Below are 72,089 nucleotides of genomic sequence, written 5' to 3'. Positions count from 1 at the left end.
TACTTTTATTTTTTACCGGCTCTTTAGCGATTCAAGGAACAGTTTTCCATTTTTGAAAAGCAACCCATGACTTAAATGCATTAGTATTAGTTGTGCGAATTGGCCTTTCCGAGGATGGTATGAAACAAAAATATCTAGTTGGCATTTAGGCTATTGTTGAAGAGTGATTTCTGTGATTAATTAGGAGCAGGAACATTTTGGCTCCTGTTTTGTGTGCTGATTGGCTGACTGCTCCCTTCTCCATCCTGCTTCCTTCATCAAGGTAGAAACTTTATTCAGGACATACCGAGCATCTCTTACCTATAATTAGCATTTCTCTGAACGTAACAGATTCGGTTATCGACTTCAAGGAAATAAACCTTCAGGTGGCAGTTCATTAAATGTGTAACTTTTCTCGTAGCTGCACAGTTCGTAGCATTTTTTCAATGATTTGGTGAGAAAAGTACTTTTATAATAGTAACTCGCTGACAAGAGTTGAAGTGAAAATTGCCAGAGTTCTTGAATCTTTACACATTTCCGTGACTGATCATCATTTCCTTAGAATTCCAGAGACTTGTGTGAATCATGCCTAGAGGGTACATATGTTAGACATTAACGAGAAAATACTTCCCAGAAATCAAATGTAAGATTCTTAAAGCTTTTGAAGTGCACCTACAAGGTTGAATGATTAGACCCTTGTAGAACAGAATGAAGAAATAATTCCTCGGAGAACTAAGTCATCAGAATTACTTAAGTCATAAAAAAAAAAAAAGGTACTTGTTATTTATCAAACAAAATAAGTCTTATTGCATAAGTGTAAATCTATTTTAGGTGATATGCACTCTAGAAATGCTTATTCGTTAATGTACAGAACTAATCTCTGGTAATACGTCCTTTCAGTAATTTATGTGGATACAACCATCATACCCTATTAAATGCAGCTTAAAATAATACATATATCCATATGTAAGAGCCACACAATCAGAAGAATCACAATATAAGGCATTCCTCTAAGCGCATCAGTGAAATGAAGGTCTAATTTTATATTCAGTGCAGGTAATTTCTATCGTATGTGTCATTGAATTCCTCCCAGCTATAGGCAATCTTATAAACTTCTCAGTTTTAAATATTTCTATTAATTTCTTTGTCACTATATTTCAGTCTCCAATCAGTATTTCAGTGGTCTGTGCTTTTTTTAAATGTTTTCATGTCACTTTTTTGCGCAAGGATTCGGTATAATACATTCAGTGTAGTTGTTTAAACTTTCAAGCAGGCCACTGAAATTAAAACAGCAGCAAAAAAAAAATCCCCAAGTAAAACATGCCTTCATATATATGTATGTAAAATTAGATTTTATGATACTGACAATTTGTGTATTATGTTAGACTTTAAAGCAGATCTGGTCCTTACCCAGGGCTATATTGCTGCCCTTAATCATCCTATGTAGGACTTTTTTCCACAAGTGAACTAATTAAAATCAATACACAAAAGAATTTCCCTCATTAGTAAGAGCGGTGGAATGGGGGGCACTACCTTGTTATTCCAGGCTGGGTGTTTAACAGACTCATGGATTTGGCTGCGGTTCTGGTGTGGCCGCTCTGAGCATCGCTGGCGGATACAGCGCGACTACGTTAGGCTGTTTTGGCACTGCTTACCATAAAGAAAATATGATGTTAAGGATATTACAGTCACTTTAAAAAATACCTGTATTTTTTCCAGTTCCTACTTAAATCTTAATACACAAAACTATACATTGCTTGTTTGAACATTGAGTTTTGTGAATGCTAAAAATGTATTAAGACCATTTGTCAAAGAGTAAGCGGATTTAAATATAGATGCAGCTGAAAGCTGAAATAAGAATTGTAACCTTGCTGAAGTGATGCAGTTAAGATTTTCAAAACTCATTTGCTTGTGTTCGTGTTTGCAAATGGAATTATATTAGCCTAAATTTTGAGAAAAATGGTCCATATGCACTTAAAGTCTATTCAAGATGTGACAAAGAGGATTTGCTACGTTAAAGGGATTAACTAAAGGTTGAGGTCTAGGTTTTGGGTGGGTTATTTTTTTTTTTGGTTTTCGATTGGTTGAGGTTTTGTTTGTTCGCTTTCTTTTCCTCCCCCACCCCATGTATAAAAGTTGGCTACTGATGAGGGCACACTCAAAACCTGATGACGTTTTCCTGTAATGTGAACAATAGGGTGTTAGTATTTGCAGGGCTGTTGGCTGGGAAAAGTCGAAATCTTCAGATACGCCGATTAACAGAAATACTACAATACTGATAAATCAGAATTTCTAAACCTAGACAGTAGAGGATAGCTGCATGATAAATCTAAACTATTACCAACTTTAATTTTTTAATGAATTTAGAATAGAAGACTTTGTACCAATTGCTTAAGCCACAGTCTTTGAAAAATCTCATTTTTCCTGTGTTATTTTCAAAGTGTTCTACAAAACATGGGGCGGGGGGGGAAACAGGGACAGTATTTATATACTTTTAAAAAGTTCATCTAAAACTAGATGTAGATATCCAGTATACTGGACATGACTATGTTATGATATGTATAGTGTTCTGAATGGGTACAGAAGAGCAAGGTATTCAAATAGGTGCATCATTGCCACATGTTCTTCATGACCAAACCAAAACTCCAAAACTCGTTTTGAATCGCAGCAATTCATTGCCAACCTATTTTCTTAAAAGAAAGAATCGATTCCACAATCTTTTCTCCTGTTTTTAATATTCTCATGACAAGAAGCATCTGTAGCTTGCTTGCTACTACGAATTGTTAAACTTGGTTAGGTGTCATGGGAATAGTAATTGCTACTAAAAAGTCAGATCAAATTTTAATGCCAGTGGTAATATCTGGATTTTTTTTTTCTGGCCATGCATAGAAGACTGAACTAAATTAAGAACAGGAACACAATATTTCTATTTCTGTTTATGAAGAAAAGATAAAGTAACACTGAAATAGTCCTGATTTAAATTTCTTATGGAAAAAAAAGATTAGTGCCTTAGCATGCTCAAGTACTGTACTGTTATGTTACAATTCAGAAAGTCATTCTTTTTCCATAAATGATTCATAGTTTTGCTAAAATGTTTTGTGAAAATTCTCTCACCTGCTTCGTTTATGCCCCTCCCCGCCCCCCCGCCCCGCCGTTTCTGGCACAATTGAAGGTCTATGTCAGATAAATTATTTGAATGCAGTGTACAGGTAGATATGCTGAATTAATTTAAATGAATAGTTGCTCCTACCAGAATTCAGATCAAAAATATTTCCACTGAAGATGAATAATAGAAGCAGCTTTTGTGAAAAATGGGGAGAGGGCAGCAAAGTGAAACAATCTACAAAGTAAGATAAAATTATAAAAAGATGCAGAACACTTCTCTATAATATAGGACTATATACTATTAAATACAGAAAAACTAATCTTATACTGTACTACAGTTATAATGTAGTAGCTCTGTAAGGAATAATATCACTTTTCACTGTGCAGTGATAAAGATCAGGGTTGTGAACATTTGTGGTTAGGAAGGTACAGACTTCACTCATTTATAACGCAGTCTCCATATATAAATGTATGCACAGACAAACACACACATATATATATTTAAATATATATATCAATGTATTTTTAAAAAAAAATGAACATACACAGTTCCATATTTCTCCCAAAATAAATGTTGTATTTGCATGTCATTTGCTGGTGCAAGAGGTAGTTAAAGACATTCCTGTACTTAATTCCAATAAACCTTGCACGACTTTTCTTGTTTTCTTGTTTCTTCAAAGTCTTATTTTCTCACTCTAGTGCTCTTAAATGAAGCTCACAGCAAATTTGCTGTCTTTAGAAGCATGGAGGAAAGACTCCTAAACAAGTTTATTCTGCTTTGAAACAACTCCTGTACTTAATTCTTTTCCTTACTCATCAAATAAAATAAGCTGTGCTAGCAAAACTTGCATCCTTGATTCATAGATTAAAAAATCAAAAACAAAAACACAGTCTAGTTTCTGTATCTGCTTGGGAAAGCAAATAGTTGTTTTGTTTACCAATTTTTTAATGTTTTTACTATTACAGACACATAAGGAGAAGGTACAGAGTGTAAAACAGCTGGTCTTGCTTATGTCAGTACCTTCAGCCACCAGAACTGTCATTTCATACACTCTGTAGTCTCTTATTTGGAGTTGTTGGATTTGACGGAGTGACTTAGACTTTAGTTATCCATTAAATCTGAAAGTTTTGTAGCAGTACTGGTAAATGCTGTATGTTCCCCACTGGTGATCTTCCACTGCTGTTGCAACTGTTGTAAAATGCTCTAAAACCACCTAGCTGGTTATTAACATACCTGGAGTGTTCATAAAGAGGAGCCTGTAACATACAATAATTTTAGAAGGCAGGATTTCTAGATATGTTCATGTGTTTGCAGGATGTAGTTTCTTATGGCTATGAGACAACAGTTTAGAATCTGTCTTCAGTTTCAATCGCTGCTACTGCCTTCAAGGGACTTGCAAAAATGCGCAGAAATATTGAGTTTGTTTCAATGTTTGTGCATATCAATGATTGCAGAGGAGTAGGAGACATATTGTAAATGGTAGATTTCTCTGGCTGGAGGTGGCCTGACTTCTCTTTGGAATATGGAACAGTTTTGAACATCTTAGTGATTGTGGAAAAAATACCTGGCAGGAACACACTCATTTCACACCTTCTGTTAAGCACATATACAAAAAAGCCATGAGAGATCTGTGGGTGTGATCAGTGTTGTTTAAAACTGCGGCTATAGAGTGTAAGAAAGAAATAAATCTTAAATATACTTACTATTTGTCTCACAGATCCACTTCAGATATTTCCAAAAAAGTGCAACTGTTGGTGCTCTGATCAAAGCAGATTCAAAAACACAGGGAGCTATAAGAAACACATATGCTTAAAGAGTCTGCAAAGTTGTTTAACTGTACAAATTTAACACAGTTTCATTACATTTAGGACCAGCTGTTAGGCACAGTCAGGATGCCAATATAAAATCAACATATGTAATCTTGGCCAAGTTGGGTTTTTTCCCCTCAAAGCGGAGATTTGCGCCAACAGCATATGCTGCAAAAGGACTAAAGCGCAGCCCCATTACCACTGCAGGGTACATAATTACATGAATTTACCTAAATATGGAAAAATTGTAACAAATAGGGAGGCTTGGCAGATATTTTGGTTTCACATTTGGTATTTGGCATAACACAGTGTCCTGTTGAATTCCCATTGCTGCTACTTAGTGTTTCCTTTAATTGTGGAGCACATGGTAGCTCTTGTTCTATTTAATTTTCTCATAGTTGCTCTCACATTTTGCCTACAAGCACATTACATGGAAAAGCACATAAGTATAGATTATAGTGTACTACACCCTGAGGGTATAACATATAAAAATAGTCATTTCTGATGCATAAAAGCTTCTTGCATATAGAAGTTAATCAGTATTTTAGAAAAATAAGAACAAGACACAATTCGTATGTGTGCACATATTGAGAATAGTTCTAGTGTCCCAGACTGGTAGAGGGGAAGGAAGAAAGAAGAAAATCTGCTCCAAACCTCAACCAGTCATTTTTGGTCTATTTGGCATCTTTTTGCATTTGTGCTCTGGGGACCAATGTTACTTTCCTTTCTGTAATAAATCCCTTATTTCTGTTGTTTACTACATATGACTACCCATGTTTAAGAACACTAACGAAAATCCTACAATGTCTAAGATTTTCAGTGACCTTGAGGATAGGGTCGGAGATCTGGTATACATTTAAAGCAGAAAATTAAATATGCAGATTAGTGCTACATTGAATTTAAAACACGTGCATTGTGACAAAGTGAGGGTTTTGTTTGTTTTGATTGAAAGGATTACTATGTTACATGTTGCATTAAGCATGTTTTTATTTTTCTCCCAAACTTCTCAGAGGTCTATAAACACTATTACAACGTTCTCAGTGCGTGATACAGAAAAGGTCCAATGCCAACTGGTGACCTCTTTTTTCCCCTCTTCTTCCATCTCCATGTAATTCCAGTGAAAATTTGTGCTGTAGCACTTATGGGGATATAGTGTGAAAGTCTCTGTTCTCAGTTGTGGGGTTCTGTGTGCCCTTGTTACCTGTGTTACCATTTTCCTGGTGTGTTCAGTAGCACAAATCCGTTTTGAAGTAATTTTAACTTGTTGAGAACAATTTCTTGCCATTTCAGTTGCATGGAGAGCTTATAATGAATGATTTTGTAGCTTGTGTGGATGATGCTACAAGCCCCTAAGCAACCCTCTAATGAAGTTTGTTAATAAGATTCAAAGCAGATTACATTGAAACTGTTGGGTTTTGTTAGAATTATTATTATGACTTAAATATCGTGATGCTTGATACAGTGATCAGCACAGTCTTATAACAGAAAGCCATAGAATAGAAAATGTGGCTGTATACTTAAATTTCCTGGGTTTGAACCAATCTGAGCATTTATAAGACAAAAAGTTCATAGACCTCTGCAGTAGTCTCATCTCTGAGACTTAGTTTGCTGCCACATGAGGAGAATTACGACAGGCTGTGGTGGGGTCGATTGCACTGCTCCTGAAATTCGTTTCCAGCCTTGAACAAATGAGTGCAAAACAAGCATGATAATTGAATAATTATGACATCTCTTACTCCAGCATCTCTTAGTGGGAAATTAGGTTCTCCTTCCCCTCTACTCTGCCCTGGTGAGACCACATTTGGAATATTGTGTCCAGTTCTGGGCCCTCAGTTCCAGAAGTACAGGGAGAGACGCTGGAGAGAGTCCAGCGCAGCCACCAAGATGCTGCAGGGAGTGGAGCATCTCCCGTGTGAGGAAAGGCTGAGGGAGCTGGGGCTCTGGAGCTGGACAAGAGGAGACCTTATTAATGTTTACAGATATATAAAGGGGGAGTGTCAGGAGGATGGAGCCAGGCTCTTCTCGGTGACAACCAATGATAGGATAAGGGGTAATGGGTTCAAACTGGAACACAAGAGGTTCCACTTAAATTTGAGAAGAAACTTGTTGGGGGTGAGGGTGGCAGAGCCTGGCCCAGGCTGCCCAGGGGGGTTGTGGAGTCTCCTTCTGTGCAGACATTCCAACCCGCCTGGACACCTTCCTGTGTAACCTCATCTGGGTGTTCCTGCTCCATGGGGGGATTGCACTGGATGAGCTTTCCAGGGCCCTTCCAACCCCTGACATTCTGGGATTCTGTGAAATGGCAGATTCAAAGATGTGCTAACACTGCAGTAACATATATAACTGAGAGATGAGGTGAGGGAAACGTAACAGAGGTGAAACTGAACTCTTGGATAATCACTGACACACAGGTAATTGAGCAGCTCTCCAGTGCACTGATGAACACTTGTAAGGAAATGCATTCATTGCCATCTGAGATATTTTATGCAGAATTCATTTTTTGATAGCTGTTTCAGAATCTTAAGTCTCACTAAGTGTAATTAAGAAAGGATTTTTTGAAAATTTATAAAAATTCTCGTATCTAATGCTATTCTTACTGATAAATTGAAGGAATTTTGTATACATTTCCTCCTACAAATGGCTTGACAGGAGCATAGGGGTGTATAAGTAACCATTTTAACTTTGAGGTGGCTCATCAGTTTGGAGATCTTGTGTGTTGAAAGATTATCAGTCAAGTTCCCTATGTCGTAATTGCAGCTTAATCCATAAAAAGGCAAAGATATCTTTTTCTTCTTCATTATTTTTCTCTAAATAGTTTGTAATCATATTTAGTGGCTTCAGCTGGAGAATGTCTGCATGCATATTATTCCTGAGAGTGGCCATGAGAAATATGAAGAAATATGTAAGCTATGAAAAAACAGTAAACCTCATTAAGAAAGGTTATTGCACCTATAACTTCTTCTCTCGGTGCTCATTGATTAGAGATTAAACATTATCCTTTGTGCTATTCAGATTGGGATTTTTAATTAGGATGTTGTTATTACACAGATATACTAAATGCTAAATTGATTTTTGAGACCTTTTGAAATAATGGCACTACTTCTGCAAAATGAAAATCATAATAGATTATTGACTTATACTTGGCTTTTGGTTCAAGGGCACATCTCCAATGTCAACATTTTCAATATCTTTAGTTTCATGCAAAGAGACACTCATAATTAGGCTTATATTAAAAGTTTGTTCCTATTGACTCATTTTTATTAATGACAATAGCATAGCATTGATTGTCCTTGAATTATAATAGCAAACAGTGATGCCTGATGATGATGTGTAAATGCAGCATAAACCTTCTACTTGATCAGTTTATTTTATTTAAGAATTTTTATTCATGCAAACAGTATTCTAAGAGCTATCAAAGTTTTTAAGCAGATCTCTGCTTCAGTTGAAAGCTGCTTTCAGATGAAGAAATTCTTGCTTTGTACAGAAAAGGTGCTTGGCTTTTATAATGGGTGCTTAAGGTAACTCTTAGGGTAAACTTTCTAAACAGAAATGTAGCCTTTTGAAGCAGGCAGATAACTTTGCGTATTAGTGTTCACTTACTTAAATTAGGTTCAAATTTAGTTCTTAATTCTACTATCGTGATCAGACTTATTCAGCCTTTGTTTTTTCTAAGACCTCCAAACAAGCTTATCTGCATTTGTGATAGCTTTTTTTGGTAGACAAGATGCAAATATCAAGAACTGCCCCATTTTCAGAATATTTTGAAAAGTACCGTTCAGTAATTGCCCAAAGTGTGCAGGAGCTGAGAGGAATCAGGAGGGAAAAGGTCACACAAGGAGAATTTTCCACTTCTTTGAACTAATCCTTATGAAATTCAAAACTTTTGAAGAAGCACATATTTTGCTTTTTGCAACCTACTCCATCTCCATTGATGTGTGTTGCAAGAAGAGGAGTTATCACGTATGCTGGTTTTATTCATGGAGTTTTCCCTGTGATCACTGCTAGGGACAGCATATCATTTGACGATGTCTCATCTGACTCAGAGCCAGAGTTCTCATGGAAATAGCTTTAACTTGTTGGAGTCAGGCACGAAAACCTCCAGTGAAACTCTAAAAAGCTTTAAACATTACATAGTGTAAACAAAGTACTGTCATATCCAAAGGAGTCCCTGGTAGTTTATATCCTAGTCACCCTTAGACGCTATGGATTGAGGCCACAAAATGGGCTCCACCTCCGATATGCGAATTTACTCCTGTTTGTCTCATTGGTATCAGTGCCAAGGGCTTCATTGGAATCCTGAAGAATTGGTCTTTGTTTGCTGCCACTGTTTCATGTTGGTTGCTTATACATTTTGACATCGCAAAAATGCTAATAAATTATTCAGTCTTTCTATCTAAATCTGTAAGGAAGACAGAAGTGGGGGGACAGGGACAATAAGTGTTTTTTCATAATATTTAGAAGTTAGGGGCTCTGTCTCTCAATGTGCAATTGTTTATGTGATGCCAAGATGGATGAAGACATTTTGCATGGTTACAGTTATCAATAATCAGATCTAAATCCCATGATCAGGTAAATGGGAAGCTGGAAGAGAAACACATTATATCTGACTTTTAATTAAAACTTCTGAAGTGCTTTCTTTCTCAAGTGAAATGTGTTGAAACTCTTCGAGATGTAGCAGTCAAGATTGAGTGGAAAATGTCCCTTCTGTCAGTGCTGCTAAAAGTTGTATAGTTTTTGCCTCTGTCAAGGGCTAATACTAAGAATAATATAACATCTGATATAGCTTGTTGCCCTAATAGCTCTTCTTGAAAAATGATCGTTGTCCTCTTGGAAAGATTCAGGCATGTAGGAAAACGGTGATACCCGTTACCTTTACTGTGTAAGGTAGATTTCTGCACATAAAATTTGTGGTTGCTACTGTCTAACATGTCTGCTTAGGTGGAATCGTGTGTATACTGTCAATGTCTTACCTATTCAAAAGCCAGGAAGCATCCCTTCTGCAACTAAGAATAAAATGCAGCGCATTGAAAATGTATAGAAATGTACAGACACCTCCTGGCTTTAAACTGGCATTAGCTGGAATCATTGTCAACCAGTCTTCTGCACAAACCAGAACAATTGAATCTGACTTGGAAACAAAACACAGAGAACATTTTCATCCTGTATGTATTATACACAGACCTTTCTGATTCAAACAGATACACTATTAAAAGTAATTTCTAACATCCACTTGAAGTTTGAATTTCATATTTACAGTTGGACTCAATGACCTTAAAGGTCTTTTCCAACCTAAACAATTCTCTGATTCTGTACACATAGGGGTCTAAAATGTGAGTTCAGATCTAGAGACAGCTGAAGATGTGTACAACTGTGTCAATGTGAGAAACTCCACATTTTCTCTGACTAAAACAGAAGCTGCATTCTATATTCCTTATTTCAGTTAGATTGTACTAAAATAAAATGGTAGTCTGGAAAAAAGTAGAAAGTTTTCTTTTTTTTATTAAACACTTATCAAAAGCATAATTTTTATTGGTAGTAATTGAACTTGTGATGCAACTACCAACAAGTGGTTGACAGCTACTTTAGAAAGATTTGTGATATCTTTGAGTGTAGCAGCTAAGTGTTCTTGAATACAGCTGTTTTATTTGTTAGGGATGGATTAAACTTGGTTTAGACGCAGGACTTCTAGAAAAGTTGCCTGTTTACTTATTCTTTTACAACACGCATTTCTTGAAGCAGTTTAATCATATTTTGTGCAGTGTTCATCCTGAAATAAATACAAAAGCAGGAGACAGTTCTTTGTCAGTGCATCTCCCTATTTGGTAATGAGAGTTGATCTGGTGACATGAGGCAAAAATGGAAAGTACAAAGAACAAAATAATAAAGTAAATTGAGGGCATTGTTTGCAGTTCTGTGGCTCTCTTCATCTCTGACTAATAGTCATCTAGAAGAAAACTGCCATGTTCCTTGCCATTTACAGCATATCCTACCAACATGATTATGCCTAATCTTCATCATAGGTGACTAACGTAACTGGAGGTATCCAACAGCAGGTGTGTTCTTCTGTAAGAAGAGCACATGAAGTCCATATTAATTCACTCACCAGCAAATAAAGGCATACATTGCCTTTATTCAGATTAAATCTGTCTCTTTTCAGTTGCATAACTGCAAACAGTTTGAGGAGGGTTCTTATATTTTTCATCATTCTAGTAGAAGATGATTGCCAGGGCAACTTTTATGTACTTTCAGGCAGATTATTATTCAAGCTCCTTGCTCTCCCCATTATTAATTTATTAGGTTTTATTAATATATAAGTACACAAAATATTTCTATCTCAATATAGACCTATCTATATAAGATATAGGTGTTTCTCAAAATAAGTATGTATAACACAGTATTTTAATACCCAAAATTCTGAAGTTACTGATTTTATTTGGCCAATCTGACCAACCTGAATAGCCAAAGCTCTCAATTTGTCTTCAAATAATTATAATACACATTCTCATACAGAGTTTTATTCTCTGTCACTATATTCCAAACTAAACTTGTTTTATGTTTTTGTACAGTACTAATAAGCTTAGGTCATTGAAAAAATTGTCACACTTTATCCTTCAGAACAATCAACACACAGTATTAGGGGAAATGTGTATGTTTGAATTTGGAAATAATTATAGTAAATACAGGTGATTTTCACATTTTTGTCAATGTTTAAGTTAATAGTTTAAGTGTAATTCATAGGCAGAGAGCCTATTCTTGAAATTTTAATGAAAATGCATTTGTAAATCCCTTTGAGCATTTTTTTTTAGACAAATGTAATGTTAATTTCTCTCTGTGAATTGAAATAATGAAGTTGAAAGGGGAAGAAAGATAAATCTGCACCAGTTCTGTTTCAGAGAAGGTAAAGGAGAATATATCACATTTTGTTCCCCCAAAGTCTTTGCTAACATGTTTCTGTATTATGCTGTGTATTGACATAATGACTTTGGATCAACATAAAAATGTGAGTATAAAGAGCTACCTGCAGGATGGGACTCTTAATGCATTTGAAGTAAACATACTTACTTAGGGGACAGTCTGTGAAAAACCTACCATTGGAAAAAAAAAAAGTATAAAATTCAGATTCTTATATTGGAGACAATATAAGAAAATGCTCAGGAAGTCAATTTTACTAAAACTGGTTTTAAGAACTCAGAACAGGAAGCCATTTAACATGGACGTTAGATCTTTCTAATGACTGCCTAACTAGAAACAGGCTATCTTAATTCTCAGCCCCGAGCAAGTACAAATGGCCTTGCTTCCAGACTTCATTACAATATTTATTGCGATTTGGATGGAAGACTTTTGACACCGTAGTCATAAAAATTACAGGGGACCACTTATCTGTGTTTGATATGAGGCAGAATGTAAACCTGAAAGTTCCAGTCCCCAGCAGGTTTTAACGTTGTTCTTTAATGGTTTTGATGGGCAAAGACCTCTCCAATACAAAAACTAGTGGTGGTCCAGTAAATTTCCTTCAAATGTATAACTTTTCCTCTCTTTTGAAGAAAACTAAATGTGTATTGTTCATAGTGACAGCAAGAGAAGCATAACTGAATCTAAGCATAACTAAGCAAGCAGTGAGTACAGTTTGTAATTCTGGTTTGAAAACATACCTGTAATATTTAATACATGTTCTTTTAGTCCCACAAAATGCTGCTGAGTTTTATAACTCATTCTAAAAACCAGAATTACAGTTGTTCTTTCATTAGTTTCAGAGGTTCCTAGATTTGTACTGTCTTTAGATGTGATCATAATACTTTCTCGTGTAGGATTTAAGTATAGTGAAATCTATCCAAATAATAAATAAGATTAAAAACCAAAAGTAACAATGCCCTGACCATAACATTTTATTTGACATCTTCCAGTCAAACAATATGAACTAATACAAATCAATACATAGATATATTAATATATATTCTTTTCTAGTTCAAGAGAATACATCCTTCTTACTTCAGATGTATGTATATAACTATGTGTGTGTCTTATTTTTGTGTGTACACATGTAATAACCATAGGCACATTTTAAGGATGAGTGATACATGTAGGTTTCTACCTGTAATTCTGTAAGTCATGGTAAATTGTTTTCATTCTGCTAGTTTTAAGGAGTTGAAGGTATCATAAACCAAGAGGATTTGATTTTCAGAACTCTCATACACAGAATATTTTCAATTTTGGTTTCCAGGCATCCTCCTTATCCTCTTTCTTTGTACTCAAGGTGCATGCTTTGTGAATAAGTGTATTCTCTTAAATACCTAGACTATGTAGACTAACGTGTTTTTATGATCTTTTGCTGCTGCCATGAATCTCTGTGACAGCTGATATAATGCTGCGATCCAGAGGGGAAATATTCTCATGACAGCCCTGAGTTTTTCCTTTCTGTAACCATCTCTTTTTTTTTTTTTTTCCTCCTATATTATCTAGCTCTTGAATTACAAGAGAGCTATCTGTAGTGATTTGATTAATATTTGGCTCATATTCGGCTACAGATATATTAACTGTTACTTTCCAAAATATCCTCAAATTTTCAAATTTTGATAAAATTGAGCATCATACTCCCTTGCTTTCAAATTCAGATTCCTGAGTGTTATGTGAGAAATTATTGTGGAGCACCTACAGGACCATGACCAAGGATCTGCCAGAACATAATTTCTTGTACTACAGATACTTCTTAATTTTCAAACAAAGCTGATGTTTTTTATAAAATGTGACAATTAAGGAAATGAATAACCACTTCTTTCATCACTATAATTTTGAAATTTGCATTAATCTGTTTTTCACAAGTGTAAAAACCAGTTTTCTCCAGTAACTTGTCTGCATCTCCATCTTTACTACAAATTCTGAAAGATTTTTACAAAGTAAAGAGCTCTATAAAACTTCCATGAAAACATTTTCATATTTATAAATGTATACTAGGTCTGGCATGAAACACGGTACAAAACAAAGATGTTTTACTTCATTATACTTGTGTCATACTTGATAGTCGGTGCAACTATTAGTTGTGTTTTTTTTTTTTTAATTATGTGAGAATTAGGAGAGCCATGTGTCATTTAAATTGTAAAAATAAGTTACTTATTTTAGCCCATTGCACGTCTTATTTCAGTTGGCATTATACTCACAAGAATAGAGGTGGTATCTTCTCGTTATTCTAGAGTCATTAGTGTTTAAAATATTGGAAAGAGGAGACAAAGCAGTCTGCTTTTCTGCAGCTTTAGGCTATTCTGTTGGGCTGCTTTGGACCTATTGTTATATTATTCCTCAAACCACAAGCTGGCACACACAGATCACACGGAATGTTAGGGATTGGAAGGGACCTTAAAAGATCCTCTAGTCCACTCACCCTGCCGGAGCAGGAACACCCAGATGAGGTTACACAGGAAGGTGTCCAGGCGGCTTTTGAATGTCTCCAGAGTAGGAGACTCCACAACCTCCCTGGGCAGCCTGGGCCAGTGTTCTGTCACCCTCACTGAGAAGTTGTTTCTTCTCAAATTTAAGTGGAACCTCTTGTGTTCCAGTCTGTACCTATTGCCCCTTGTCCTACTGTTGGCTGTCGCCGAGAAGAGCCTGGCTCCATCAACCTGACACTCACCCTTTATATATCTGTAAACATTAATAAGGTCACCCCTCAGTCTCCTCTTGTCCAGCTCCAGAGCCCCAGCTCCCTCAGCCTTTCCTCACATGGGAGATGCTCCACTCCCTTCAGCATCTTTGTTGCCCTGCGCTGGACTCTCTCCAGCAGTTCCCTGTCCTTCTTGAACTGAGGGGCCACAACTGGACACAATATTCCAGGTGTGGTCTCACCAGGGCAGAGTAGAGGAATAGGAGAACCCCTCTTGACCTACTAACCACCCCCGTCCTAATACACCCCAGGATGCCATTGGCCTTCCTGGCCACAAGGGCACAGTGCTGGCTCATGGTCATCCTGCTGTCCACCAGGACCCCCAGGTCCCTTTTCCCTACACTGCTTTCTAATAGGTCATTCCCCAATTTATACTGGAACCTGGGGTTGTTCCTACCCAGATGCAACATTTGCCCTTGTTATATTTCATTACACTTTTCCCTGCACAGCTCTCCAGCCTGTCCAGGTCTCACTGGATGGCAGCACAGCCTCTGGCATGTCAATCACTCTTCCCAGCTTGGTGTCATCAGCAAACTTGCTGACAGTCACTCTATTCCCTCATCCAAATCGTTGATGAATATATTGAATAATATAGGCCCCAGTACTGACCCCTGAGGCTCTGCACTGGATACAGGCCTCAACTGGACTCTGCCCCATTGACCACGACTCTCTGGCTTCTTCCCTTCAGCCAGTTCGCAGTCCAGCTCACTACCTGATCATCCGGACCGCACTCCCCCAGTTTAGCTGTGAGGATGCTCTGGGAGACTGTCAAATGCTTTACTGAAATCAAGATAGACCATGTCCACCGCTTTGCCATCATCCATCCATCTTGTTATGATGTCCTCATAAAAGTCAATGAGGTTGGTCAAGCATGACCTACCCTTGGTAAAGCCATGTTGACTGCCCCTAATGACCCTCTTATCCTTGATATGCCTTGAGATGGCACCAAGGAGAAGTCATTCCATCAGTTTCCCAGGGATGGAGGTGAGGCTGACCAGTCTATAGTTAACCGTGTCCTCCCGGCATTTCTGGTAATCTTGCTATGAAGAAAGGGGGAAAAAAAATCCAGTTATTGGAGTAGCTCAAAAAGTAGTAAACATTTAATAAACTATAATGTTAGTAGAAAAAGCACAAGGAACTATGATAATAGAAAGCAATGAAATAACTTGCCTTTTGTTTTATTTTCTGTCAGATTTTCCTAAATTTCTCTATTACTTCATGTCTTCTAGATAAAGAGTTTAAGATGATGTTCCTTAAACGTAGGCAACATTAATGATAGTTTAACCCAAGTTAGGAACTGTTCATTCAATCAATTTTGGAGAAATTATTTGTTTAAATGTCTAAGCCCTAAAACAATACACTTACTGTTCATGAATAATTTCAAATTTATATTTTTCATTATTAAGATGACCTGTGTTAATAATAACTACAAACTCAGGAACATACGTGATCAATATCTAGTTGAAAGCTGTGAGTCACCAGTGTATGTTCCATGTATAAATAGGACAATAAATATTTATTCGCTTATACAAATAGCTATGAAATAGCAGAGCCAGAGCACTGTGACCACTGGCCAGCTGAGGTTAAAAGTTTAAAGTTAATTTTTTTTTTGCCCATACAAGATTGGTATCACAAAGTTTGGAACTGTTGGACTTGGTATTTGACATTGATTCATCTTTGGTTTATCCCAACATGTCTCACGCTGATCAATAACCTAGTAACCAGTTTTAGATTATTGAACAATGGAAACTGAATTATTTCATAGTTCATCTCTGAAGGAGATGTTTGTTTAGTCAAATTCCTGAGTTAATTCTCATCTTAAAAACAAACTAGCTAGGCAGTTGATATTATGTAAACTAGGCCTAGTCTTTATTCCATAAGCATCTTCAGAAGCTGCTTGTGCTTCATTTATACTCTGAATTTGGTGTTTACATATCTCAAATGTAGTGTTTTGCTCTTTCTGTTTTTTAAAGCTACCACAAATGTCTTAACCTTACATATGAAGCATTTTATTTAATCACTAAAGCTGATTTTTAGTTCTGAATGTAAGGAGCTCCTATGTAGTGTTTTCTTTTAATAGATCTCCGACTGCTCTATAAAGGAAAGTACATATTCTTTTTTCTTCCATGTGGAGCAGCTGAAGGGAGAGGAAGTGGTATTAAAGGAATTTGGGAGTAGAGCTGGGATCTAATTAATTCACATAGTTAAATTAGGAGCTTAGAAATACTGTAGGAAGTTTAATTAGTGGCAAAAAATGGCCTTTAAAGTGGGCATAAACAAGGTAGCTACTTCAACCAAGTTAAACGTGCTTACAGTGATTTTGATAGACCCAGTGTATGGCATCAATTGTAGGCAAGCTCTGGAATTTCTGAGCTATAAATAGGAGACTAAGTTAGCGTAATATATGGGTTTAGTAGGAAATAAGGTCGCACAGTATCTGAAGTAGAGAATCCTTTTGTTCATAAATAGGCAGTAAAGTTAACAATGTAGTTTTTCTTGAAATAAATCTACTAATTTGTTTTGATTTGAATTCTAAAACTTATTATTGATTGCTCTGTTTCAGACTGGTCTGCTCATTCTTCTTTCTTTTAACGTCATTTGGAGAAGCATTCAAAAATATGTCACTAAAGAAATATTTTCAAGTTAAATACCAGTAATATTCACATTTTATCACATTTTCCATATCTGTTATTACAGTCAGCAACAGGACTGTTATATTTACTTGCTCCAAGATGCCTTTTACTTAATTGGTCAGTAGGATTAAAACCATTCTGATGTAGCGAATGCATTTAATGGCCTCACACCTCACTTCCCATAAAGCTGTATTTCTATTCCTGTTCTGCATCCTTTTAAAGCACTCACCCGGCAATTTACTGATGTAACCAATTAAACTACAAAAGAGGTGAGATTTCAGAAGCTGTTTGAGAATTAGTGGCCCCTTTCAGATCTACAGCAAAGGAAGCTTATTTACAATTTTAATCATTATTACTTTTATATGTTGTTTAAAAGTTTGGTTAAAATTAATGTCATTTGCAGTAATTTATTTCAAGATGAGAGTTTAAGTGGAGCCCAGGATGTGCACAGATGTTTTGCCTTGACATTTTGAGAACTGAATTTCACACTAGCATTTGTCTTAAAACAGTAAATAAATATATAGATTCTCTCTATAGCTAGATGGTAGGAAGATATTTTGTTGATGAAATAGTCACTTGGATGACAGATCTGGGTTGGGGTTATTTAATACCAGGAATCATTTTCAGTTTTTTTCCTTTATATCATTGACTACTAATTATCAACTTCTTGAAGAAAGTGCACGTGTCACTGATATTAAGATCTTCCAGGGTATCTTCCAGCTTTAAAAGGTCCCAAAAGGTGGTACCAGCATCACCCCTAACAAGTGAGCGAAGGAAACTCCAGTTGCCAAAAGCAACAGTTTATTTTCTCTAGCCCTTGGGTTTATAAGAGATTTTACCTTGGACTTGTTTGGTCCCTTTCTTCAATTTTAGTGACAAACTACTACGAAATACCTGCTGGTTTATAGAAAAAGTTTTATGATGGTGTTTAGAATAAATGGGTAGATAAGTCACATAGCAGAATCTTCATGGGGTTTATGTATGATAGCTGAGATACAGTTGTTGCAATGCACCTTTCTTTACCTATGTTTATTGCTACTTTGTGTAATCTTCCATATAAATGAGATTTCCTCAGAGATTTAAGGTATATTTTTAGCAATCTATTTCTCTCCACACTTTGCTATGCTCAAGTGTCATCTATATCTTACTTTTGCAATAAACTATAATGCTTTTTCTTTGCTAGAACAGGAAAATAATTCTGGGGAAAATATCTGATACATACAAACACCAGCAGAAATGGATTAATCCCTGTGATTTTCCTTTGTTGCTTGCACTTAAAATAAAAACTTAGTATTAATTACTCTTAAGCTGACTGTAGGATTATATTCCAGAAGAATTTTAAGGACTAACAGAAGGAATGATCCTTTCTAATAGCCTGGGAAAGTAAAGGAAACACAGGTGATCGAGTGATCATATTTCACCAATTCATTGAAAACTACTGAGTATTATCTCATGAAGAAAATTGTTTTCTCTAAAGAGAATTTTGAATGAAATATGAACATTCAATTTTGTGTGCAAACAAATGAACCTGAGACACTCTAAATTATGTAACCTGCGCCTTCTTACCTTTCTGCTTATTCGTTGAAGGTCATCGATTCACAAGGGGGACAAAATCAGGTGGTTTCATGCTGCAACAGGCTGTTTATTTGTTTAATTTTAACTGACAAACCAATAAAAAAACTTTTTAGATTTTCATTAACAAGAGTAGATCATAAAGGTACTTAGTTATAGTCTGATGTTCAAAAAGTTTGTGACTACTCAACACATAGCTCCATGTCCTGCTCTGCCTGCAGCACATCCCTTGTCGCCCCTGCAGCTTTTTGGCAGCATGGACAATACCAATGGCATCACCTTAGGCAGGGGCATCAAACTCATGGTCACTGGGGGCCGTGTCAGCCTAAAATTACATTGGGACTAAAATTACATTGGGCCCTCTGAAGGCAACTGCAAGGCTGACACTGCCCCAGTGACTATGAGTTTGACACCCCTGATCTTAGTTAGACCATGTACAACTGACCTTGTGTTAGTTACCGATTTTGTTTTCAGCAACAGTAAAACTGGGATTTTAGTAGTAACTTTCTGTGGAGCTCTCAGAATGAGCTACAGGCAGAATTACATTAATTGATTGTGTGTTTTGTATCTAGTTAGTTTGAAGCAGATATTAAACCCAGACAGTGTGTGTCATCCTTGACTTGTGCTTCTCTTCAGTCCTGTTCTATGCATTGCATTTATATAATGTACTTTTATTTTGGATTGCGTTAAATAAGTACTGAAATTTTAATGACATAGCATGAAAAAAGTATAATATTAGCAAGAATTTTACAAAGGTATGTGTTTTTTAAAAGGTGCGGGTTTGGGCAGGTACAAGATATTAATGTGTCAGTGGACTCTTAACTGTCTCCTGTCTGCAGAATTGTCTCCTTCCCTTAGCTGGTTTGAAGCGTAGCCGGCTTTTTGATGCTATTGCTTATACCAGGGACTGGAGTGGTCTCTGTCTATTTGCCAGGTCTGCCTTTCAATTTCTATCAAATACAGTTGTGTGAAGTCCAGTAATATTTCAGTTGTTAATTTAACTGAAGTCCTGTATAGACAAAATTGCCATTTAATGGACTGATGCTGTAGATAGTCTCTCTTCTTAGTCCCGAGTTCTAAAGCATGTCTTAAAAAGTTACCTTACCAGGTTTTAAGAATCTGTACAGTGTTTATCTATCTTGAAGATAAAATGTCACTTCATATTTACATTGTTTTATACCAAGGATCTTTTCGTTATTGTAATTTTGTTTACTTCTATCATTTGCTACAGATCAGTGTTGGGGCAGGATGTTGTTATGCCAAGATGACCTGGATTCTGATCAGTGTTGTGGTCTCAATTAGTAAGACAGTTTCCATATTCACAGTATTAAGAAGGTATTATCTGTGTGCCATCCATCATATTTTTCCCGTCAGATCTCTATCAAGTTTTGTATCATTTTATATGGCTGTCATTTGTCAGTTTTAGGTGTCTCTAAGCCTGCATTTGAAAGGTGTTGAGCAAAGTATTCATGCCAGAGACTAAGCAGATGCCTTACTTCATTTAATCACAACTGATACCAATCAAGATGACAAAAATACGCTAGCCCTTTCCCAAGCGAAATGTGGAGAGAAAGCTAATTTTGTAAATAGGAATGTTTGTTGCGAGTGAATCTATGTTTTTAAACCTGTGAATGACTTCATATTGTCTTAAGCAATATGTGCTCAGCTGCATATTGTGTCTGTACAATGCATTGCCATGGTAAACAGCCTCGTCTTCAAGAGAATTTTCTCCCAAGTTAGGTCATAAGCCAACAGACTGACTTTTGAAAGTGTGCCAAATTCAAAGAATAAATGTCATCTCTGATGTGATAGTTAAGGTCTGTCATGAAGCAGAAACCTGTAAATAGTGATTCAGTTCTGTGTTTTCTTTTCATTCTCCAAACAGCCTCTTTTTCTAGTGGCAGATTTAATGGTATGATTTACAGCTCTAAAAGACCTTTATCAGGGCCAGAAAAATGACAAACAATAAATATATGGAGCATTATGTTAACAGCCACCACACAATACCTTGTCAGTTACAGCTTGATAGTGATACATTTTAATTTTGTCTTTCATAAAAAATCTTGGCGTGTATGCCTCATTTGAACACAGACTTGGAAGTCAAGTGTGTCATCCAACCATGCAGTTTATCACCCTCTATATTTTTTGTCCTTTTCACTTAATGTCATCTCTATAGCAACAGGCATCGCCCTGGAAATAATTTTCAAAACAGCTTATTTGTTTGAGGGGGACTGACTGAAGTTCAAAGATGTTTGGTTTGGAGAAGCAGGTTTAGTTTATGTTTAATAATAATTCTGAAGAGTTTCATGTAAGCAGTACCAAACTGGATACAGAGAGAGAGATTAGGGCAATATCCTTGCCAATACACTTCATGTTTTCATGTGCTGCAGAAACTGATAGTAAGAACAATGTGACCTTTGAACTTCCATTTACCCCAAATTAGGTATCTCTGAATAGAGTAACATATGGGTCCTCCATGGGCAGGAATGGACTTCAGTCTTTCTAGAACTCTGTACATGGTCCCTGACCAGAAGTTTCCTAACAGCCAAATCCAGAGGAAGGATTTACATTTTGGTCCGTTTTTCTTAGGACTGTGGTTAGGGTTTCACTTGGTTGGTGTTATTCTTTTGATTATAGGGATCTAAATGTGTGTTTTAGTAGAAACCATAAATACAGGTCACATTAATAGCAAAATTGAACCTTTCATGGAGAACATCTGTTTGAGTCTGCCAGTGGCCATATTTAGATGTGATGAGTTAAAATCCTAGCTAGATGATCCTAATAGTTGTGGGGGTTTTTTTCAGATAGATAAATAGTACATGTTGCCATTTTGTTGGTCTTTTAAATACTGTGAATGCATAACTGGATGAGTCCCGCAAACAGCATCTGCAGGTGTTCAGTACCTACAAAGATCTAGAGACTTAGGTGTTTTCAGAAAAGAAAATGTGGAATATTTTGAAAGGAACAGTGGTTTTTAGAAATTAGTAAGTAAAAGACAGCATCTAACCAGAAGATAAGTCACAATAATTCATATAATACTTGCTGAACTTTATAACTTTCTTCTAGGGTAACAATTAAGCCACAGCTTGAGTTGGTGATAAGGATGAAGAGGTCTCCGTACTTTTAAATACCCTTCTTCCTAAAAGTTTCCTGCTTTAAGTAGGAGTCTAAGACAATTTTAAGGCCAGATAAATAGGTTCTTACCTATGAATTCTGCTTTGTTTCATGTCTTATTTAGTGCACCTCTGTGAAGCAAAGTTAATTAGAAATATGAAGCTTGAGGTTTTTGTCTGGGTGTTTTGTTTGTTTTTGGTTTAGTTTTGTTTTGGTGTGGGGTTTTTTTGTTGTCTGTGGGTTTTTTTTGTTTAGGTTGGGTTTGTTTGGGTCTGGGGTGGGGTTTTTTTGTACAGAAGAAGTAATTTTCCTAGTATAAGACTCTTTGTTTAGACCGTATCCCACATCTGAACATAGAAATATATGTGATTTTTAGTTTAATTCTATAAAACAGCATATGAATAATTATATTGGATTTTGTTACTGGTTTATTAAACCTTTTGTTCACTTTAAGGTAAATAACACTGTTTCCTCTCAGGCTTCTCTAAATTGCATTATGAGTTTAGTTGCATATATAATTTTTACTGTTTCAAGGGCCAGGCTAATTTATTTGTAAAACCTCTTTAAATAAGGAGATTCCATTTTAGACATAAAGGGTGGCTTTCTCTTTGCTTTAAGGTGTCAGAGAGCATATGACAGCCTTGCTTTATTTTTAACAGTTACAGAAAGGCCTTAATTTTTTAAAATCCCCTTTCTTTCACTGTGATCCTTTGCAGTTACAGGGCAGCCCAATGTGAACAGTGTTTGCCATCTGTAATTTAGCATCGAAGGCTTGTAAAATATCAGATGTGCAATAGTCATGGTTATGAGCACCTGAAGTAACCATTAAATCAGCCCCCACACTTCTTAATGTTATTTTAAAAAAATAAAACAAATCAAAACAAAAACCCACCTAGGAAATTAAAATACAATTTCATTATTGATAGCTATTCACATACTTTAATAAATAATTGAATACAAATTTGGAAATAAATAACAGAACCACATGCATATATTTGTTTCATTGACTTTTTTGTGCTGGAAAAGCAGCAGAAGAAAAGATGGTCTTCAAAACTCATTTGTACCACTCAAAGCCATAAAGGGAAGGAGTCTGTAATTCTTCTTCCATTCACGAGCAGGTAAATGCTCACAAATGCACACACAGATTTCCATTCCTCAGCACCTGGTGAAGGGGACTTTCCTTCAAACCATCCAGCGCACGAACCAGGGAAAGGAGCAGATGAAAGAAATTACAGCAACGTTCCACATGAGCTGGTTGGTGGCTGTTCCCACCAGCGGCTCGCTGGGGAGAACGGCTGCAAAAAGGGGATTATATGGAAAATGGACTCGTGAAAGACATGGGATAAAAAGCAACCCCAAGGGAAGAACCTCCTTTTTTTTTGGTATTTGCCATTACATTAGCTAATGGAGTTTAGTGGTTTCCTTCCTTCACCGTAAACAGACACACATAAACACACACGTATGTTCAAGCTTCTAAAGGAGGGGGAGAAGTAACAGTTTTCTTTGCAATAATTCGGAGCATATGGTAAAAAAATATTGTTTGTTATAGCTCATGGGCTTATGATGTTTAAATTAAAATAGATTTTCCTAAATAAAAATAGTTCTTTATGATATATGGCTATTAAAAAGGTACCATTCTGTTTCTCGGCATTGTTAAAAAGTAATGTTTTTGAAACGTTTTATACCACCTTGGATTTTTGGCTGACATTCAGCAGAACTGAAACTTGCCATTCAGAAATTAAAAACTAACAAACAAAAAACCCCTCTCAACATGGATATTAGGGTATCTCTGTAGCCCAATTACAGCTTCTCAGTATTTCCAGTTGGAGGTTATTTCTGCTTCCTTTATAATTACTAGGAAGCTTTTCCAATCTTTTTTCTGTTTTTTCTTTGCACGAAAATTTGAACTCAGTACTTTAAAAACAAAAAGAGAAATAGCAGTGAAGAATGGCTAGTTGTGAAATGATGGCAGCGAATGTTCATGGTGATGTCAACTCTTGTTAAAATGGAGCAGATTGTTTCCACAGCAAGCATCCAACGAAGCAGAAATCCAGGTGCTCTCCTACTGTAAACTCACCTCTCCTTTTTTACTTCAAAGTTGGATTTTAGTTTCCTTTGCAAAATTAATTATTCTTTCATTAACTTGGGGAATTCGAAAGAATTTGGTAGGGACTCTCGCCTTCCTACACACTTGAGAGGAATCTAAAAATGAAAATAATTCACATTTCATGCACCTGTAAGTGACAGTATGTGCTGCATAAGTACAATAACTAATGAATGTGGCCTCTTTCAGTGTACTCAGGGCCATTGGTTCCAATAGGCAAAATGTTTGAAGTTCCCACTGATTTTAACAAGGGTTGAATGCAAAGTGTTGCCATAAACAGATGCAGCTTTTAAATTTTTGTATTAATTTTTTCTATTAAATTTATTTCCTCTTTCTAAGCAGAGCATGGAACATAATAATTGATTTTAAAGCTTTATTTGAATGATGAGAAGATACTTCATCTTAGATTTTTACATGCATTGTGCACATAGAAAGAATGTTAATGCTTTGCAGTCTTTGCTAACAGTAAATTTGAAACTGTACAGAATAAATAATAAAAAAAAAGACCTGGTATACTTTTAATAAAAATTGTTGAAGTTCGTATCCGTGGTGCTGGAGCACAACTAAGGACTCTAGCTAGACACTGTAACGCTTGTGAAATGTTCTTAGAACAAGGCAGAAAAAAGAGTGGATGTTAGGATTTTTGAATAGATATTTATCCCTTTCATTTGACTAATGGAAGAACACCTTTCATGGTGAAAATTTAGCAGTGCAGAAGTGTAGAACCAGGAGTTTACAGGGCATTCAAATTAAAAACCATACCTGGGCTCACCTTTTTTTAGTCTTTTTTAGTCTGAAACTGAAAACTGATCAGATGACCTAAAGCTTTGCATTATGGGGGAGCTTTTTGGATCCTGTTTTCTTCCCCAAAATGCCCTGTGTGAGAGCTCAGTGCCACAGACCCAACTTGGCAGACAGAGAAGTGGTTCCTTTCTGTCTGGATTATCCGGCACAGATTTGGCAGGCATATTGGCCCGTATAAAATCTGATGGTCATTCAAATGGATTTATAGTAAATTTTGACTCTACACCTGCCTTTCTGGTTCTCCAATGTGGGAAACCATTTTAAGAACTTCAAGAAGGTTGGCGTTGGAGGCTGATTGTGAGCACGCTGCCCCAGGCATCGTGATTAGGGTTTGCTATAGACAGGTGGCTTTGAAGACTTATTCCAAAAACTGCTTCTGGCAAATTTTCATTGAGTCTTTGACATCTTCCTGAAGTGTGAGTGCAAACAGATCTGTTCTTCACTCTTGCAACTGCAGAACCTGATGGCTAAAATTTCCCTAAGCAGAAAGCAATGCGGCCGAACTGTTTCAGTAGGAGAATAACTGGGATATGGCCATTCTGGAAAGGTACCCTGTATCCCCCCAAATAAGCCGTACCCTGAAAATAAGCCCTAGCATGATTTTGCAAGATTTTTGAGGATGCTTGAAATATAAGCCCTACTCAAAAAAAGAAGCCCAAGTTACAGTTCATAAAAAGTCAATTTAAATACTGTCCAGGCAGCTATACATGTAAAAAAAGTAGTAAATTTTGGAGCAAAAATTAATACAAGACCACATCTTTTTTTTGGGCAAACAGAGTATTAATAGACCCAAGTGTTTGGTCAATGGTGAAAACTGCTGAGGCAAATCTCTCACCATGTACCTTTACCTTTATTTTTCCATGAGAATAAACAGAATTTGAGACAGACTGCTTTGTGCGCTGTACGAACATATGGAAGGGATGCAAAGCTTTCCTGATGCTGAATGAGAACCTGCCAGAGAGGGGAGAAAATGGGAGGAAATAACCTGGATGTGCTTCAGAAGGATTTCCCTTCTTTCCGGGGGACGGGTTCACAACATGGACTGTTGATGAGAATTTAGAATAATTTCAAAGTTTGGAATCTTACTGGTAAACTGAGAAACCTGCAGAAATAATTTCTACTTTTAATGCTTTCTTTATTCATCTCTTTTTTAAGCCACTTATGCCATATATTTTCTACAAATGCCATTTGAATGGATTTCAGATTTTAATAAAGTGCATTTTCCATAATTTTTCATAGCTGCTTATGTTCATTGATGCAGACATATACAAAGTGCAATGAGTCTGCTATATAGAAAAAAAAATGGGAGAGAGAGATAAATAGTATTTTTTTAAGTGACTACAAACATCCCCCAACCTAAACCAGTTTACATTGTAGGTTAAAAAAGAAGTTGCTAGGCACACAGAGAAATAAGATTTTATTATAAGATTTTCACTTAAAAGCAAACTGTATTCTTAAGATCAACATAATTTTGTAGAGCAAATTATACACAGCATACCTTGTATTTTAGAACTCTTAATTGTAGAATTTTTAATTTCAACCTCAATTGTTGTAGGAGCTATTTTATTAGAATCACTGAATTCCAGTCAGCTGGAAGTAAACATGCATCTTGGATCAAGGTACTCAGGTGGCTAGTTGTGGTTTTAATCACAATGAACAGGGCAACAAAGATGCTGCAGGGAGTGGAGCATCTCCCGTGTGAGGAAAGGCTGAGGGAGCTGGGGCTCTGGAGCTGGACAAGAGGAGACTGAGGGGGGACTCATTCATGGGGATCAAGATGGAAAGGGGGAGTGTCAGGAGGATGGAGCCAGGCTCTTCTGGTGACAACCAATGGTAGGACAAGGGGTAATGGGTTCAAACTGGAACACAAGAGGTTCCACTTAAATTTGAGAAGAAACTTCTTCTCAGTAAGGGTATCAGAACACTGGACCAGGCTGCCCAGGGAGGTTGTGGAGTCTCCTTCTGTGCAGACATTCCAACCCGCCTGGACACCTTCCTGTGTAACCTCATCTGGGTGTTCCTGCTGCATGGGGGGATTGCACTGGATGAGCTTTCCAGGGCCCTTCCAACCCCTGACATTCCGGGGTTCTGTGAACTTGGATCATCATTTATTATGTTTTTATGTTAATAATTTTGTTCCCTTTCGCAGCCATGAAATAGTGCTAAATAGTAACCATTTTTCCTTCATTGAAAAGTGATAGCTTCTTGATGATACGATGTGCATCACGGGTAGTGATAGGAAGGAAAATGTTATTTTAGCTCTTTTTTTTTTTTTTTTTTTTACATAAATATACTGTAAAAATCAAGAAATTAGTTCAATTTTGACAGAAAAAAATACTTAAAAAAAAATACTTTTGAAGTAAATAGTCCTTACTTAATTATATCTAGTTTAAAGTTAGTTAATAATGTTGGGCTTGTACACAAACTTCTACTTCTTTTTAATTCTCAGTGTTACACCGGCATAGTCTATTGATAGAAATTACTTTATTAGTAAAAACATCCCATGCATCTCATGTTGCTTGAATTTATCTTAATACAGGTTTTATGCTCTGTTAAAGGAGTAAAACAGAAATAACAATAACAAATTGTTCTATTAATGCCTTAAATCTCCAAAAGCTTTAGGATTAAAAATTCAGTCAGGTGAAAAGGCTAATCAAACATTCCTATATGAGAGACCAGACCCTGATTTGCAGAGGCCTAAGGGTTATGGGTTTTTTTTCCTTTGTCTTACAAATATGTTATGGACTTGTCTGAAAGTCCAACATTATAATGTTGTAAAATAATTTCTCAAGTGTTTTGTATATTGAAGTCAGTTTGAGCCTTAATCTATAACAAACCTAGATTGGTTTATAACATCTATATTAGCATTTCCATTTGTATTTTACAGATAAGATCCAGGTTGTGGTCATACGACCAGGGATGGCACTGTATCATGGGTGGAAATTGGGTTTTTAAAAAAGAATTATACTTGCACATTGACTTTCATTAAAAAAATTAGCATGTTCAGAGAGATTTGATTAATAGTCAGCTTGCAAGATTTCTGTTCCACAGAATGTTCTTTACTTCTAGCATCTGATGTGTGCGTTCTCCTCTGTGTGGGCACAAACAAAAGTAGTTTTGACATCAAAAAGAACATACAGAAATTTCCATGGGGATTTTGTTGTGTGTATCAACAACAGCTCTTCTTGGCATAGCTTAAAGAAAAATATACATTTACGTAGATGTAAATCATAGGAGCAGATTTACACTAATGTCTTAATTCTCCTCTAAGTCAAAGCTGCTTTGCACAGCTTTACTTCCTCCTGTGGCTGTAACTGAGTGATTAAAACGGTTTACCTCCCAGTATACCCAGTGAGGAGCACTCCAGTGCTGGGTGCACATGGTCATGGCACAGACACACAATTACTGAGGACAGGATGTGACAGGATCCTCCCATATCTCCATCACCAGAGCCTGCTGGCGTGATGCTGTGACCCATGAAACAATGGGCATCCTTGTACACTTTTATTTTCCTTTCTTCTTGAGCCATATTTCCCTTTTCCTCATGTAGTGAGTGGGCCTTGGAAGTCCTAGACAGATTTAGGTGGAACAAAGCCTTTAATTGTAAATAAAATATTATTTTTAATATTAAATTAGTAATAATAGTACCTCAGAAATTTTTCTGCCTCTAATGAAATCAAAGCTAAAATCCACATCTTCTTTTGGAGCTGGGGGAGAAAGGCAAAGCATTCTCTTGGCTTAATTGTTTGTACCCTGGATTTTGCTCAACAGTGATGTTGTGCAAGAATTTAGTTCTTCTTTAGACTGTCTTTTGACAATCCTGAACAACTGTAATTCGGCAAACTGCTTGATAAGAGACCATGAATAAGATGTTTCCAGGACCAATTTTTCTTTTCTTAATTTCTGTCTGTAAAACAAAATCTACAAAATTGCATCAGAAAATGATTTCATAACGCAGTGTACTGGTTGTAACCTTCCTGTTTGTTTTGTGGTTTTCATTGTTTAACTCTCTACAGTGAAACATAATTAACCAACAGACTTTGGGATGCTGTGAGTGTTTGGAAGTTTCTGTCCTTGCAGCACGACTCTTTACGGTGGAAGTTTGGAATATTTTTCAGATAGGAAAGTGGGTTCTCTCACTTCCATTTAAGTGTTTTTTTATAAAGCAAAGTAAACCAAAGTGTGAAGCAGTGACAGATTTGTATTCAGCCATCAAAGCTTTTCATTGAAGGAGTTGCAGAGTAGTACAATTACATTGTATTTCTAAGACCAGTGGCATAGCAAATTCCTCTAGCAATAGTGAAATAGGAAAAACTTGCTCTTTGTCAATGTATCAATAGGATTTGCTTTAGCAGTCTCTGCTTCTGCGTAGTGGGAAGGAAATAATGTAGAATACGTATGTAATATAGAGCAGCAGCTTTTTTGTAAGGATGAAGTACACGAATTGTTGTTGATGCTGCTGCTTGGATCCACGCTGGCTCAAGTGTCTCTGCTCAGTACTGTCTTGTACTCGATGGACATAATAATTCCAAAGAAATTTAGAGTTCCTCGAAGTATTTGGGTAGTTTATGATCTGAGGGTTCTAGATCCTAGTTTGGAAATAAATTGTAATGGTTTGAATGAGTTTTGATAGTTACTAACATTTATTTCAAAATAAGCTATTCTGCAAAGTTGATAAATCAGAATTCAGAGTAGAAAGCAAAATACTTCTCATTGTTCTCCATGGAAAAAGAAGGGCACAATCATTTCAAAGCATAATTTTATTCTACTTTTTACACTGTTGCCTAATTTTACTACCAACACAGCCAACAGGGCTCTTTAATCATGGTATCACTGTCTGTGGTGGAGTCCCAGGAGACTGCTGAGCACAGGCTGGCTGCTTTCTGCTCTTTATTTAGACCATATCTGTGGATGATTATTTTGCAGTGACTGTCATTTCATTTGAGGTTCAGACAGGAAAATTCGTTTTAGCACTGAAATATTAATAGTGCAGCAGTGACCGTAACTCAACTTGCAAGCATTTCCTGCTTTTTTCTTGGATTTTTCGGAATGTATCATACATAGAGAATATCACAGTATCTTTAAGTGTCTTTCTAATGCTAACCTTATACTTTCCTATATTCTCTCCTCCCAGGTGTTCCCCAACCTACGTTAAAACTGTAAATTTAGGAAGTGGAGAATTGTAAAAAATGTTAGCATTTACACTCTGTCTTGCATTTCATTTTTGTGTGGGACTTCTTTTATCTTCCTCCCCCTTGCTTTTTTTCCTCCTCCTCCTTTCTTTTTATGTGTAATACGAACTTTCAAACAAGGTCAATAGGTTACGATTGTTTCACTAGAATATGGATACGTTCTAAAATTCTATGGACTCAGAGGCTCGTGGGACGTGCAACAGATACTTGCCAATCTGGATGCATACTTGCGGTGGACTTTTAGTTACTAGTATGAAAAATGTAATTTATGTGCATAGATTTTTTTTCAATTGGTGTTTTGTTCCATGAAGCAATAGTTTCTGCCATAACATTTAGCTCTGTACTGTATTTCCTTTATGCTGGAGAATCTAGGTGATCTATGTGAAATGTCTCTTCCTATCTTAGGCTCAGAAAATTCAGACCCAAATTAGAGATTTTTGAGGGAGATTCTGCTGAGATAAATTTTTATGTCTCTATTCAGTTTTGAAATTTTCTGATAGACATCACCTTAGAATCATACCCACAGAAACCAGCATTACTTATGGAATTATGCTGCACAGAAAGGCAATGGGCAGGTATATATTCATGGCTCATATGGGTTGAGTCATCAATGCTGCTGTTTTTCAGCGAAGGTAAATACCATGTTTCTTTAAAGGTGTGTTTCTTAAAACACCAGTTCTTTTGGAGAGTTCTGGTGGGCCTTGAACAGAGTTCCTGCTATTGTAGTACATTTGCAGAGAAAAGAGTATAGAAGATATAGGACACTGTAGCTTAGTAATTTGGTTGAACATCGTCTATATAAATGACAACGAAGCCAAATAATTTTTCAGGTTAACATGGGATAACATTAAAAAGATTGTCAGAGAGTGGAATGTACTATCAGTGTATTTTTTTCATGGTGCTAGATCCTTTACAGCCCAACAAAATTAACCTTTTATGTTCCCTACTTCATTCCTGTAGGAGGATGAAGAATGTCAAAGGTGTTTAGATTTTATAAATATGGGGGTAGGCAGTGATGGAATGTTTTGGTTTTTTTAATTAAGATGGATGTTTTTTAGAATCAGAGGTATATATGAAAAGGATGCCTAGTATGAAATTAAATTGTCTGAAAACCCTCATACACACGTTATATATATATAAATTATTATTTTCTGCACTTTTAGTCCATTTCTAGTACAATAGCACTTCGGAAGACAAGTTTTAATCTATTAAGAAAGTTATATGGTGCTGAAAAGAGCCTATGGGTGTTTAATAAGCCTTCACTATGAATTAAAATTACACCTTGAGATAAGGTTTTCATTGCTATTAATGATGATTTCAATTTACATTAATTGTTGTCTCTTCAGAAAACAGTGTCATGTTCAGACCCCTGTCTGTGCCACCTTCTGAGTGTGTGCGAACGTGCCAAGTTGAGGAACACACACGTTCTGTGAACTATCCAAGTTTCACTGCTCTGCATATTATTGAAATTCAATTGGCTCAATAAGAGAAGCAGCAGGTTGTGAACAAATTGGAAGTTTAACCCATTTTTATTTTGTCTTGAAACATACCACAAAGCAAACTTGTACACAGAAGAGTTTGGGAATTTTTCTATATGTTACGTACCAATTATTTATAAAAGTTCAGATTTTCCAGAGGTTTGTTTTGAACTGGGTGATTGGAAATTTTGCAGTGGGATTACATGTGCTTGTTTACTAAAGATTTACTAAATTAGACAATGTTTTGGGACGTGCCAGTTTATGCCCAAAAGGTTCTTTCATTGCTCTTGGCTGAGTCTGTGTGTATTGGTGGCATCTGCTCACAACTTTGCTCACAGTGGGATGTTCGCAGTCGGAGGTGCAGCCAGAACACAACATTTCATAGCACAGAAAAGCTGGGACAGCACATTGACTAAAGCAAAGTAGCAATGTTCTTGTTGTATGTTTTGAATATACTTCTGAAAGAAATAATCTGTTGGCATTAACAGGCTGAGGAATTTATAGTAAATCTCATAAAAAATCAGTAGCAGGTTTGGGCCAGTTTAGATGTTTCTGGGCAGGAGGGATGGTCTCAGGATGATTAAAGTATCTGAGAAAAGCATGGAGCAAGGGAACTTCAGAAATATTTATTTGGAAATATTCCTCTGAACCAAAAGAAGATGATCAGGGGTGGGAGGTGGAATTGGAGGCTTCAGGAGAGACCCCCTGAGTGAAATTATCCTGACCAGTTTCAGCTTCTCTGCACAATCAGATTTAGTTCTGAGTTACTGCCACCACAGTGAAAACAAATGGCTGTTTGGTTGTATAATATATTTGGAAGGCTGTATTTTCTGTAGGAGTTAACAGAAGGATATCCACTGCTTCGAATTGTTACTTTGCTTTTATTTTGCACTATGTTAACCACTTTGCTGTGTGAAATGTTGCAGTATGTTTAGCTTAAATATGAATACAGTTTCAAGTTGGTTCTTTTTTTCTATTTGAGGATAAAGAATGTCTGAAAAAAAAGAAGAGTAAACACAAGGGGATTTTTTAATACAGTTTGGGTTTTTTTAAAGGCTAAACTCCCTGTCTTATCCTCTTGCCAAGAGCTACAAAACCAAAGCTATTTTTTGCCTCTTTCTGTTGCCCAGGTTCTGTGGTTTTTGAGCTCGTCATTTCTCCTTATCTTATGAAGACTTCTTAATGATTGTAAAAGTATCAGATTGTTGAGAAGTAGAATATTGCTTCTCAAGCACAGTAGAAATTAGCTCTAAAGATTCAAATTTAAAGTCAAAGAGAAATACCAATTAATGGTGCTTGTATTAAATATGTATATAATTTCAAAATAACTCTCCTTTAGGTTGAGTTTTACCCCAAAATGAGATTAATAATTTAGGCAAGAAAGGCATTCAAAACAATAGATGAAAAAGAGAGGCTCTTATTACAACTTTTGAAGTTTCAACCTCACTCTTATCAGCGTCCTTTCCTCTTCAACAGTGTTCCTGAGAACATCATGGTATCCCTTGTATTTGAGATATAATATTACACATTGCCTTAGAACCCACTTATATGCTGGAAATTCATGGCAAGATCTACACTCTTCATCAGTGGATCAATGTCACAATTATTAGGAGCAGATCATTTGCATTTTTTACATTGAATAAAAATATATATTATTGCCTCTGAAGTTTAACAGCAGCCACTTCCCATAGTTGTACTGTTATTTTCCTGATATTATTGTCATAATTACAAGGACAGTTTGGTGCATAATCTTTATTTTTTGCTATAGTAGACAAATCTGTAAAAGGCTTTTTTCATAGGTAGGCTTTTCGTTTCACATTGATGCTACTTTAATTGTTATTTCCAATGTCACTTCCAATCAATTCAAAACAAGTTTTGATGCAATCCATTAATTGCTTGAACACAGGCAGTCAGACATAAAGGTTGAGGGGGTTTTTGGTATCATTTTGTTCACTTAAAAAATACTTAGGGAAGACATTTAATCTGCTAGGCTGCTATATCTATTGTTCTTTCCAGGAGAACTGTGCTTCGCTTTGTTTTCAGTGTTGTCAATGTATCAAAATAAAAACAAAACAAAAAAAATCCCCATGATTCAGAATTCCTAGATTGATCCAATATATAATTTATTACTTTTTTTACAAAAAAAAAAAAGGAGAAAAAGTGATGCCTTTCATTGAAATACTTTGAATGGTGATGAGCTTTATTTTGTTGCATGAAAGTAATCTTTGTAGCCTAGATTTTCTCTCAGATGCCATCCTAAACTACCTTTGAGCTGAAACAGTCAAATATTAGACATATCTTATCCATTAGCAATTTATTTGCCAGGTTTTTAGTCTTTCTCAAATTCAGTATTACATTTATTTCATCCATCTGACTTCTCATACACTGAGAAACTCTTTCCTCTGGAGGTTGGTGTTACGTTGCTGGTCATAGCGGAGAACAAGCGGCCTTTGTAATCCTACTTCTAAGAACACATTTACCTCAAGTGCTCAAATAATTCCAATGACTTCACATTATTTACTGACTTTAAGCATATGAATACGTGGTTTTTTCCCTACAATGTTGTTTTTACATGTACCTTATTCACATTGCCAGATACAGAGACAGGATAAAAACATGACATCTGGGATTTGTCTGCAGAAGTTGGAATGGTTTGTTGTATCTGAAAATGGGTATCCCATCTGATGCCTCTTCCTGTCGATTCAAGTGACTTTTTTTCCAAAATAATTTCCCAAAATTCAATATTCTTTGGCAACTAATGCTTTGGCAAAATGTTGCTGTTGTGTGGTGATAAGTGGTATTTTGGATATTTTAAGAGGTGAACTCTATAATTTGTTTTAATCTTCTCTCCGAGGATATATAAGAGCAATGCTGCAAAAACAGTTTTTATACTTTTAGTTCATAATGTGTAGCTGAAAGAAACATATCTCTTGATTTCAAAAGAATCTAATAAAACATTTTGAAAACAAAAAAGGTAACTAATCAGTAATTAGAATGTACAATAGCAAAGTGCAGTTGTTCAATGATACATATTAGCTAGAAAAAGAAAAATTATGGTTTTTTGGCGAAACTAACAGGCAAGACCCAACCGCACTCATGTTTTATTAAAAGCCACTTCCATTGCACTGCCTGTTTTGTCTGAGCAGTAATTTACATTTCCATCTGCAAGTACTTATAAAATTTTGTAGATAACTTCCAGTTGCCAGTACTTTCATACTAGAAACTTTTCCTTCGTATATGCTGAAAAATTGTGTTTCAATTTAAACATGCTCTAAATATCTGTCTTTGTTAACTCACAAGATTGCAGCACGATGTGTTAATGAGATTTGCTAAATTATTTTCTGCCAACTTTATTTTGGCATTCTCTCTATGCCCTTGTTCAACTAGATTTCTTCAAATTTCTAGTATGCTGGTTATTTATAGTTCCAGCTATAACATCGCTTTCAATTAGTGGGTAAAATACAAAAACACAAGTCCTGAATCAGACATACAAAATGGCAAAGCTGGGCCCAGTCCTGATCTCTACTAAATTTCAGCACAGTTTAACAGCAACAAACAAACAATTTAGCAAGCAGGTATAGAACAAAAATGGTGAAGTATGGAATGGATTAGCCGGAGAAGCTGTGGAGTACCCAGCTCTGCAGACTTGTGTCAAACAAGTTATTGCTCTCTTATGTCCAGTTGGAAACAGTTGAGCTGGATAAGCCCCACTGAGCTCATCTTCCGTGTGGTTTTGGCAGTGAAGTACTGAGACCTGAGCAATAGGTCCTGAACCAAAGTTGACCTCTAGATGAACCTCCCAACCAAATGTTGTATGAGTATCTAGTCATTAGTGAAATATGTATAATCATTAGTGAAATATGTATGGTCATTAGTGAAATATGTATAATCATTAGCAAAAGATGTAGGTTAGATAAAAGATAATCATTAGCAAAGATGAAATGTCATACGAATATATTTATGTTTCCTTGTTTACGCCAAGAAACCAGGTATCAGGCCTTGTTTGGAAATATGTAGTCAAAGCCAAACGTGACCGTGGGAATCATCCTCAGAAGTTGTCACAGCTGGAGATAAATTAGGCAAACAGGAGCTCCTCAGATGTGCCCGGGATCCTGGCCAGATCCAGGACGCACCCAAGTGAGGATGCCAATCCACCAGATGTTTCTATGTATTTTGCTATATGGTTTGGTTTGTTAACTTGTGTAAAAGCAGGATCCTCTCACAGCAATGACAGAGACCTCACCTACGAGCGGGCACACTGCACAGGACCTCCCAGTTGCTGGGAGAAGTTCTCTGATCCTTTGCTGTGACAGGCTCCCCAGCCAAAGCACAGATCTGGATGATGGTGAAGGATTAGGGCAATTGGTGATGTATCTTTCTTAATCACTAGACTTAATTCTATGTAGTAATGATTAGGTGCATTGCCTTGCTTGCTTTCTTTTTGCTGCTTTAAACTGGATGACAAGTAAGCTTATCTTTTGAACCTGTTGTCTGTGTCCTTTGTGCTGATCCCGTCCACTGGCAAAACAGGCAGAGATTTTTCTGTCTTCTGATGTCGTAACAGTTTGGGAAATCCCAGCATCCCTGGGATATGACACTATCATGCATAATTTTTGTTTGGGACTAGAATCTAGATCTTTGTAGGACATTTAGACAATTCCAGTGGTGTTTGTAGTCAGGCAAGCTAAACATCTGTCACAATCTTTAGTCCTTGCACAGAGCACAAAGCTTGAGGATCTTACCTGAAATCCATTAGGAGCTGATCAGTGTGCTTCCTGTAGGTGACACCCATCTTACGTAGCTTCTCTGTGTCTCCTGAGAAACTGGAGGAGAAAGCTCATTTTTTAGAGTTTATGTCCAGTAGATGTTGCTCCATTTTTTTTCCAAAACTATTCTCCTCAGCTCACTGAACAGACTCAAGATGAGGCCATTAAATGGAAACACTTCCAGACATTGATCTCTGAAATTAAGACAAGATTTTAACTCATTCTTTTAGGAACAATTTATGAAGTAGTCTTATTGATGCATGAATATTAGCATGAAAATGTTTCAAAAAAAATCTTATGCTGTTACATCATTGCAAGAGGTTAGTGGCTCAGAGTATAACTAATCCTTATTTAGGCAGGAAGACATATTGGGTGAACCTGTAGAGACCTTCCCAGTTTCTGTTTTCCGCAAAAGTGCATAGAGGAGTCATTTGGACCCTGAGCACATTGCAGGAACATGAACATATTATGATCATATGTAATTCCCCATGAACAAGAGAGAAATTAGACTAATTAAGTTATTTAAGCATGGAAAGCAAGAGACTGACGGTTCCTGTTATACATATAAAAGGTGTATGATGCTGATACTACCATCTCTTTCTGTGTATATAGGCTCTACATGACAAACAGTACCCTCATACATGTTAAAAGTAATCTCAATACTGTTTACCCTTTATACAAAAATTTATTACTGTTATGGATTCTTTATGTGATGAGCAGTTTTTTAATCTAAGTGATGCTCCAGTAATTTAAAATGTTTATGTTGGGAAACAGATAACTAAGAATTAATTTATGAAAATATATTTTGAAATGCTCTCTAAGGCACAAGATCAAATAAGCACAAGTGCATTGAGCTCGTTTTCTGTTCAGCAATATCCACTTGTGTAGATCATTGCTACTCGGAAGGGAATAATTTACATTGTGCTGCTCATAAGTGAGATTTCAGGTAAAGATTTGCAGGAAAGCATCCCTTAACAGATTGAGGTCTTTGGGATCATGAGAAGCTTGCCAGATCCATGTTTACTGTTCACAAATATAACTGAGAACAATTGTGACCTAATTATTAACTTGGCACACATCTCAGTGAAGTACTAATAGGAACAATTGTGAATAACGCATCATGAACCATGTAACATGACCTAAACAGAGTTTGGTTGTTTTCTGTTAGCTTGGTTTTGGTTGGTTGATTTTTTTTTCATTCAGGTCTGCAGAAACACCACTGATTCTAAAATCTGAAATGTAATAAGGGATTTTCAAGTGTTGTATCTCCCAATGGGGAACGAGGTAGAACACCTCTGTGCAAACACACATGGCAAGGGGAACAAGAAGTAGAGTTAGAGTTGTGTGCAGACCTGCAGGTCTGTGATCTCCTTGGCATCACAGAACTGTGGTGGGATGGCTCCTGTGACAGGAGGGTGGGAATGGAAGGGTCCAGGCTCTTTATGAAGGACAGACAGGGGAGATGAGGAGGGGGTGGTTCCCGCTATATCAATGAGTAGCTGAAGTGCATGAAGCTCCACCTGGAATGGATGAGAAGCCAACTGAGAGCTTGTGGGTTGGGATTAAAGGCAGGGCAATGACAGGTGACGTTATAATGAGGGTCTGCTACAGGCCACCTGGCCAGAAAGAAGCCCTCTATAGACAAATTAGGAACAGCCTCAATTTCACAAGCCCTGATCCTCATGGGGGACTCTACTGCAATATCCTTTAGAGGGACAACACAGCAGGGCAGAAGCAATCCAGGAGGTTCCTACAATGTGCTGATGATAACTTCCTTCTGCGAGTGATAGAGCGGCCAATGAGGAGAGGGTTAAGGTTTACAAAGATACTGGTTAAGTGATAATTGGCAGGTTGGTGAATTAGCAGCCCCCCACATAGAGCAAGGTGGGCATCCTGAGCATCTCACCAGTTCTGAGCCTATGAGTGTTTTGATCATTCATCGTTCACTGAGTGGCCAACTCGTCAGCACGTGTGTGGCTTGGGGTTCCATTCAGCATCTGCTGCCACTTGCCCAGACAAATTGGTAGCAGGTCTGTGGGATGACACTGAGCTGGGGATGCGTACTACGGAGAGGAAAGTTGTGAAAATCAGACTGTGGATTTTAGCTGGAAATAGCAGGAGTAGGGAAGGGACAGATCAGGAAATGGGTATTGGAATTCTGTCCATCTCCCTGCTTAAATAAAGGGAGAAGTAACTTTCTGTGAAAGGCTAAGGATAACATGCTGCAGGATAAGAAGCTCAGTGTTGTTTGTAGTGAGGGCACAGCCAGAATAAGGTCACTTCAGCTAAATAAGCTGGATTGCATGTTCCCTTAATTTCTTTAATATAGTGTGGTCTTTGGATGGTGAGAAGCCAGCTTTCTATTCACTGTCTCTGTGTCACCTCTGGCACATCAGAACCCTTTCTAGAGGGAATAATGGGATCTCAGAGCATACTACTGGTTTGAGTTCAGGAGTTGTATAGAAATAATTGTTTCAGGTCTTCATATGCAGCTCTATTGTTCAACTAGTTGCAGAAAAATAATTTGAGGAAACAGCATATACTTTTGGGTAGCCTTTAATTCTTCAGGTAAAAAGTTATCTATTCTGCAAGCAGACAGATGCTTTTGACTTAAGTGACTACACATGCTCATACAGTGAATAATTTTCACTGTTAGGTCCTGGGATCTCAAAGGATATACAGTCTAATTTTACCTAATGAGAAAACACAAGCCTGAATAAGCAACTGAAATAAAATACCTGTTTTGAGAAGGGTACTGTATGTATGCTTTGGATATTGTATCAAACTGCATTTTTGGTGGTTTCATCTCTTTATTTTACAGATACGGCTTGCTGGTGGGCTGTTCATTTATACCATGAAACAGCTTATAAACTAGCTTTTCGGTTTATTGCTTTAAGTGACCTGGGTTTCAAACTCTACAGGTAATTAGATGAGCACTAGAAAAATACATTATTTAGTTTCTGAGTTTTTAATCCCTTTTAAGATGCGTAATGTATATTCAGAATTAAACAGCTATCAATATGTAAGAAGCACATCTACACTGTCTGGGCATATTACAATAAAATTAAATCTTTAAGTGGCTTTGCACCAGTGTCCCTGTTTATTTTCCTCCAGTCCACCACAGGACCAGTATTTCTTCCCAAGAAATAAGATAAATTTAGAAGCTATTTTCACAATGGAAAATCACAACTTGCTGAGCACAGGTGTTTCTGTGGGTCTGATGGACCCTTACAGTGTAGCTTTGGGATACAATATGAAACAGTGAAGCTGCCTGGCTCGAGCTGTTGGAAAATGCTGGGGTTTTTTGGATTTATTTCTGGATGCACAAAGGAGGAGAACTTTCCCTACCCACAGCCTATGTTGTAAATATAACTATATAATTAATAGAAAGCTGGTGGAAATTCTGGAAAATGTGTCTCCCCAATTAAAACTCAGCAAAGAGGAGACTCTAGGAGATAAGTGTAGATCAGATAGACATATTTTAAAAGCTGTGTAAGTTGTAAGATTAGTTCTTATATAAATTTTCACAAGGAAGCTGCACCTTAGTTTTTTTTCAAGAATACATATCTAAAGTGGAGATGCATATCATTTCGTCAATATATATTTATGTTATGAAGCTATAGAAATGCATGATACCAAACGCGTGCTTAAACCTTTTGTACTATTAAAAAGAAAAGGAAAAAGAAAGAAACGTTTTTTCATTATGTTGTTTTCTTCTAAGTGTTGTAGAATTCAGTAAGCATTTCTGTGGAATCATTAAACTGACTTAATGAATTCCAAGGCATGAATTAGGTTTTGTGTATTTGCAAATAATTGCTGTGGAATGGATTTATTTTCCTCTCTTCCTGCACCTACGGATACATAGGGAAGCATATCCTCTTCTGAATTCTTTTGTTGGAGCAGCTTTGGTTTGAAGTCAGATTTGGTGCATGTGTATTTTAGTTTTGATTTGAGATCATACAAAATTTAAAGGATCACTAAGCGTGCAAGGTTATGCAAGCCAGGGTTTTTCCTTTATGAACTTGGTGCCTTGCTCCTGCCATGTGGGGGCTTTCGAGCATGTGTTTCTCTGGGTATTTGAAGTCAGTAAGTAAATGAAATCATTGTCATATTGCATTTTCCAAACTTGATGTTAATGGCAATTATACATGCCTATTAAAAGCCTCAACTTAACTTTTCAAATCCAATTTTAAAGGTTTAGTTGTGTTTCAAACAATAATGTAGTGGGTTGGTTTTGTTTCATTCTTTCCCCGCAAGGGCATCAGATTTAGAATGGGACTGACAGGCTTCGGGTGGGTGTCAGTCCAATCCGTCTTTTCTGCAAACACACTTGGATGGCCTGTCGCAATAGGAGTGAATTCTGGTCGCAGCTCAGTTCCACTCTATTTCCAACTTGCGAGAAGTGGATTTCCCACTATCAGCTCGATCATGTGCTTTGTGCTGCAGCAGGATTACACATGTGCTGTTGTGAAACGTGAAATCAGAGCAGAGCTAGACCTCCCCTGAGAAACACAGGCTATAAATTGTAAAACCTTTAAATGAAGGGCTAGAAGAAAAAGGCTTGCCTTAGGTTAGGGTTAATTGGTTTTGCTACAAAGAGTTTTATGTCCATAACTTACTGTCTGTCTATCTGTCCTCTTCCTGATTTCTTTAATGTTGTTTTGCTTTGGGGCAAGTTTGTATTTGTTTTTCCTGACAATGATATGGTTGAAGTTGAACTGTTCTTCAGCTGCTATGAACTTGAACTTATTTACTCAATATTTATCAGATCTTTGCCTTGAATGCAGATTCAGTTTTTTCTAAAAAGTTTGTTTTCTGAATTACATTTCTTCCCCTCTTGTAACCTTTTCAGTTTCGAATAATAGTACTTTCTCCTCTCACATTAACAAGCCATGTTTCATGAATCTCTTGCAAAGTTCAAGTACTGCAAATTTTCCTAACACAAACCTTAAAATGACAGAATATTGCCTGAAAAACATCAGTTCACCCAAATATTGGTTAACACAAATAACTTTTAGGGTCAGATCTGCTGGTGGTGTAAATCAGGACAGCTCTGTTTTCATCAGTGTGGTAATACTCGACAATTTAAAATATGGTTGGGTGAATTCTTTCCATGAACCCAGGAAAGCCAGAAGTGTTTTTCAATCTGAACCATACAACCTATCTGAAACAAACAAATCAACAAATAGCTTTGGGTTTTTTTTCCTTAAAACTTCAGTTGCCTTGGCAAAACTCTGCCCTCTGACAGCTCCGCTTATAAGCAGCTCAAGCTTGCTGAGAAACATGAGCTCTTCTGTGTAAATTAGCAGGCTGCTCCACGGCATTTCAATGAAATGGTGCCAAAAAAGGTCAGGTCTCTCTCAGTACTATAGCGACAGTCCAATAGTTTCTTAGAAAAGCACAAAAATGTAATATTTGGGACATGTTACTGAGAAGGCAGAAATCAGGTAAGTCACCCATTATAACATGAGCCAAAATTATCCATGTTCATCCCTTGAACTCCAAGTCTGTTTAATTTGCACTGACAAAGTTGGCCAAACATACTAAAACTGCAACATGTTAAAAATGTAGAATGTTCCTCAACGCAGCTCCATAGAGAATGAAAATATATCTGTAGCTACCCTGGATCTGACACTTAACTTTTACTGCACTTTGAGGTGGTTTTTGGTCTCACTTATGTCCATGTAGTCCCGGGAGTCGCTTCTGCTTAATACCAGTGAGTGTGAAGTCAGGAACAGACTGTGAGCGGGTTGACAGCAAAGTGGGAATAAAATGCATCAGGCTGAAGTAAACTGGTTAAGAAAGGTAGGAAGTGGATGCATCACCTGAAGGAAGAAAATGGTTTTATGTTGCCCTAAAGAATTAGGAAGTATTTCTGCATCTGCCATACAGGCTACATGGCCTTGTCCTTATAATCATGTCAGATTGTTTTCAAGGCCATATTCAAAAACCAAACTCATTTTTCCCCAGGCTTCATACATTCACTTTGCCCTGTGAGCCCCTTGGCTTGCCAGAGGAAGAAAATTAGATGTTGGTTTGAGGATTGACTTAAGTTTAAATATTTGGTCATACAGGCAGCTTGAAGGCAATTAACTGTAACTAAATGAGGTGGAGAACTCAAGTATTTTTTTGGCATAACTAATACTTATACTATAGACAGAACCAGTAGTGCCACGGAATTATACTACGATGCTAGACAAATGTAATTTATTATTTACAGTAAGCATCTTGTCATAGTATTTCCCCAGTGTGACTGAATACTGAATGCCATTGCTCTTGCTTAGAACCTATGGGCGCACATGGCACTTTATACTGCAAAGCCATTTGAAGGGTTTGTCTTAGGGTACTTGGAATTACTGAAAACTCTTGACCTCAGCTTTCTCTGCTGCAGTTTCCTATCTTTCAAAGGGGTGTAGTAATACCTATGTATTTGAAAATGTCATTATAAAAATAAATGCATGAATGCTTAGGAAGGACTTGAAATACTGTGGCGATGGTCATAGAAAAGCTGTTGAGAAATTAGCGGCTCTCTTATCAAGCAGGAATTGCAGAATACATACTAAAGCATCAATTCATATGCTGAAAGAGGAGGTTAAAAGGAGTATGCGCTAATGTTTCATTTGGTGATCCTCTTCCACTGCAAGGGTGAAGAAAAAACAAACAAATTAAAGACTGTAGATATGCTTAAGATATTAAAGGTCTATTTACAACCTATCAGGACAATTCATCTATCCTGTGCATCAGGACCCTCTAGTCATTTCTGGTGGAGGCATCTTCACCTCAGCTCCATGTTCACTAGGATCAAACAGAACTTTGCTTGGAGAAGCCCCAGGCTCAGGAGATGTGGGTGGCTGTGTCTGCATCTCTGCAATAAACCTGATGTTTCTAGGAAGCGCGTGATCTCCTGTCAAGTGCAGAATACAGAGGTGAGGTGTGTATCTGGACAGGAATTAAGCCACAATATGGTCTTCCCTTGCCATGGGCTGAAAGTACAACAGCTTTCTCTGGTATAAGGGTCAGCTCTGTTGGCTGATTTTTTCACTTTTCTAATTTAGCTTAAATTTTTACTTGCAATATGCCTTTAAAGATAACGTGGCTGTTTGCCCATAAGAAAAGTGCAAATGAAATTATGGAAGGAATAGAAAAAAGGTTTTGAAAACAGCAGATACTCTGATTCCCTCTGGGGTGTTATCACTAAATACTGTAATGTCTGTATTCTTTCATATTTGCTGCAGCAGATTGGATTTATAAATACTCCCACTGTCTTTGATTGCAGGGAGATTGTTGTGTTGATTAGATGAATTTGGCAGGCACACAGCAATAAGCAAAGTACAAGCTGAGCAATAAAATGGATAGCAGCATTTAATTTAAAAGATGTTTTTGACTAAAATCAGTAAATTAAACTTACGAAACATACGTGGATTATGTGCTGTGTAATTTGAACCATGTTGGCAATAGGCCAATCAGAAAAAGCAATAATTTGTTGTAGATAACTAATAACATTACAAATTAAATTTAGGTAGATGACAGAGAGGCTTAGAACTATTTTTAGAAAAGAATTTGTTTTTTTCTCTCAGCTTACAAGTAGGGAAACTGAGGCATAAACTGCAGCATGAAACGTACCTGATGGTCACTGGATGAATCCAGCAGATGAGAAAGACCATGAATCCTCAAAAGGGTGATTTATTTTTTCCCTTTTGCTTTTAGCCTTATGTTTATTGTCCAATGTAAATTACAGAAAGTGAGGCTATTCAGTTGTTAATTGAACACAAAGTGGTAAAGTCCTTATTAAGACAGTGCAGTTTTACATTCTATGGCTATGAATATTTCTCAGTTCTAAGGTTTATTTTAATAGGGCTTTTTGGTGGAGGGTTTACCATCCTTATTACAGTAAAGTGGTCAAATTATGACCTCAGTTTTGTACTCATGTTGATATGGTGAAATTCCTTAGAAGCATTTCCAAAATGGGCACACTGTGTTTGCACCACCTGAATGAGGAATGAAGCTGTCCAGTGGTCGAATCCTGTGTCATTAAAAGCTTTGGACATTTCATACCAACCGAGATGAGAATTTAGGTCTTGTGCATATATAAAAACTGTAAATTGCTCATTTGTACATCCTGGTTTTGGAAATATTTGTGGAATAGCTGCTGTTTTGGAACACAACATGACTGTCCTTTTGACAGTTTGACGAGTCTTTTTTGCTGGATCCTGGGAGGGATGCGCTGATCTGCCCTGGGGTTCAGTCTCCCAGGAAAAGGCTGTAGCTGGTGTAACAACACCTGGAAACTGTTCAATATTTAGGACAAGTTCCTTCAATGTGATACTGGTCTTGTTGTGTTTGTTTTCTGGCAAACCTGCAGTGGAGAGTTGGTATAACAAACACAAGGCAGACAGAAACACCATAGCGTGAGGAGAATCCAGAGGAACTAAAAAGGTGTTTTCAGTTTATCGTCAAACCAGATCACACACACCGGGATTGGGAAGCAGGCAGGACGTCAGTCTTCTCGATCCATTGTATTCCACAGTCCGCTCCATTTTTTTCTCTGCTACGTATTGGTCCTCCATAGGGTGAACTTGAAGCTAAGGCAGTGGTGGCTGGTTGGTGATGTCTTTGTTACGTCTTGCTTTCTACTACAGTTTTAGCATTTGAAAAATCTGCAAAAACTGGCAAAGGCCAAATCAGATTTAGAATAATTTTGCAGCAAAATCATGTTTTCTCTTCATGTGTGAGATGTTTTACAAACAACTGTTGGAAATATTAAAATGTTGGACTGTTAAAGTGAATGGAAGCTAAAAAATTGTTTCAAACCTCAAACATGTGTGCAGTGGTTTCCATGTGCAGCCTGTCTGATGTAGATATTGATTGCTCGAGTGGTGACTGAAGTGGGAGCTTCCAGATCTGTAAACGTCCAGATCTCTCAGTGGAAACTCAGCTTGTATCAGATTCACAGCCCGTGTGGATTTGACACACAACCCGCATCAAATCAATTTGTCTGATAAAACCTCCCATTTTGATAAATTTAAACAAATGAAAAATCTGAAGAACTTGCATTATGGTGAAGTTAAGTACCTATCCTCATGCTGTCTTTGTCTTAAGGAGAAATTGCTCCGGCAAACCTGAGTACAAGCCACCAGCATCAAAATACAGATTTTCAAGCTGTTGATATCACATTTCACTCAGGGGAAAGAAAAAAAAAGTATCAGTATTTTCTCACCAGTAACTGGAAATTTTATTCTATGGAAATGTCCAGTCAGTTCTCAGATGTTTAATAATTAAGTGGAGCTGTGCTGGCTTGGAATGTAAGTGAAACGTGCATTTCTCAGAGTGCGAGCCAAAGCCTGTTAAAGTAAATGGAAATGTTCCTGTTTATGTAAGTGGACTTTGGATCGGCGCCTGCACAATCACCTGAGAGGCAGTTTGCTACCTGGCTTTTCTGTGTGCCGAGAAACCCGTTAAAAATGCAGCGCGGTGGCAGCATTGATGGGATGATGGCAGCCATTGCACTTCTATGTTCAGAGTTCATCGTTTTTTCATATTTTAATTATAAAAGAATGTGAAATAACTTTGTTTGGGGGGGGTAGACAACATTTTCGCTATTTAAATACTGTCTGATGGGATTAGAGCTCTATGATCATTAATTTCTGGGCTGATTCATGATTACTAAAGCATTAAAGTGCACATTCTTGGGTCACCGTTTAAAATTGCACTTTATAAATCATGAGAGTATCTTGATAAAATTGCTCTAACTAGCACTTCAGAGGAGCATCAGTTCGCTTATTTTCCATGACACCTTTACATAACATTTAATTCATATACTCATGGAGTAGTACATATTTCACAAATACTTTCCCTAAAATGAATGTTCCCATAGCAAGTTTGCATGCAAAATTTTACTATATTCCAAGGAACCTGTGGTTTTAAGCTCCCTTTAGGAATATAACTTGAATGGGGACCTAAAAATTCATATGCAGGATCTTAGGACTAAGAATGAGTTTTATTATGATGTCATTGGTTTGGTAATCAGAGCAGTTCCATCTGGATCAATGAGGGACTCTTCTATGGGAAAGGGATTCACCATTTGACTTCCAAAATTAATCTCATTTATTCCAATCAAAAATGTACAGATAAAACTCATGACCTAGGCAGTTTGAAAATGCTTCATGTATCACTGTGTCTTCTGCCCTTCTAGTCTTTCAGTAAAGCTTATTATGACAAATTATGCTCAGTATGTTCTATCCTAAAGAGCAGGAGCCCCCTCAAACCTTTTGAACTTTTCCAGGGGAAGATATTTCCCTTGAAGCTCTTATCAGTGCTCAATTTAGCTCTTACACTACTTCCACCAAAATATAATCATACGCATATCAGAGGATTCTCATGACAATTTGAAAGGCCAAATTAATTCTTAATTAATTCAAAGAATCTGCCAAGGACAAACAATATATTTTAGCACTGGCTAGTTTCTTCTTTCCTGATTCTATATTTAGAACCTGTTGTTAGGCAGAGTCCTTGTTTTGGCAATGGCCAGGTCAGACTTTGAAGTACAGTTTTTCATTAAAATTTGCTTACATTGGGATGCTTATTTTAGCGGGGGGTTGGGTGGGGAAATATTTTCTCTTTTAAATGACTTTGTTTTCTTATTAGCACATTAGGAACTGAATAGTGAAATAGTAAACTCCAGTGTCACATGCTGGATCCTACAGAGTGAGAAGACTTATAAGACTCAAGAACTTTGTTTACCTAAGCAATATAAAAACGAAATGTTCATTTTGGGCTGGCAGCAATGAGGAGGGTTGTGCCAGTCATAGAAGAAAGTGAAGGTTGATTTTTATTTTTTTAATTTTTTTTTTTTTTTATAATCATTGCCATGGTGTAGATTTCTGATAGCTTTAATGATGTGTTTTTTAATCGTGTTCATCTATTAGCTTTTGTCACCTTAAGTGTAACTGAATCCCACAACTTCCCATTTCATGGAATTAATGATTTATGTCCGTATTCAAGGAAAAAAGTCAACAATGATGCAGCGTGATTGCAATGCACAGAGAGCAGGCATGTCGTCAGGATTTCACTGGAAATCCAGACTCTTGTTTGTCTCCATCCCTCCCACTGTACTGCTATTGATCCAATGTGGTGTTGTTGGGTTCCAGGTGACACCAAGGTTCAAATTTCCTGAGCATTACTGAGCTCTTGGGAAACCTCTGGCCGCTAATGATAACCTAAGGCATGTCTTCAACTACTCAAATTAAAATACAGTTGCAACAAAGTGCTGTGCACAATCGCCCTCAGGTTAGTGTATTCTTTGAAAGGTTCGACTCTCCAGAACTCAGATTAACTGTTCTCACTCAGGTTGAGGGGAAAGCTCCCATTGACTTCAGTGAAAGCTGCAAGAACTGTGCTATCTCTGTGCACTTCTGAAAACTCTGCATGAAATCCAACACAGTGTCAAACTGTTATTTCTAGGATCTGGAGTTTTAAAAATGAACTATAACCTTTCCACTGCAAAAAATGTTGATGACTTTTTTTGGAAATTAATGAAGAGTAAGGAGTAGAACAGATCAGTGTTATTAGACCAGTGCAGCACATGTATACCGTGCCTGAAAATATTTGTTGCTTGCAAAGTGATTATTTAATATTTAGGACCATGCAAACAAGGCAAATCTCTTTTAGCCTTCCTTTGAAATCATCGGACTGCTTTGCGTTGATGTCGTGATAACATACTTGAGAGGTCCATGCCTGTGCAAAGTCCAAGGACACACACCTTGTGACTCTACCATGTATTGCTGGAGGCCATTCCAGTTGTTCCCATTGAGATGTGGGGAGTCTTCTACGTCGTTTCTTATTTAACCATTGATCTCTAAAGACTGCTGTTTGCATCTGTTTATTAAATTGCAAACTCAGCTGTGAAAATGTTTATGGTGTCGTTTTATTATGGTCCCATTCAGAACTGGAGCTGAGCACAAACATGATAAATATTTTTCTTTGTGGCAGCACACATTGTTGGAGGGCCATTGAAATAACACGAAACTGGAATTGTTTGTTTACGAGATCAGATTCATTCATTACTTTGCTGAGGAGCTGTGAAATGTAAATCTCACATTCCATTGGACAATAACAGCACCAGCTTGAACTCATTTAGAGGTGTGATATTCCATTCAAAGGACGGCTGTTAATTTTATTGACCAAATTTTGGAGTTGGGGTAGCATTGATATTCAGGAATGCTTCTGAATCGCTTTACTTCTACACCATTTTGCTTATCTTTGGGAAGGAGAAGAGGGTTTAAACTTTATCTAAGAATATTTCTATTTTGAAAACTACATAGTTTTATTGTTATTCTTTGTTAGCATTCTTCTTTTTCACACTTCCCCATCATTCTCAGGAAGTGTGTGTGTGTGTGTGCAGGGATATAAAGAATGGCTATAATCATATTCTTTAGAACAGTGGTCATTTTTTTACATAGGTTTCCAATTGTGTACGTTTTATGCTGATGAGTATAATTATTTTATCAAAGTTTTGAAAATTAGAGACAAAGGATTTAGTGCTGATGTATAGACTTTGTAAAATAACAGTTTAAGCTACTTGAAGCAACATTTAAGGAAAATTTTTAACTTAGTGACCAAAACTTCAGTGTTTAAGGAATGTTATGGAATTGAGTAAATTCTTTAGGCAAGACTATTTAAAGCCCAACCTGACTTTTAATATGCATGAATAATATTAAAAGCAACCAAAAGCTGGAGACTGACCTTATTAAAAATTACCTATCTCAACTAAAATTACTCAATGAGACTTAATGACTCAATATGAAACATTTTGAATGTATGGATTATTTAACAAGTGGATGTTTGGCACTTTTCTAAAATTGCCTGGCTTATTCCTGTCAGTCTTGACTTGACATCTAAAAACCAGGTAGTCAAAGCCTCTGGTTAGATAAAAACAAGATCTGTAATACCTGTGTTGCCACTTGCAAGTATTTTGCTTTGCAAAGAGAGAAAAGAAATATCACTTTATACCCAGAGCCGGCTGGTCGGATCTTAAATAGGAAACCCATCAGATTCCTTTTGTGACTGCTATATTTCCTTTCCTGTGTTGTGCTACCGTGTGCGACATTCTGCTGTTTGGATGAGGAACTGATATGAGCCAAGTAAAATCAAAGAAAAACCCAAGTAGCCAACAGCAGCCGGAGTTTATGGAGGGATTTGGCACTGTGCTAACCTTGATGTATTCCAGATAAACTGTGGCTCAAAGACAAACATTAGTAATCTGGATCCTTGATTATTTGGAGAGAATGGTGCAGATGGACCCACCTTGCATGTGGATCCTTATTGCTAAGGTTTTCTTCTTTTTTCCTTCCCTTGAGAAAGAATATTTACTAAGATTTTCTTGGGGAAAAGAATGCAAGTTCGGAGTATTGAACAGCGGCATATAAAATTATCAATGATGTCACAAAAGCTCTGTCATGAAGACATTTTATTGTTGATGAATTGTAAGAACCATCTGGGTACTATTCTAATGATTCAGAGGCCTCTGAACGGATGGTACAGATGCTTCTTTTGTTATTGATGTGATCTTGTAAATAGTTAAAATATTTACCAAGGCACCTCTGAGCCAAAGCTATACCATTTTATTATTTATACCTTTTCAGAGGGACAAAAATGGAGGTGTCCACTAAATGTGATGGATTAGGCTTATAAACAGCCATTATTGCCATCAAACCTCACATGTCAGCTCCCCCTTTTGTGTCTGTGCATTTCTAAGCTAACCAGTGATCCATGCATAAGATAGAAGGTTAAGAATGTGCGGAGAGAAAGGGGGTTGACTCCAAGCAAGATGTATCTTCTGCTGATTAGAAATACAGCTGTAGAAAGGGGAGAGAAAAGAGTTTTTTGCAACATGACCCTCCCCTTTTCATTTCACACAACTCCCTGTTTCGAACCTGCAGACCACTAACTAGCAGAGTCACTTTCCTGGTTCGTGTAACTTGGTGCAGCTGCCTTTTGTTTTCCCAAGATAAAAATCAGGAAATGCAAAAAAATTAAACAGGCCCAGGGAAGAGGAATAGCAGAGGGAATGAGAGGAAAAAGGTTGAGCAAGTGACTTCACAACTTGTTGACAGAGCAAAGTACCATTTCAATATAATTAAGTGTGCTTTAAAAAGCAGGCAGAAGGGAAAGCCAACAGAGCTTATTCAGTATAATCCCTGTCAGTACCTTGACGCTGAAAAAGTTATTCCTACTCCTAATGCCCAGGAAAAATAAGAAATTATTGCTCAAACCAGTAACATAGCTTTTAAATGTTTCCCTTCTCTCTGAAAGTCTAGAGCTCCTCTCAGCAGCTTTTCCAAACGCACATACCTTGTCACTTGATTTTTTTCTCCTTTTCTTCATGCTGAAAGTTTATGAAGATGAAAAGTCATCTTAAACTTCAATGAAACATTAAATACAGTGGGTTAGCTCATTTTTTGTGTGTGTGATACTGAAAAGTAATATTCCACCGTCCAATTTTTTGTGATTTATTTCATGTCATTGTTAAACTGAAGTTAATACAGCAGTGTGTAACTGCTGAAAGAGGAGAACTGGTGAAAAAAATCACATTTGTTTTGGAGGAATCATATAAATGCAATGGTGACTTATTTGGGCTTGGTTTTGTGTTACTACATAGCTTCTCTACTACTGCTAATTTCTCTTTTGTCTTAACCAGAAACTGATTGTAGCAAACTATTAGGCAATTCTTAAGCACAACTGGAAACCATAGACTTGCATACCATGGGCTACAGAAAAAGAAAAAAGTTCTAAGAAGATATAAAGTATTTGTTGTCTTTCTAATATATTATTTGAAAAGTTCTGTTTCAATGCCTCTGTTAGAGCAGCTGCAAACTTTTAACAGCGAGTTTACAAACTGTCCCTTAGAAATAGATGGCGAGTCTGGAAGTTGCGTTTCAATCATAAGTTGCACGGCACAGTGTTTTCTGACATTACACTGTGGGGTTTACTTTAATTTCTTAAAGGGTGACAATGGCCAGTGTGGCCGCCAGCTGCATTAGTATGCTGGAGCACTGAGCATCTCGCCTCTCCAAGTTCTGTGATCTGAATTGCACAGCCCCTGTGGCAAAGGTCCAGATCGCGGTTGCCCCTCCCTCCGGGAGCGAAAAACCAAGGCCGGGCGCAGTTGCTGTCTGCAGTCGGGTCACTGTATACATTGAAAAAAAAATCACGTCAAGAGGGTGGCATTCGACCTCATTTTGGTCAAACGTAATCTGTATCGACAGCATTCAAAGATGCTTAAAGAAAATAAGTTTGTTTGCTTTTCACAAACTCACCTTTGCAGTCAAGTGGATGTACAAGTGTGGATGCTTTTGCACAAAGTAATCCAGGTCTTGCTGTTACCTGGCATTTCTCACAAGAGAAAAATAACAGTAAAATGACAAATGGTCAATAAACGGGCATCTAAAGTAAAGGAACATTCTCATCTCTGTCCTCACAGTTTATACAGATTTCGGCAGGCGTTGATGTAACCCTGGAATTAGCGCTTGGGAATGTGAAATGAAATTACCCGAAGCAGTGAGTATGGGAAGAGTTTCAAGTCCCAGTTAGTCTTAAGTAGTGTTTTTATTTTTCTGGGAGTTCTGCTTGGTAGCCTGATAGCTAAAGAGGCAAAGAAGGTAAATGCTGTGCCACTTGAATCAGATTTTAATTTAAGATACAGTCAGATTACAATATTTTTTTTTTATACTGTATTATTAGTAAAGCCTTAATTTTCTCTGTACTCATTCTATTTCTGCAAAACATGTAAAGATGTTCTTGAATACCCTTCAGAAGGCCCTGGTCTCGTGGTGAACACTTGCAGGTAGTTCCATGCGGATTGTCTCCTGTTAAAATCAATGATGGGATACAGAAATTGTGCCTGAACGTATTTTTGCAGGAATAGGTCATGAGAGGCTATTGGATTTTTAGCCTTTTTAGTTTCAAGGAATTACGATATACATTTAGGTTCTGTGTGTGATAAGTGTTTTCATTAACATCTCCCAATGTCCAGACTGTTTAATTATAAATAAAACCAAAAGTACAAAATAACAAATCTAGGAATGTGCACTGTAAGGATATTTTCATATTTTATTGTGTTTTGTGAGTAAAACGGGGGGTTTGCTTGCGATTTTCTGTCGTCAGGCAAAAGGCATACATCACTGCACTGATTTGCAGCTCAGCTCTCTTTGAGAGCTTGAAAAATGTTAAAACAAATCCTTCACCATTGTCTCTTTATGGCCTACAGAGCCAATGTTGGGTTATTCAGTGCCTTAGACCTCCCATTAGCTGGGCAGAATCTGGAATTCTTCTTGGTTATGACTCAGTGATCATACAGGCAAAGTGTATGTTTAACTGAAAAGGGAATTTTATATACTTTCTCAGCCCTGATGCTGTTTACTGATGCATCTGAATATACGAAGGGCAAGAGGAAAAAGGATTGGATTTGGTTTTGTTTTTTTCAAAAAAGCGCCCGAATCCAGACTTTGTTTGTAATCTTGTAGGTACCAGTGACTAATATGTGGTGCAGACAAAAGCCAGTTAAAACTGACTGGAGATAAGCATTCTTCTGCACTGACTCATCTTCCCTGACAATAATGGAAATGTAGCCCCTGTTTATGAGATAGCTGAAGTGCAAATAGTGGTGTCCATGAAGCCGAGGTTAATTACAGGAAGGACTTTTCATGGTAATTGCTAATAAACAACACTTGTCCTCCTTTGAATCTGTATTATTCTCTGCAGAGGAAGTTGGGTCCTGCAAGTTGAATAGAATTTGGAACATTTGCTCAGGAGGTGTGGGCTGTAAGAGGCAGGAGCGAATAATAAAAGTCAGCCATAAAAGGGTAGGAAGCTGACCACAGCTGACATTTTCTCTCTTATAAGATGTAGAATTCTGAACGAGTTACTAAATTCTCACAGATCGTCACTGTCTTAGCAGGTGATGCGATGTGACCAAAAAGAAACAAACACCCACATCCATTCAGAGATTAAAACTGAAAACTGGTCAGTCTGGGAGCAGTCATGGCTGCAAAGCGACAGGAAAATATGCTTTTAGAGGCTTGTAGTTCTCGGGGGTGTCTAGAAAACTGATTTCAGCTTTAAACGGTGCATTCTGTGAGATTAAAATGGATTATAAATTCACATAGAAGTGAAATCATAGCAATTAAGCCTGGAAACATAGCCCTACTGTTATTTTAAACTGTAAAGAAAGCACCTATGGGAGCTTCGCTAAAGTGATTGCGATATTAATTTTAGAAAAGGACTTAAGCTGAAACCCCCCTCTCCTGTGTATCATCCTTCTTAAATTCCTGCATATCATCCTACTTAAATTCCTGCATATGTGCTGGGAAGTCTGCTCCTTTTGCAAGAAATACCCGCAGAGGGCTGGATGGGAGAAGGTGCAGAAGGTGACCAGGTCTTAGTCTGTGCTCTTTACAATAGCACATAAGTGTCTTTATCTTATCTATATTTGTTAAATCAATTAAAAGAACATATGGAAGTTAATCCATGGCTGACTTACTTTTGTGGTGTGACAGGATGAACACGTGGGATTTCTTGTCGGTGCAGAAAATACAGAGTAGCTTTTTGGTAAATGTCAGCAGGTCAGATTTGTGGCTATGTAGTAAACAAGCCTCCATTCTCTTGATAAAATTATTCGACCTTCATTTTAGGTCGTTAATTATTTCTTTTTGCCACAAGTATTACAACGTTAGAACAGAAATGGCATGCGGCGTTTTTGAGAGATGAAGAGTTCAACTGGCTTAGTGACAGAGCTGTTGGAACTGATTTGAATATTGCAGTAACTGGAAAACATAGGTTCAGAGGTCCAAAATTAATCTGCCCTAATTCTTCTTATCAATCTGTGTATAGATGCGTTTTCGTAAAGAATTGAAACTTCAGATAATTAGGGCATTCTCAGCAAGTGGGAGATTCAGGTGTGTGCTCCCCAAGGGAGAAGGGGGAAAGCTGACCACTTTTTGCCATCTTTGTGAATGTAGTTTTCATGCCCCTTGTTCTCCTTAGAAGTATCTCAAAGTGAAATGTTTTACTTGGTCTTAAAGACTTTAATATTTTCCTTCTTCCATCATCGAGAAAATAGGATTTGATCCAATATTTCAGAATAAGTTCAGTGTATCTTCTAGGGTTTTTTTTAGGGTTTGACTGTTCATAGTAAGAGCAAAGTAATAAGTGATTTTTCATCAAAGTAACAGGCAATGCGGGACACCTCTGTTGGTACAAAATGAGATTTGGTGAGTGCTTTGGGGTCCAGCATACTCCTAAAATCCATCTGCAGACAAACGTTTTGCTGTAAGCCACAAGGATCATATACATAAATCATAGGCAGGAGCTGTGATAATTGGTGGGGAAACCCACAGCTGTATATGCAACAAAGCACCCAGGATACAGTGTTATTTGGGGTCCTTTGTCTGGATGATGCTGAGTGGATGGAAAAAAAAGGAGCCTAACTATATCTACATTAAGTGCAAAAAATGACTGAAGTTTTGGAAGTTATCCTCCTAGGATTCCCATAGAGATGCCTGCCAGGGAGAGCAGAGATGGGATCAAAAACAGTGGAAGAGAAGGAGGAGGCTTCTGCCTTGGCCTCTGCCTGGTCCCTTCCAACAGGCTTTCCATTTTCAAATCACAGATAAATCTTTTCATTTAGAGAAGGCATCGTTTTTAGGCAAAGCACTAAGAACATACTGTACCCTTAATTACTTCAGATTTTGTAATAATATTTAGTTGTTGAGGAATGATCACATAATTGGCCCGTAATATGTGAAATTCTGGCTTCCTAAGGCATCAAGAAGTTCCAGTGTTTCATATTAAAAGGGCTTTGCAAAATTAGAACTACACAGTTGTCTAGAGCCGCAGAGTCTTATAAAAAAGAAAAAAACAAGGTAATGAATAATGTACAAATACTTATTTTTATTGTAGCCTTCTTAAGAGTGCTCTGTTTCCAATATTTTTTCAGGTTTTTAAAATTAAAACTAGTTTTTCACTAAATTTACATTAAATGGATATTTTAATGAAATATTTCCTGTTTCATAGGAATAAAATGCATGCAGTTCTGTAAAGGATGTAAGTGGAAGCTTCAGCATGAAGCCTGGAAAAACAGATGTTGGTGAAGCTGTTGCTCCCAACTCAACGCCCATTATCTTTGAGAGAGACCTGCAGAGCTTGTCAGAGTCCTGCACGAGCAGTTCTAGTGGAGTTTGAGACAGTAAACTATTTTTATTCCTTGAAATAGGTCTATAATCATCTTGTTAACACGGTTTTACTTAAGATAAATGGAGAGTGGGCAGAACCAAAGGGTAATTGAAAAGTGACCTTGGAGAAAATGTTTCGGTTTGTCCAGGTGGCACAAAACCGGCTCCCGAAAACTTCTGTGACTGAAACATTCACACACTGGTTTGTTCCCACACCACATTTGAAAAAATCAGACTTTCTCAGAGCATAACTCTGGACAGAACCTGAATTTTAAATTTCCCAGTATGTTTATGGTGCAAATGCATATTGTCTGCTCCACTAATACAAACCCCATTTTTAATCTCTTTGGAACAGAGTCAATTATTTGGCAGCGGCAGGGCCAGAATTAACTCCTGTTTCAACAGAAAACTTGTCACTCAGAAGCTGTCACGTTGCACTTGACTGTCAAATAAATTGTTTTGGGACCTGTTACCATTTATAACATACATTGTTATAAAAAGGAAAAGATTCTGTTAGACCCATAGACTTGAGAAAACCCATTTCCCACCAGTTCCATGGTAACTGGGTTCCATTATCACTGTTTTTATCACTGTACCTGGCCTGCATCTCTTGGTGGAAAAACCTAGAGGGACTGTTTGGAAATGAGTTTGATCTCAAAGTGCGTTAGAACCATTAGCTTAACCATTAAGTTTACAATTTAAGCAAATGCATAAATTGGGTAAAGCAAAAATACAGGAATGTTCAAAGTTAAACATTTCAAAATAATTGAAAATCATTTCAGAGGTATCAGTTTTAGTTTTCAAAACACCAATAGTTATATTAGAATTGTTATTTTTAAGAAATGTTGCTTTCTGTGATAACTTTATTAATGATGGCAGAGATCAGCATTGTGAGGCTGACTTGCACCTCCTGCTTTCTTAGATTCCCTTGAATCTCTGTTTCACCTTTCTATGACTGAGTTTTGCTATTTCCCAAGAATTTGAGGTAGTTTAGGAAAGCCCAGCTGCTCACATCCGTGCCTTTCAGTAGAGTTCTAGTTTGCTATGCATTTATTACTTAGTAGGGGCGTAGTAAACCTATTCTCCTATACATACGTCCAGAATTTATTTATAACAAATGTTCTGAAACTACTTGAAATCCAAGCGCAGAAGCATGCAATAAAATAATCCATCTACCGTGTTTTTCTCAGTGGTGATTGCCATTGCCACTGTCCTGATGAAATATGATTTTCTGCATATGATAGCTGAAGCTGAGCAGTGGGAACCTTGGAACTCAGAGTCTGATTTCTTCATTCAGTTTTTCAGAAAGTGATTTTCATAGCTATGTTATGATGATCTTTTCATACCTGCCCATTGCACTGTGTGCTCAAATATCCAGTCGAACATGTAAACAATAAAATAAAATCTAAAAACGCCACATGTGTACTCAACAGTTACACAAAAGAATAAACGTAAACACATTTCTGTTTTCCGAGCATTTAGCAACATGCATCTTGTCTTCATTGTATTCCAATCCCTTTTGAATTCTCTGTCATGCTCATATACTTTCTCTTCTATAATGAATGGATTTCAGTGTTCACAGATTTGTCTTCCTACTTCTTTCTTCACTACTACTTATCATTTCTAATATCAATATATTCCCTTTAATGTAGGTACCTGGTTTCTTTCCTCTTTCTACTAATTACTGTTTTCATTCTCACTAGGGAGACAGGTAAAGAGGGAAAAGTTTACAGGAATGTTCATTTTTGCCTAGCAAATATATTTTTCTCTATATTTGTAGTCTTCATCCATTATCTTTTAGAAAGGTTAGAATATGTTTATTTTATTTATGTAAAGCTGCATAGAATTGAAGAGGAAAGAAACCTTGCTCAGAGAAAAACACGAGACTATGATGTGCAGAAGGAGAATAAAATCTGAAAATGTTTTCTTCCCCTATCTAAACATGATACTTAGTGTCCAGTAGAATAAAGCCTTACACGGAGCTACTAGTGCAAATCTCTTCTACTCTTTCTTCTACTATAGCTGCTATTATTTCTTCTTTTAAATTGTGGTCTCAGCTAGTTTGAGACTACCCAGTACAAGTAAGAGTAATCTGTTGATAACTTTTACCACTGTGGCTTGTGTATAGACATTAGATTTGTAATTAATATTTTAAAAAATTGTCACTGTTAAAATAAAGGTATTTGTTTAAACTAATCATCATTTAAATAAGTAATAAAATGACATTATAATGTCAGGAAAAGCTATTAACCACCAGTTGGGAGCCTTTCTAAATATTAAGATGGACATAAATGACCAGTGCTTTGGTTTCCCATCTTGACATTTCATCTGTGTGGTCTGTGGGCCAGAGAGGACGTGCTTGCTCAAACCATGCCTGAAGTCATGGGTCATATTTACTGTAATGCAAAAACAAACCCAAAAAACCCCAAACACTAACATCAACAACAACAACAAAAAAAGCTATGCAAAAGATCCAAAGATAGTTGTTTAGTTTCACGTGCTTAAGCATAATGAAGTTTTTAGGGCAGCAGAATGGGTGTGGAATGGGAATTTCCTGAGCTTCAGTCCCCACATATTTATGACAGATTTTAAAATTCATTTTTTTCCCCCTTTTTCCACAGGTCTGTGAAACCTTTGGGTTTTTTTTTTAAAGGATTAGTGAGAATTTTCTTCACTAAGTCAAGAGTCAGTTTCATCTGCGTTATGAGATTTTTAAGAATTAATATCTCTAAAAGAAAAAAATACCATTTTAATTTATTAGTTGGCATGTTCATGTTAGACATTTGGTAATGCTGTGAAAAGATTGCCTTTGATTATTTAGAGGTTAGCGGTAATTCTTGACATCTCCAAGAGCTGCAAGGGTACATCTCAACTGTTTCTCATAAGTGACTGCATATTTGCTTTCAAGATCAGTTTTTGCTGTTCTGTGCAGTATTATTTCCTAAGATCAACTGGGTTTATCCTCAGGTGCAGCTTTTCTGTGCTTCTTTAAAACAAATGAATAAAAAAAATAAATAAAATATTTTTTTTTTGTAAAAAAGGTTCTGTCCATATTTGGTTTTGTTGGCCTTTGTGAGCTGTTTAATGGACAACTGGTTTGTTTTATTTATCTGACAGGGTTTCTTCATATTGTTTCAGGTTATCAGCACTCTTGCAGATCATATTACAGCTTGTGCTCGGATTTGACCCTCGCTCGGGTTCACTTTAAATCAGATCCTTATCATTAATGCAGTGATAAATAGAGATGCTTTGGAAGCAGTATACAGATTATTTATTTAGTGCCTCTCTGTATCATGTTTTATACAACTAGGGATCAATGTCAGACCTTTATGGATGTAGCTTAGGTTGCATTCAGTAACTACAACCTAAAGCCCTTTAAATAATGTTAACTTAATAGCTGACGTTTTTATGAAACAAGTCTGCAAGGGGGGGAAATGTAATATTGCTCTACAGTGAGGAAGATTTTGATTTTGAGTTTCATCCCAAACTTAGAGGGATGTCTTTAGTTTAACAACTGCCTCTGAAGTCACCACTTTAAAAAATAAATAAAAAGGGAGACAGATGCTTTTAAGGAAAAAACCTGAGTGCTCTACCACAGTGGTGACCCTGGGTTATTGCTTTTGTAATGATACTTTTTGGGAGCCTCTAAATAATTTTGTCTTTTAAGGTCTCTCATTCCTATGGTTTTCCCCTTTTAAGTCTTGCTGGTCCTCTTACGTCATCAGTAATTTTCTTTTTTGTTAGACAAATTTAGGCTGAATTAAAACACATTGTCCCATTTTCAATGTTAACTTAGTTCATAGTCTTGTAACTTTCTGTAATACTTGTTCTCAAGTGTCCGTCTTGCTCTGAAAGATGACAGATTTGTAGTCTGGGTATTTCCTACTTTGGTTGCATTTGCATTAGTTTTAAAGTTTCTTTATAAGCAGAGAGCATGTAAACTTACAAATGAAAATATTAGAATTACCAGAAGTCTATTCTGTGAAACAAGGAAAACAAACTATTCCTATGTAAATGAAATAATTCACTTGAGCTTTATATCGTTACAGGCCATTTTCACAAAAGACTTTTTCATGCAATTTAATAGTCATAGAAATAGAGGAAAAGTGCCCAGCGGAAAGATATTTAAGTACAAATTTATGTTTCAGCAAAAATCAGGTACTTAGATTTGAAGATATATCATGATTAAAATGAATTCAGGTTTGGGCATAAATACCAAAATTTCAAGAGTTATTCTGATAAAATTTCAGCCACTACAGTAGAAATTCAAAGTATTCACTGCATTGTTGAATATTTTCTTCCTGTTCATGGAATATTTTTCCTATTTGGAAATAAAATCTGTATGGGGGGACTGGGATATTTCATTCTGTCAGAAATTGCCATTCAAAGAGAAATATTAAAAGTATTCAGAACTGTGGAACGTTTTTGAGACTTGCAACTGCTGTATTTCATCCTCCATGTGATCTGTTAGCATAGAAAAGTGCTCTATAAAGTATTGAGCATTTGAGGTATAGCGTGTTCAAGGACAGCAGCTATAGGGATTGTGTTACCCTTTCTGTTTCATTCACTTGTAATTTTAGTCCAAGCTGAGAATTGCATGGCTGAGATGAAAAGAGAAGCAAAACCAAAACAAAATTCAAGTCCTTCAGAGACTTTATTAATCTACAAGAGCTTCCACCATATTAGCCATTTCTATTTTGTTTTTGCAGGAGCTATGGAACATTCCGCCTGCTCCTTTCATTTCTGGAGTCTTGGTTTCCATTGTAGTGTATTAGACCAAGTAGGATCCCATGGGTCAGGGATGTTCGTGAGCATTCACTTTGACTTTGCCCAGAACATTTGAAGTTGTAGCCGAATTAGAGCGTATTTCTTTAAAAGGATGTTTGTATTTTTTTCATAGATTAATGTATTTTATTATTTAGTTGGAGGTCTGTTAGTGGAGAATGATATGTTTGATATAACAAGTTTCAGCCTTTGTCTTGGAAAGGATGAAGTGATGCTTTTCAAATAATCTAAGGAAATGTAGCAATATTTTACAATACAATTTTTGAAATTGTTGAAAAATTTCTTTATAAATGAAAAAAAGAACAGCTGGGATTGTGCTGATCCATTCAAATACTCAGCATTTAGCTGATATGCTGTATTCCTCCTAAATAAGAAAACTGGAGGTACATAGTTGGTATGAGGTGTTTTAAAGAAAACCTAAACAGAATACATTCCTATTAAGCAAAGTGTTAATTCATTTATCTAGAAGTTATGCAAAATAAACAGCTATCATCTTGGTTAGGTTTCTTCTCATACTGTAAACTGTATTGCTACATGTTTAGGAACAAACTCAGTAGCTTACTTAGCTGGATTCCAAGAATTTTATTAAAATTCCTGCTTTATTAATTTCTCTATGACTTGAAATTTTGAAATCACTTGAATTGTGGAGCTTTGGGGATGGTGCTGGATTTGGGGTTTGTGAGGTGTTTTGTTTGTTTGAGGGTGTGTGTTTGGATGTTTCTTGGCGGGGGGGGGGTGTTTGGTTTAGAATTTAGTTTTCAGAAGTACTCCCTTGCCGCTTCCCATCTGTATTGGCCCCACTCATAAAAGGTATTAATTCATTCACTGTGGTTCTTCTTGCTTACATCCTTGAATGTTATGATTACAACACTACAGCATGTCCTTTTAGTTACATCGTTGATAAGTCTCCACATGAAGCTAAGAATTACTCCAGTGATTAATAATCCAAATTTCAAATACTGTCTTGTTTAAATGTCACGTTCAGGTCATTATTAATAAAGCACGTACCCATCTGGTGGTACACATGCCTGTCTCTGCTGCTGGCTTCTGTATGTGCTCAATAATACAAAGTATGAAAGGGCTTTGGATGGATATTTAACTGTATTATCTGTACTTGTTGACATGTTAATTGATCTTAATGGATCTTGACAAATACTAAGTTAATGATAACTGAGTGCAACAGATGGATGATAAAGGAGTCTAAAAACCTAAACCCAGATTTTCTCAGTGAAGACTGAACTTGCTGTACAGCAGGTTGTTTCTGTTACAGCTCATTATTAGATGAAATGTTACTGTTTGCAAGACTGCGTTGTTCTACTTCTCCTACCATGTTTGGTTCATTTGCAGGTGAAAAGAATCACACATACTGTATAAGGAAATACTTCTAAATGAAGAGGAAGGTATCAAATCAGACAAGGACCTTGTGAACGTTTTGGTTTTGAGTGTATTTCTTCTGAATATTTGAGAAAGATGAGTTTGCACACAGAGGTTATTATGACATGATTAATAATTCAAGTCTTAGACAGTGAAATGAGAGAATATCCTTAAACTTTCAGGCTGGCAGTCCCCAGGAGTTGTGAAACTGCTACAGTATTAAGAAGTAGGAGATATTACTATAATCCCAACATTGCAGTATAGGCCTGTCTTTAAGGTGAAAGATGTATTGATGGGCTTTAAATCCCACTTTAAAGAGGATGATGTATTTAAATCTGGATACAAGGGAGAAGGGCAAGAACTTCCCCTGAATGACAGTTACTGATATTCTCTCAATGTTATTAGTGATTACTTTTACTTGCACACCCCTGTGAGAATGTTAATATCACTCTGTTGGCTTGGCACTGAAATACCCATAAATCTTCATTTAAAGGAAAATTTATAAACAACAGAATACAGAAATACAAACATTTTAATTCATATTGAACGTGCTGTGTAGCATGTTGTGTGCAGTGCTAAATGCTGAAAGACTTTTCAAATTCATCTTACAGGCTCTTATGATTTGGGGATTGGAATTAAGTGCCAGAAATTCATATTTAAGTAGAGTCAGGGATTGACAGTGGGGAGAGAGACAGGGATTGACAACAGTCAGGCAGTTCCACGTTGTCCTACATACTGACCCACATCATGCACTCCTTGTGCCATCAGAACTGCTGCTGACCTCCAAAGAGTCAAAGAATTGTTTAGGTTGGAAAAGACCTTTAAGATCATCAAGTGCAACTGTTAACCTGACATTGCCAAGTCCACCATAAACCATGTCCCTAAGAACCACATTGATGCATCTTTTAAACCCCTCCAGGGATGGTGACTCCACCACTTTTGTCTGCTTAAGCCTGGCCTGTCAGTCCATCTTGGGCTGGATTTTCACTGGCCTGTGTAAGACCTGAGCACCCAGTTGCTATTTAAAGAGCTTTATCTGCGTTTCTGCAACTTTTTGTCTAAGGAGCCTGTGGCTCTCTAAACAAATTTTGCCACCTTGCCAAAGATACCTGTGGAAGTACAACTAGATGCTTCATTCAGATTCAGTCGGCAGAGTTAGGAGGAAAGATGGTGGGAAATGGAGATAAACTCTACTGGAAGCTCATGGCAGACACCAACCAATGTGGTTTGCAACTGATGAATGGTTCCAGCTTCATCAAAACCTTGGAATCTGGTCCCGTTTCTACTGACTTTGGTACTTAAAATGTCAGTATAAAAGGTCAGTGCAGATTAAAGCTAACAGAACATAGCATATGTGGGGGGTGTTTGTTGATACATCTGCAGAAATTTTAGAGCGCTTATCCAGGGTGCTAAATTAAACCTACTGTATTTCTGATCCATTATCTTCTGTCTGACCAGAGGCTTCAGAAGTAGGTGAATGAAAAGCACAAGCCCTCTTACATCGTGACAGTGGCATAATCTCCATATGGAAAAAGGGAAAATCTTTCCTAAACCCTAAAAGCCAGTTAGATTCTACCTTGATGATTATCTGATGACCCAGATCTTACATTCTCAGCTTACACCATATGAATTCCAAGCGGGTTTTTTGGCTTTAAGTTACTCTTGGGCACACTTACAGCATCACGTCTGGGTTTTTTTCAGCATCCCTGGTACATTTTCTGTTTCTTAGCCTCTAATGTAATCTCTTCTGGAAGCAATATCTGAAAATTCAGCTTCCCAAGGTAGCCAGGGTTTGGTCCTGAGAGTGGTATTCATATATATTCACAAATCTGTGGTATTTTTGGTCAGCATCAGCCGTGAACATCCTGATTTACAGTTTCCCTCCTGCACTATGAGTGGTTACAATATAGACTCAGCCTTAGCAAAAGCATTTCTGATCACCAGCCCACAAAAAGGGTGGTGAAGGTGCTCGATTCTGGGCAGAAGATTGCTAAAGTTTAGTGATTTTTAATCTGGTGACCTTAAGAAATATTAGACCAAGGCTCAATAAAAATTATTGCAGATAAAGAGAACAGATCAAAATTTAATTTTACAGCTGAATTCTCTTTGAGTAGCCGCACCGAATCTTTATAAATATCTGCATGGATTTCTAGGATGTCGTAATCCCAGCAGTGCCCTTCTTTATGTTCAGTTTAGAAAAAAAAATCGAAGGAATCTCACTTTTTTTTTGTCTAAATGTGACACTTTTAGAAATGTGAATTCTTCACATTTTCCCCTTCACTACACTACCAAAAAAGTAAGCAATTAATAAACTTCAGCCTTTATTTTGCTAATAAGGATTTAATAAATCTTTTTTTCCATTCGTAGTTTTTTTTCTTGAAAAAAATATAATTCAAACATGAACTGCAGTGGTATTTTTTGCCTGTTTCATGAAACTAAAGTTTTGAAAAATGCTACTGATTAATTGGGATTAAATGAAACTTTTCAAAGTCTCACCTATGTATGCATGTACATGCTCTGTTTCATCACGCCTTGGATTTTCAGGGTAAACGCTTTCAAGCAGAGTAATTTTTCAAAAGTACATCTCCAAATATATGAAATTGTCCTGGGTAGTCCTACCTGGTTTAGAGGTTGCTTGCATCTGACTAAAGTCTAATGTATGCTGAGAGATTTTCCTTGATTAGAATTGTATTTTGTCTGTGTAGGTGAGAATTTTCAGGGTTTTTTTCAAAGGAATTCAAAGGAATTATTGAGAAATTAAAGCTGAAAGTAATATTTCATTTTAAAGCAATAATACTTCCTACTTCAAAGTGGCTATTAGGAAAGGATTAATCTTTCTGGTTCCACTAGGCATTCACATATAATATTGTAAAATAAGTTAGGTGCATGATATTTGGGGAGTTATTTCAGCCTTTCTTTGAACAGTGTATGAAACTCATCTGGAAACCAATAAATTGTCTAAATGATCAATTTTATGTTTACATCAGTTTTGATCTGAAAAATTGTACTTCATTGTGCCTTTGCTAGATTTTATATTCTCATTGTTCCGGCAAGTTAGTGTTAGATTTTTGTATCTCTGGGAACAGATCTAACAGAGACATAAGTTTAACATATTTTTTGGAAGAAAAATATTACATAGATTACTTTAACAGCTGTATTCTGTTGATTCAATCTTCAAGATATGTATTTTATATGTACGTAGTAATAAATTGCTTTTTTCTTAATAATTTACTATCTTCCTTTAAAAGTATCTCAAACGCAATTGTGCAATGCACAGGTACACTTTGTTTTGCCAAATAACCCATTTCTATATTTTACATTTGTAATTCATTGCAACCTTATTTTTTTTCTTTCATATTCTCTTCTTTCATATTCTTTCAGTTTCTCTAAATGAGGCCACCTATGAAACTGTTGGCAGGTAGTGAGAAAATAAGTGTTTAATGAGTGAGAAAGCTATTATAGCAGTCAGGAAAGGGAAATTACAGCATATGTAATAGGACAATCATTACTTTTATAAAACTGAGTATGAAATTGTTAATGTCTCTTGACAGTTCTTGAGTAATTAAGATTTCATCTAGATTGTCTTTCTGTTAACATGAAATGATATGATGGTTAATATTGTTTAAATCACAATGTTAAGTGAATGAAAAATCATAGAGTATAATCTTCTGGGAAGTATTTATTAGAGGCACTAATGTTATGCTCAGCCCAATTTAGAAAAATGTTTTTGAATGCAAGTTTATAAAATGCAAATTGCCTCTTGGTGATGTTACACTTATATAAAATAAATATAGGAACACACATTTTTATAGTTTCCTAGGTTTTGAAAAATATATAAACTGTATAATGGTGAGATATGACTAAAAGCTAGACTTTCAGGCTAATCGATTATCCGGTCAAACTCAGTATGTATTAGATTTGTAACAAATGTAATTGCTCAAAAACATATTTATGAGAGACAAATAGACCCTTATTTTATCCTTGTTGTAGCTGAGATAACATTTCATATTAGATATAATCTAGATAAGAAATGTCAAGGCAAAAATCAGACTAAGCAGAGAGGGAAGGATGACATGAAAATCAACCTCCCACCAAGCTGGAAGAGAAGGGTTTACAACTATTGGGTCTTGTCATCATTTTGTCCGACTAGAAAATAAAACAGAAACTTCACCCAGAGAAATATGTGAAGAGCACTTTAGCAGAAATACCCTGTTTCCCCGTAAAAAAGACTTAACCTGAAAAAAAGTCCTAGCATGATATTTCAGGGGTTTTGAGGATGTTCAGAATATAAGCCCTATTCCAAAAATAAGCCCTAGTTACAGTTCATTAAAAAAATCAGTTTAAACAGTGTCCAGGCAGTTATACATGTAAAAAAGTAATAGATTTTGGACCAAAAATTAATATAAGACCTTATCTTATTTTAGGGGAAGCAGTGTAATCCTAAAATATGAAAATAAACATCAACATAAACATCAAAAGAGAAAATTGATTCGGTTCATTTCATAAAGAACAACACAAGTTAGGGCTTTTGGCAAACATCCTATGCTTAGATTTAAGCTGTAATTTTAAGTAAACTGTAAGTTTAAGATGTAAGTGAAATTTCTCACTGTTGGGACTTTGTCTGTGACTTGGTCCTAAAAATCTGCTGCTGTCCTCAAAAGGTCTAAAACCAGCTTCTTGATTCCTGTGGTTTAGTTCCCCAAGTGTAAAACAGGAGCAATAGCAATTTTCTGTCTTGAAGCTTCTCACAAGGAGGAATTCATGACTTTCTTAGCTGGTATCACATGGCAATGACACAAGCCCATCTGTATAGTATGATACAGCACTGAAATTTTAACAGATCATTTAAGAAGCTGAGAAGAAAACCCTCTAATTTTGATATTTTGCACTTCATTGCAAGGGTTTTAAGAGTTTCCCATAACTTTATTCCAAACACATTGTCAGATAAAAAGTGGAAAGCAATCAGTACTTACAGTATGTAAGGTACATGTGTATAAAAATCGGTAGGGTTACTACCAGAAACATACAGACTTTCACTATCAACCATTTAAAATCAATTTGAAGGCATTTGGAAAGCATTTTAAAGAGCAACAAGGCATCAATAAAATTTAATTAATTGGGTCTATGGATGCACATGTAAATTGAGTGTTAATTGTGCTAGCAATGCTTTTCCATTAAAAATTAAACTCATGATTAGTAACGAAAAAAAAATAGCCTGTGTTGTTCCATAAACAAATTTCATTTTCTTTAATTGTGCCTCTACTTTAGAAAACAATCATAATTCTCCATTTGCGTTGTTAAATGTGAACATCACTACAGCATGGAAAGACAGATCGATTGCCAGTTGTTTTAAAATATCACAGAAATATAATTCAAAGGGGTTTTTTATCCCTCCTTTGAGCAAGAATGGAAAGTTTTCTTAATATCAGGCAGACTACTTAATGTATTAAGGAGAAAAATAAGTTTGTGAATCATATTTTTTTAAAGAAGGATTTAATAGTAATGTGGGGATTACTGAGGTAATCTACTTTAATTTATTTACCTATAGGCATGAGTATACACAGATGGATATGTCACTTCATTATCTCCCTATTGTAAAGATATAAACACCTTAAAAAACCTGCAGAGTACTCAGGGATGAGGTAGACATGGTTACCTTATACATAGAGAGCAACGGTATTAATGTCTTTGAATATTATATGGAGGGCAATGATAAAAAGTAGTATTACAAGGACAGGAAAATGAAAAGCAACCAAAATAATACAATCTGAGGATTCTGAATCCAAACTTTAGTCATCCATTTATTCATAGCAGCTTTCCTGGCAGAGCATCACTTCACCTGCAGAAAAGTTGTTCTTTGTTCACTTTGTCCCTCCATATAAAGAAAAAGATTAGGAAAATCAGCTTGTAACCACACTTTTTTCATATTAATTGTTAACTCCTGCATTATATCTCTACAGCTTGGATTGTGGGTGGACTTCAAGATGATAAAATTCTAAACGGATTTTAAGTCCAAATCAATTAAACCGAAGTAATGTCTCACTAGGATCTTAGCAGGTAACACTACAGAGTCTCATGTTCTAGGTTTGCTCAGGATCAGTCAAAAATACTGAAGAAGCAGTAAGATGGGATCTGGGTAAAAGGCTCAGGTGTAGCAGGACAGTGTTCAACAGATGATGCAAAATCAATCCAAATATGAATCGAGTATTTTCCGGCTTCCACGTTGAGCTTTGAGATTCCTCCTTGTCTGTTGGACTCGGGCCTTGCACCTCTTGGTGTCACAGCCTCATTTCTCAGCAGCTTTTTGGATGGTGTCGAGTAGAGTAACAGGAAAAATAAATTTTGAGAAATATCCCAGCCTCCCATCTGTGGCCTCGTGTGCCTTCTCACTGTTCATAACAACGTACTCTGAGAGCTGGGAAACAAGGGCGGTCCATACTTACATGCTAAACTAGGCAAGTCCGGTTCAAATTCTCCAGTCTCAGGGTAAAAAGCAAGAAAACTTTGTTAGAAGCAAATTTTCAATGGCAGAAAATGTATTTTCCCTCTTGTTCTTGAAAAAAATCAGGAAAATATGTGTACTAGGGGGTGATAACGTCTCGATTGCCTAAGTCTCACTGTCTTAAAATATAAGTATGTGCTTAAATTATTTATTAGCTTCTGTCACCTAATGTGGAAGTTTTGCCACTAATACGTGAAACTTGGGTTTTGATGAAAAATAGCCTACCAAATGAAGTGGTATAAGGGAGCAGTGTTCTAGTTCCATAATTGCTCCAGGACTAACTCAGCATGGGTTGATTTGCTTTTCCCAACAGCTCTGTTGTATTCGTCCCGGCAACATCTTCAGACCAAAGCCAAGGAAGTGAGTGCACAAATTTAGTGGAGTACGCGGCCAAATCATGGTCCTTTCGTATTTATCCGTGCGTTTTATTTGTAACAGCCGTAACAAAGTATTTCTCTGAAGCACACAGAGAACCATACATTGTGGATCTAATAGATTTTATACTTTGAAACATAACCATAGTGCTTAGAGATAGTATAATGATTCTATATTTCATTAAGACAAAAAAACCAGGAAATTTGTGCATCTGACTGAGAAGCGTCTTGTGCCTTTTCACTGCAGTTTGGAGGACAGAACTCAGGAATTCCATATGAATTATTAGAAAACAGCACAGAAGGCAGTATCAAGAATAAAGTGAGCTGCTCACAATCCTGGCAGTCAACGTCTGCACTGATCTTCTGTCTGATCCCAGAAATGTCTGTCAACTAGAAGATTTTAATTGTGCACAGATGTTGGGGTAGGACTGGACGGTGTCTTTGTCTTTCCTGCTCACATAGGAAAGAAGAGGCTCTTGCACCTAAGGGACCGAGCAGATCCCGCCTGTCTGTGACTCCATGTTGAACTGCAGGTGGACAGAGGGGTTGAGAGCAGCTCGTTTTAAATTTCCCTTTGTTGCAAATAGGGCAAAGAAAAAGCCTTTTGGAAGGCAGTCCCAGCTGCCTTTGTTGGGCATGGGGGGAGCAAAGAAGATATTTTAGAACAGGCTGAAGAATACTGGGATCCTCTAAAGCATCCTGCGTGTACCTGCCTCCTCCTGCCATGGCAGATAAAATTTGCATGCATGCTGCAAGCAGCTTAGGGCTTCTCCTAATCTTGTAAGAGAAATGGAACTCTTTGCTGGTGCTGGTATCTGCGCTGGTGTCTGTCTCTTCTGTCTGTCGTGTCACCCAAATCCTAAACCTCTTTGTAAACTTCAATTACGTGTTTAGCCACAGATTGCAGGGGAGTGTTTCATACAAGCTTTGCTCAGTGCACCAGCAGGTTTTGCAGAACAGTAATTTGAGATGATAAGGAAACTAGACAGATTTTTTTCCAACTCGTTCCTGTTTTCACACACCACTTGTATTTTTAAAAGTATAAATGATTATACATTCAAAACCAAGGACACAAATTTAAGTTTCCTTTTTCTTTATGTGAGTCTTGTACTCTTTAGCATTCAATCCAAAGGGATCAAGAGGTGGGGAAAGAAGACAAGATTTAGAATTGTGCTAAATAGCAACCAAGAGATGAGTAACTAGAGTTTTGCCTTTGGGTTTTGAAGCTTTGGGGATTTGGTCCCTCTCTTTTTTTTTTTTTTCCTCTTTCCTCTTTTCCTTTCCCCTGTTAGTTACCTTTGGGTTGAAATATGATCACTCCGGGCCCTTGTTGTCCTGCCTGATGTTTGTTCACTTAGGGCAGATGTCCAGCCCAGGGAAAGGTTGTGTTTGAACTGTCAGATCACTCTTAGCTCTGCCGCAACTTCTTCAGCTCCAACGGGTTGTTGCCACATCCAGTGGTATTGATTCTTACACAGCTGTGGGCAAGCAGTATTTTCTGTTTCCTGCACATCTCGACTGGTTTTTATCATTTGAATATTCTGATAACTGTGTATGACTGGATTTGGCAGAACATCATGAACAGGAGATTTGTTTTCTTGTCTTGAATGTTGGACAAGCAATTTTCTACCAGTTGCTTTACATCTTCATGTTTATTTTTGCTTTCTATTAATCGTGAGGGCCCTTATTAAACTAGTAGCGATAAATACATCTTCCAATTCCATGTCTAGAAAATGTCACTTTTAAAATGCTTTTTTAGTAGAAATTAAAATGCCTATTGTAAAATTATATACTCTTTCACTTTACAAAATGCGAAGATGAGTCCATATTGTGAAGTATAAAAATAGTTTTCCTATGGAAATAGAGTTATTTTATTTGGGATAAGTGCTGTCCCATGCTTATTTCCATCATAATAATAACTAAAGCTATGAAGATGAGAAATTATTTCATCATGGCCGACAAAAGGGTGCGTTTGATCTAAAAATGTTAATCAGGCAGTTCAGTGCTAAATACATTTTCAAAACAGATTAAATCTAACAAATGATAATGTATTTATTGTCATACTATAACATTTCACTAGCAATAGCATTACGATAGTCTAATATTACATAACACAATTTAATGCATATCAAATGACATATTCAGGTATAATGTGCCAATAGTAGTATTCTGTAATACGAATTATGCCTACGAAGATGTATAACAGAAAAATAAGTATAAATCTATACAATGAAAGTATCCATTACTTCTCTCTGGAAGAGAACACCAGTATAGTGTGGATTATAAACCCGATGTTTTTGAAATTTCAGTTAATGATAAATTCTTAAAATAGTTCTTTTTACTGGGAATAGAATTCCTCGTGGGAACATAATACATTTCAATAAACTGAGTGTTTAATTTAAAACAGTAATTCCAAGACTGAAACTGGCTTTGCTGGGAACTGTCATTAGGATGGGAATTTCATTTTTGTAGTAGATTTGCAAAGTAGTTTGTAGTTTGCAAAGAAACACCAACCACCTGAGACTGTTGCCACAGTCTCTTTTCAAACTCAGCTACTGTTTTCATTCAAGACATCAAGCAACATCTCATTCTGTTGGCAAGTAAACATACAGTAAGTAGGTCCCTGTTCTTGCTGTCTAAAAATATATGAAGAAGAGACCAGGAAAGAGTTGAAAACGTTGAAGCAGCTTTCTTAGATAACCAAGTGGTAAGATCCAAAGCTTTATTTATTCTCAGCATGTTATATGATGTTATTTCTAATTTATTTTTGTCTGTTTTATTATTTTTATTTACTCTATAATAGACAATATAAAAAAGCCCATCATGAGAGATACTCGATCAACTAACTCACCAGCTGAGTTTCAACAGTCATGATCATTTCCTTGCTAACTGCCCAGAACTGAGGGGTACTTGATGCTGTTGTGCAGGTGATATCCCATGTTGGTTGTACCTAACTTAGTTCTGTATCATACTGTGACAGTGCTAAAATTGATAATAATTTCCCTAATATGCCTAAACTAACAGGCATGTTACCTCAAGAGGAAATCTCAGAGCTTTATGAAATGCAGTAAGAGAAAAATGAGAGGGAAGCAAAGTCTCTGCTGTTTGTTTTTCTCAAGCTGCTTTGCTTGTGTCAGGTTTCAGGCCCCGAATGCCTTTTGGTTTGTCTGTGTGCTTTTAGTTTGTTAAACTTCATGTGCTTATCTCACTTCCTAATCTCCTGTGGGGATTTGATAACCTTAGTGGTTTTTTCATGCTGCTCCTAGTGCCTTTGCCATGATTAATGGGATAGACCACTAAACTGGCCACCTCCAAAATTATGGAATGTGTTAATCAGATGGGCAGATGACCTCGGGGAGTGCAGTGACCCTGAGGATCAAAGGTCAGATTTAAACAATACGACAAATGCAAGGATGTTGTCATTTCAAACTAAAAAAAAGATAAATAGATAAGGGGTAACTTGAGAGTGACATACATATTTCTTGCAGTTTTTACGTACACAAATGGACTTTTACTATTAAATAGCAAGTAATGTATCTTCTATGGCTTGCTATATGAGGTCAAAGTTACAAAGAACGCGAGATTTGGTTTCAGTTTCAGTGTTTGGTGTAAAACAA

This window comes from Streptopelia decaocto, assembly GCF_964273445.1.
Source record: "Streptopelia decaocto genome assembly, chromosome: 11".
NCBI classification, from domain to species: domain Eukaryota; kingdom Metazoa; phylum Chordata; class Aves; order Columbiformes; family Columbidae; genus Streptopelia; species Streptopelia decaocto.
The sequence above is the reverse complement of the archived record's forward strand: the minus strand, read 5'-3'. Positions refer to the sequence as shown.